The sequence below is a fragment of the Thunnus thynnus genome, chromosome 8 (genome assembly GCF_963924715.1).
Source record: "Thunnus thynnus chromosome 8, fThuThy2.1, whole genome shotgun sequence".
NCBI classification, from domain to species: Eukaryota; Metazoa; Chordata; class Actinopteri; order Scombriformes; family Scombridae; genus Thunnus; species Thunnus thynnus.
This window is the reverse complement of record NC_089524.1, coordinates 32,852,440-32,924,528: the sequence shown is the minus strand read 5'-3', so window position 1 is coordinate 32,924,528 and position 72,089 is coordinate 32,852,440. Positions and strand designations below refer to the sequence as shown.

Genomic DNA, 72,089 nt, shown 5'->3' with positions numbered 1-72,089 from the left:
CAGTGGAAAAAGGATTGACCCCTGTGGCAACCCATTTCTGATGGCAAGAGGGCTTGACTGAGTACTATCAGCAACAACAGCATGGCTTCATTTCAATCTATAAACTTTAGTTTATGAAGCAGAATTTTATGATCAACAGCATCAAATGCTTTTGAGAGGTCAATGATGAGAGCAGTACAACCTTATTTTTTATCCAGAGAGGAGATGATGCTATCAATGACTGAGACTGCAGCTGCTATTGTGCTGTGACACAGGCAAAAACCAGACTGTTGTGGTTGTAGAAAGAAAGGAAGTTTAGATATTGGACAGTAGTTGTGAAAATCGGAGACATCACCAATTTTGTGTAAGGGAACTACTAAGGCGCTTTTCCACGAATCTGGAATCATGCCTGTTATATAGGCTTGGTTAAAAATATGTGCTAAATGTGGACAGATTAAGGAGGCACTCAGATGAAGAATATAAGGGTCAAGATTATCTGCACCAGTGTTTTTGTATGCTTTTAACCTAACCAGAGCTTTGTGTTATCATACTAAAAGAAAATTTGCAGTCAGGGGAAGTTGAGGCATTAGACATGATAATTGTCTACAGTCAAATCTGCAGACATATTGGTCTTTAGGGCAGACAAGAGGGCACAATAAACACAGGAGGATAAATTACATTTTTGAAAGAGACGCTGAGGTCGATTTCTATGCCTAGCTAAGCAGCCAGATATAAAGAGATATAAGATATAAATAATGGGGAATGGTATGTACAATTGACTGATTGTAGATTGTAGAACTGTCTTTAGTGGGAGAATATACATAGTTGTTTGTCCTGGCTCCTCATGAACAACGGAACAGAAGCATGGGGAACCAATCAGGCAGTGCTAGGAACCTGGAGATGTAAATAGTGGTGGGACTAGTCAGAGCTAGTGGAAGTGTTTTTGCTACCTGTTAGCAGAGCACCAGGGTGGGTGTCAGAAAACAAAATATTTGCTGAAAGTAGTTTTGCCCCCAACCAGTTTGGATGTATGCCGTCTCCTCTAAATAACTGTCTGTGTTCTCAGAAGAGGTTGAAGTTGTCAATGTAGGACACACCGTAGGCAGCGCAGGCTGATGAGTTCCAGGTGTCCGGAGACAGTAGCCTGCTGAAATGCCCAACACCGCAGTCACAGGAGGGGATGGGACCGGACACGTACATGTGCCTCACAGATCTCTTCAGAGAGCAGAGCAAATGCACAAAATCATTTTTCAGTAGTTCAGACTGCTCGTTACAGGTGTCATTCATACCTACGTGTAAAATGACCTTGGTAATGTCCAGTTGGTTTGCGAGGATCTTTATGGCTTTATCTTCTAAATCACGAACAGTGGCACCTGGGACACAAGTTATTCCAGACTTTGTTCCTGATGATGGAGTCAACTATGACCAGAGTTGTGACATGACGTGGAGGCGGAGCACCGGCCCAGTCTATGGTGACCTGAAGCTGACGGTCTAGGAGCTCGACCTTCTAGATGGGGGCTGGCACGGGAACCACTCGACCTTGTGACTGGGTTGGTCGTGGGCTTTTTGAGCATTTCACTTGTTTGCTGCATAAGTTCAAGAAGCCTGTGTTCAACATCAAGCAGCAATTCACATTCTCCAGAGAACTAAGGAGAAGTCTGTCTTCGCAAAAATGCATTATACATGTGGATTTTTTCAGAAAACTACTCATGCATGTTCAGTGCTGAGATCCAGGCTGTGCATTTTGGTGCCTCGCACCAACAGGCAACAATGCACACAGATGTGTTATATGTTTGTGAAGATGTAAGCCCTCTCTGCCTCTGCACCATCTCACAATCCAATCAAAAGGGTCCTCCAGCAATCTGGCAACATCTTGAGCCAGTACTGGACTACATACGAGCTCATCATTCATATGTGTCTGTTGTCCACTTCTTCAGCGCCGGCCCTTGTACTTTTCTAATCCAGGCAGAGGGGTCCTCCTGTCCTAAATTGAGCAAGAGAGGCTTTGAGAGTGACACCTGGAATTTCTTTGAAGCGAGAAGAAAGGGAGCTCCTGATGGTGTTGGGGGAGTGTTAAAAAGACTGGCAGATCAGCTTGTGAGTCAAGGGTGTGACATCCCTGATGCCACCACACTCTACCGGGTGCTACTGACAACTGCCACAGTGAAGCTCTTTCATGTGGAAACCTAGAAAATTGTGGATGCATACTGTAACATGCCAACAGACATCCCATCGGTGTCAGGGACAATGTCAATACACCAGGTGGTCACTAACAGAAAGGCCACAGCACGTAGACATACGGAAGGACATCTGGTCAAAACTTGTTGAGTAGGCAGACAGGAATGTTACATGTAGTGATCATTGGGGTTAGGGTTATTTAGGGTTATACTCTGTACATCAGAGAAAAATAGAAATATTGAGTTACACAGGTGTGAGAAAGTTCTGAAAATCTCATATCCATATCCATGTAGGATTTTCTTTTCCGGTTCTAGAATACTGTGATCGGGGGGGCATTCAGGGTTTTGGGTGGGCACACTATTGTCAGATTGCTGAATTGTTGTTCCGCTACCATTCATCACCAAGATTGTTGACAGTTAGGTTGTTCTGCTGTTGCTTGCCGCAGGGGTTCCCCGCTTTTATTAACAGGGATACCACTGACTGCATTTGAGGGGGCACAGCAGATACAATATTAGGCTTTTTTAAATAGGCCAAACATGTTCAATAGATCCTTTGACTGTGATGTAATAAAAATATCCTTCATGTTTTGAATAAAACAATTGGTTTACATTTACATCCGCAATGTCATCATCATTTTTCATCATCATTTATGCTAAAACCTCTAAATAAATCTGTCTCCAAAACATTCTGATTAGTCATGTTGAATTAAAGGTTATGAATGTCCCATTATAAATCCATTAAACCCTTAACTTAAACAAGCAGTATAACCAATATGATAACTGTTGTCAACCCTGTTACTGAGGTATCAGCCATGTATAATATTCTAATATCATTAAAAAAAATTTAAATACAAATGTAAAATCAACTCATTTCATATGTTATGTAAAAGAGACCAGTTATCCACACAAAGAAATTGGGGTATTATTTAGTTTTCATAAATTTTCATAAAACAGAAGATGCTGTGAAATTGTAAATGAGCATATTCATCCATGAAAAAGTAAACTCCTCAATATTCTCACTATACAAACACACTTAGTGTAACAAGGGAGATTTTATCCTTCGTAGTATATCAGATTTTCTTCTAAATAGGGATTTAAAACCTTTTCAAACATTAGGCTAATTGATAGTTGACGAAACATACATATTCATGTTGATTATATGTAAAAAAAAAAAAAAAAAAAAAAAGATAGATTTTTTGAGAGATAAGGATCTACTTCATGCAAAGAGGGGCTTAAAGACTTTTAAAACAAGTCAAACATTAAGAATGGGAAATGGCATGTTTCGTATAATGACCCATAACATTCCAATAAAATTTTGAAAATGTAAGATGTCAATGTGTATTAGTGAGCATATTAACATTTTATGTAATGTATTGTGTTTATTTCAGTGAGCAAACTTACTGCCTTGGGCCATAACCTGATTTTGTTCTTGGGAAGAATCACCTGTTAAATCACCTACATGTGCCTTGGATGGGATAGGCCCATGAAACCTTTTTTTAAAAAAATGAGCAGGGCCTACGAATACATTGTTAAAGGCAAGGCAAAGTCTGTTTTTATGAATTTATGTTTTGGAGTGTGCTGTCATCGTGAGTGATATGCTGACATGTATTATTTCAGATTCTCACAGGATACAGTCAGCAGAAGCTCCCACCCCTTACTTCTCTTCTTCTTCTTGTCCTCTCCCCCCTCCACAGTCTACCACTTCTCTCTCCCAACCCTCTTCTCCTCCTCATCCTCCACATCCTTCCACCTTTCTCTCCCCATCTTCTTCTCATCCCTCAATGGACTCTGAGGAGGAGACCTATACCCTTACCCTCATCTCTGTCCCATCATCTCCAAGTGCCCATCTACCCTCCTCACCACCTCCCGCTCAACAAAACATGAACAAAAGTAAGAACTAGTATTAATCATTTTTCCCCACATTTTAACTAATGTGTCTAAAGTCATCCACCTCTGACACAGTTGTACCCACACAGCACTCCCCTATATCTCAGCCAGTGAAGAGGAAGAAGTGTTTGTGTGGTACATTACATTTTTATTTAAATAAGTCCTGTCTGAATCACTGCTTCATCTGGGAAATTACTATGCAGCGATCTCTGGGGGCTGAAAAATGAAGCCAACATGAAAGTACCAAAAACTGCAGTTCTCTGAATAGCCACTTGAGGCTGGCTCCCAAAGCGAGTCAATCCCCAGAGACCCCATATGTTAAAATGCCCAACTTTACAGCAGAAATAAACATGTTTACAGTCTGGTACAAAAAATGGTTTCTCTGTTCATGATAACTGTATGGGGGGTGATTTTTTATATAACTCTCCCATATAAATTTTATTAAGGCTTGAAGTTATGCATAATTAAGGGAGTGGCTGCTTTGAATGACAGGTGGGTGTTGTCACAGGCAAGTCACTACCATGGCAACAATGTTGGTTGGGTAACATAACCATGGCATAACTCCAGATTCTCCGAGTATTTTCGTAACCACAGCCATCACTATTTCAGTATGCTTTCAGTTCATGAAAGTTAACTGTAACATTTGGTGGCTTAAAAAAGTCTTGTTCAACATTTGGTTGTACTAAAAGACCCTCTAAGGAGTCAGATGTTTGTGTGTAAGTACATTTTGTTTTAATGGTTTTAAGCTTCTTTTTCACTAACGAAAATTATCATTAGGATTATCACAGTGAACCATAGACTGTAAATGCACCGTGCTAACCAAGCTAGCGGCTAGCGTTAAGGTCAGCTTCACCCTCTCGTCCAAATATGGTCACTTCTGGCTCCAAAAATCCAAGATTGTGACAGTCAAAATGCAAAATCGTCAGGCTGGCCATGCCCTCTTCCCTCTAGTAATTATTTTCACAGCATTGGTTCCTTCGAGTTGATACATGTAAAATGTATCGAACCTTTTGAGTTTTGATACCTTTTGCAAAATAAGTTTCTCAGTTATAGTACATGCACATTGGACAGCTAGTGCTGCCTGCCCCACAAAATTTCTCTTCAGTGCATTACCAGTCATCATGTATAAGTTTACATTAATAAAGATAAAATATTAATTTACATGCATTGACTCAGCATCCCACTTGTATATAGGTAGGCTATATAAGCTCAATATGATGTTACAGAAATGTGATGTGACACTGACCAACGATTTGTCTGTCTTTTTGAGGGGCAGGTAGCAGAACTCCTAGTTCGAGAGAGCAGCAGTTCGTTCAGTCTCGTTCAATTTAACCTGCTTTCTGTTTCGACACAAGTCCGATTAAATCGCTTCTCGTTCACTCATATGTTCTAGTTCAAGAGAACGGTTCATTTGATCTCGTTCAGTGAGTAGCTGCCAGGCTGTCTCGACTCGAGTCACTCACAGACGATCTTGTTCGAGACAATGATTCACGCTCATTCACTGGTGCTCATTCATGTTTTGAGCGACTGCACCACCGTAGCAGGCAGGCAGGCAATGTGAGCAGTACTCTACAATAACAGTGAGTGAGTGTGGGCAGTATGAGTGGGAAAAGTCCGGGATTCATGAGCACTCGGTACATTCGACAGGCTGGCCAGGTGCCAGGTTTGCCCATCACTACTTCCGTCTTTATCTTCCTTGACAGCAGGGTGTTCAACACGGTAGGCTGCTGCTCCCAAAAACACTCCATGTCCAAGGAACTTCTCCATCTTGTGGAAACATCATGGACTAGCTTGTGGTTTGGCAGGTATAACTGGGCCTGGATTTTGCAAAGAATTTAAGGTGCTTTTGAGCTTCTGTGAAAAAAAGTTACCACCTTCCTCACTTTCACCAGAAGCTCCAACCCTCTGTCCATCTTCAAGGATTTTTGTGAGGACAGACTTAGTGTCTGTGCGTTGCACACACTAAACACATATACGCACATACATCTCAGCACCAACTCCAGCCAGTATCATGTTTTTTGCGTTATTCATGACCAATACTGGGTTCTTGTCTTCTTGTCATTCATGGCTAATGTCCTGCAGTAAAAGTACCAGATTATTCCCTGTGTGAGCCTCGCTGAACACTCTGGTCTGTAGAATGTGGTTTTGCAAAAAACACTCATCATCAATATAGTGTGCCGTAACTGTGACATACGAGTCAGTGGCTCAAGATGTCCAGCCATTAACTGTTATTGCACTTCTTTGGGCATTGCTCACTGACTCAGCTATATCTCGTCCCACTTTATTGTACAGAACAGGGATTTGTTTCTCGGTGAAAAGCTATCTGGTTTGTGGTACCTTGGCTCCAAGATGTGGAGGAAGTATTGGAGGCCCTTGTTGTCTTTAACCATAGACTGTAAAAAAATATGGATATAGTCACTGTGACGTCACCCATTGGTTTGTGAACTGCTGTTTTGAAGCCTCGCAGTTTGACCACTGCCATCTTGGATTCGGCTGTCACCATGTTTGATTTTTGGAGCGAGAAGTGACCATATTTGGACGAGAGAGTGGAGCTGACCATAGCGCTAGCTGCTAACTTGGTTAGCACAGTGCATTGACAATCTATGGTTACAGTGATAATGCTAATGCTAATTTTCGCTAGCGTAAAACAGACCTGAAACCGCTAAAACAAAATGTACTCACCGGAAAAACTGATCATCCAACTCATTGGTGGGTCTTTTATTACAACCAAATGCTGAACAAGACTGTTTTTTTTGGTTGGTTTTTTAGGCAACCAAAATGTTAGAATTAACTTTAGTGAACTGAAAACACACTGTGAAATAGCAGCACTTATGCCTATACACCATTGTTACGTCACGTAGTGGTAATGTGGTAGCGACTTGTTAATCACAACGTAGCCACGCCCTAAAGCATACGCTGCTTTATCATCTATTTTACTCTAAATGGGACCATAATTTACAAAATTAACATCATGCTGTCCCAATGGCTGCTGACTTTTAGCCTTACCAAGCACGATATCCTGTAACAATTTATAATTTTTGTGCTGCAGTATTGTACAGGATAAAGTTTTTAAATTGCGTGATTCTTCTTCTGATGTTCTCGTCAGAGCTGAAGAAATACATGTAGCTATGTTATGGAAACCTTCTTCTTATAAATAGGGTGTGATTGGTCATAAATTCACTGCTGTACAATTACACACAATATGACACAAGTTGTTTTATTAGATTCAAGAAATATTATATTATTATATATTATATATCAAAAATATATTTGAGGTCAGTGGATCATGAAGTGCAAAATCATCTATAGCCCATCTCCTAACAATTGCATAGAGGTAGTGATGCTATCTGTGCCTCAGTCTCTACCATCGCTCGTATCATTTCTACCACCTCTGTCACAGGTGCTCCCCCTCTCCCAGACCTGCTATCTCCACCACTACCACAGGTGAAGGGCAGCAAACGAAGAGGAAGAAGTGTTGTAAGAAGTTTTGTTTTTGTGGTACATCTTACTCAACAAATTCAATGTGCAATGACTCAGTCTGAATGGAAAAAGCAACAATTGCATACAAAAAAGTAGATATGGTGTTTTTTTCTTCATTCGGAAGATGTGTGCAATAGGTGGTTTTACTTTGAGTGATTTTCCCTTTTTTACAATAAACAACTGAATGTATGGTAGCAGACTACTGCCACTAACACAGTACAAAAATACAGAAAGCAGCTATGATAGTGGCAGTGTTGAGCTCAGGATGTTGACCATCTCTGCTTAATCTGAAATGCACTCCAAGTTCATGCACATGTCCACATTAATATCATGTTTTTTGCACATGTATAAATGCAATTTCTTGATAACAGTGTGAAAAGACACTGAACTAGACACATCCAAAGAGCAATACAAACAGAACACTTTTCAGAGAACAGATCAGATCCAGGTTTCCATAATCCCTCTTATTTTAAATAACCATAAAAAACATAAAGGATTGCTCACTAACTTTATCTACAAGGTGCTATCTGAGAAATTATGTTTCACAGATAAAACAAAAACTAATTTGGACAAAAGAAATAGGACAAGATTGAAAATGTAATTTAAAACACATTTCCTGCATTTCCACACCACCTATTAAGTCAAGAAACAGTCACCTGCACTGTAGATTAGTTAGATTGAGAGTGCTATGAAAACCAAGAACGCATCAAAAACAGTATATCGTGAGAAACTCTCAGAGCAACAGCCTGCGTGCGCACAGCACGAGAGGAGAGGGAGAGATGCTGTGCTGCTGCCAGAAAAGCCACTGACTGAGATTACTCTGAGCAGCATGCAGGGGAATAAATTGCAATATAATAGATTTGTGTATATTTCTCACTTTCCCCCTGATGGTCTGAATAACTTGCTGCTGCACAGTGCTGCTGTTGTGATGTCAGTGTATTCTTTTCATAATGTTATCAGTTATGAATTTGTTTTTCATTGCGTGAGAAAATGGACTTTTGACAGGAGAGTGTGTGAAAAGTGTCAGTTGTGAGAGTCTCACGGTCAATGCTTTATAGCAGCTCTGTTCGGAACAGAGGCTGAACTGAGGAGCAGCATAAAGGGCCAGTATAATATAAAGAATGAGGTTTTTTAATCTATAAATCGTGCTGCTACTGCCAGCTCTATCTTTCTACATAGAGTTTGACTTTGATAATGGCCATCAATGATAGAATGTTTCATATTATTTCATTATAAATTTCATTTATATTTAGTATGGTCAGAAAAAGATTAAGAAGCTTGTGCTCAATTGTTAAAAATAAATAAATACTATGTGAGGTGAAAGCGGCTTTCTTTCTGACGGGTATGGTGGGGTCTGGGTCTTTCAATTATAGTTAAAGGTGTAATACTGCTGGTATGATGTCAATATGACTATCAACTGATCATTTTCCTTGTCAATTTTGGCTGACAACTGCACGCGCCATGTGGAAAAAATAGGTGAGACCCCGAATCTCAGCCGCGTGTGAGACACTCTGTTAACATGGGAGTGGAAATGAAAAGCAAGAGGTTCTGTGACGCACACACGTTACTTACGCAGACTGTGTGTCCCAGGCGTCGGGCACCATACACACTATCAAGTCCTGTTAGAAATTGTTGGTGCTGTACGCGGCCTGTGAAGAAGACTGCAGACATTACCCAGGGCTGAAAAAAGTTCTTCCACCTTCTCTGCATTTTTGGGTAAAAAAAATTATTTAATCTGTTTTTATCTACAGATATTTATTGATTGATAGTCAAAGATTTTGCTCTGCTTCCTGGTTTCTTACAGTGCAGGCCAGTGGTGGCTGGTGACTCAAAAAATTGGGGAGGACAGGAGGAAAACCAACATGGAATTTTACAACAAACCGCATCAAACTATATTATTGTCTCCCACCTGATGAAATCGAAGGATGAGGAGCAATTTTATATGCCAATAAAACAATTTGCTTTTAAAAACAAAAACCCGAATGGTAAAAACGCTGCTTCTTTAAATACATTTATACATATAGTTTCTAAACAAAGAAGTGCTCATTTTAGCCGTGAAGTGTTTCAGATGTGTCATTTTACCAAAAAAGTGAAATTCAAATTTATAATATTACTAGAAAGACTGAACACTTAAAACATTCACAGATCTAAAAGTGTAGGTTCACATCAGAAAGTATTAATGCATCAATGTATCAAATACATGACTTACACACTCTTATCTAAACGCACAACATACAAAATATAATCTACAAAGCTGACATGTTAACACTTGGGGTGCAAAACTCACAGTTCGGATCTCAATGTCATTTCCCCTAGATGTGAAATGAACTCTATCTTTCAAAAATAGCCCAGGACTGTCATGTCTAATGTGAGGGTGCTCTTACCATTTAAACTATGACCAAATGTAGCCATAACACTGTTAACAAATTTCCTGGCCTTATCAATTTTTGCTGGCTTGGCACCAGCCTTCCACCCCAGCCAAACCAGCAGACACGGGTGCCCGGCAGGCCGAGGTTGCTTCCCAGGGTCTCAGCAGACATAGCTGTCACCAATGATCCACACTGTGCCTATGAAAGTTAAATGAGTGTAATAAATGCTTCAGGTAATGAAAAACAGAAAATGAACTATAAAGGGTGAATCAGTTCTTTTTGTTGACAATACTATGTCACAGCTGTAGGATAGAATAGAACAGGGAGCAACACCTCAAAATATAGATGACAGTCTTTTAAATGCTTTCTTTTTGTCCTTGGAAGACTGTAATATTAGCTGTCTGAAGTCAAATAGCCAAAACTGGTACTTACAGTTTCTGCTGTGTGCAGCAGGCCTGGTGGAGGCATCACAAGCGGCCATGACCTCAATACCGGTGATTTACTGAAAGAAATTAACATCTTGTAACAAGTATAACACTACCTTTCTCTCACAATTTATACATTTCTGTATCATGTTCTAGATGATAATCTCGCACTGTGCTGTTGATAACAGTAACGTTAACGTTACACATAAATTTCAGTCCCCTTCGGACTTTTATCAGTGTCAAAATCATAAATAGGTGCGCTGTTTGCAATAGCGGTGTGGGTACTAGGCTATAATCTTTAATGTCAGCCATTATGCACACTGCGAATCCAACTAACTCGAATTTCTTGTTTGGTATCAATAAAACATTTATGGTAAGAGAGAAGACTACCGTTAAATGGCTAACATCACATGTGACTTAACTTATTAACATTATCTTATTCAAAGTATAATCAAGTGACACCTAAATAAACAACTAGTAACTAAAGTTAAGTGAAAATCTAAATTAGGGTCAATTGATTTGCTTCAAATTATTCGTTACATGTGTATTAAATAAACGTTACACTGATTCACTGTAAAACTGGCCAAATTACTGCAAGTCTCGACAAAATCAAGTGTTGCAAATTAACGTACCAAAATTAACGTTATATATTTAAAAATGTTGAAGCATTATTAAGATTGTGTAGTATAATGTAATCTCATTAACAGCTGAGTTAAGTTTTGTTGTATAATGTTAGTTTCACGTAAACTCAATTTACCGCAGTTCATATACCTGCCGAACCGTGGGGGGCAATCCGTATGGATCACGGATCAACTACACTCTGTTACACCCCTAGTTTACACTTCTTATTCTAGTTACTTTAAGCTTATTATTCAATATATGACTCAGCTTAAAAACCAACTAAAGAAATTGTCACAAGCAAGCAGCCAGACCTCCTGCACACTCATTCACTAATCACATCAACAGGTGACTGAACAACCACTCATTTAAAAACGGGATCAATTCCAAATGAATGAGTGAGTCCAAACAGCTCACTGTAACTTCAACAAGCAAACTACCTACAGCACATTATATGATCTCTGCTGCATGTTTGTTAAGGAGATAAATTCACACAACAGCCACACAGAGACATTTAACCATCAGAGAAGAAATTAACGACCAAAGAGACAGAGAGAGAGAAGCTGTATCTGACTCACGTTATCTGACGTCTTCTTTTTTCTTTCATGGAGTATCCATATCATAATGTCCATTTGTAGCTGTCGGTCATCTTGTTTGTTAGTTAACAGAACTTTGTGGCTGCTGGGTAACCAGTCTGATATCATTAGCAACAGTGACAAACAAGCTAACTCTCCTGGTTGTTTCTCCGGTTGCTTCTCTCTCCAGCCTCCTCAGCGGCATCCTGTCACTGCTGTGCAGCACAGTCCAAATCCATTCTCACCGTTAGCTTAACAACCATCCTTAACAGTCCTTCCATGGATGTATAAAGAGTCCCTCAGGCTGCTACAACAAGCCAACTGTTGCATTGGCTAATGCAAAGAGCTATCTACTGCTGCTACTCTGCCTTACAGTGGAGAGAATTGAAGATGAAATCTGGAAACCATCAGTGGACCAATGCAATGTCAATATTGTATTCTGGTTGTTGATTGGTTAGGGAGGACGTCCTCCCTTGGAACATCATTTTACGTGTCTTGGCCAATCATAGATTAGCATAAAAAAAATTAAGTACATTAAATCGATGTAAGAGATCCAGCTCTAAGGAGGACAGCAGGCACCCATCCTCATGGATGTATAAAGAGAACTGGATACAGCGTCGGAGGCAGGGCCCCGTTCATTCCTATGAAAGTTGCTAAGTGGCGCATGAAGTAAAAAAAAATTCGACTTCCGGGTATGACAGTACCCGGATTTTCCACGTTGTGCGGCCCATAGAGCATGCGCACTGGTGATTTTCGCTGGCCGAGTCGGCTACTTCAGGTTTAGCCCTCTGGCTAACTTGAATGGGATGTGTACTGAGTAATCAATCTACAAGTGGTAGTCCTTCCTGGAGCTCACTTGATGCAAAGTCAAAGCATAAATCATTTCTCTAAGAAATGGGAGGACAAGTAACAGGCAGAGCCCAGTGCCCTGAGATTTGTGATTCGACTGGCTGGCCTGCATTATCATCATCATGGCAGAGAGTCTTCTCAACCCCTATACTTGGTAGGACACAGCCGTCCTCCTGGAGATCCTGGATCTCCATCTGATGACCTGGATAACCTTTTATCTTCACGCAGCAAGGTAAGGACTGAGAGTAAATCTGAAAGTAAGTCTGCTACAGGGAAAGCTATAAACTAGGCTTCAAACTCTGATTATGGGCAACTTTGCTGTAAGAGATGTAAGAAGTATATGCATTAAAAACACCAAAATACTCTGCTCTCCCAAGGATATGGTCTCTGACATGACAGAGGGAATCCCGCATATCATGTCAGCACATCCAACTGTGAAAACTATAGTGCACATAGGGACCAGTGATGCTGTGAAACAATAGCCTGAAGTACTGAAATGACACTTTATTGATCTGTTGAACACAGTCAGTTCTTTGAATGCTGAGGTTTTTATCAGTGGCCCTCTACTGCCAGTCAGAAGAGGAGTTGAAAGATTCAGCAGACTGTTGGAACTGAACACATGGCTTTCAACTGCATGTACTGTCCATTCACTGCACTTCATTGACAATTTAAACTTTTTCTGGGACCTCAGACATCTAAGGCATCTAAGGATGGACTTTGCCTTAACAAGTCAGGAGTAAAATTGTTCACCTATAACCTATTTTACTGTCTGTATCACCCATCTGTTCCCTCTGCCAAGGACAAGTGACAAGAGGAATCAAAACAAGAGGAAGACATGAGATTTATCGGAGAGGAAGAGGAGTCTCCACCCCCTCACCAACAACCGCCTGTGAGGATTCAGCTTCTTCACCCCCCCAAACCCAATTTAGGTCACCCTCCTCTCCAGTCACCCTTTACCCCTCCTCTTCCCTCTTGAAGTTCACTGACCAGATAAAAGAGCTGGTCACTGCTGGGACCAAAACCCCAATCTAGTCTCATTTTCTCTCTCCCAAACCCCCCTCGGCGTGCACCTCCACCAGTTTTGACACGATTATCACAGCTACAATGCACACCACCTCCCTCACCCTCCATGACGGAATCAGAATCATCCTCTGTCTCCCTAGCCTGATAAAAGCAAAACACATCCAGCTGTCTGTGTACAAAATGCAGTACACTCTAACTGATATCTGCTGGGTCCAGGCTGCAAGGCTGATGGCACTCATGACTCTTTCCAGGACAGGCCAGGGCCCAGTGTGCCGATAGCTTCCTCAATCCTGTCTTGATAGGTAATAGAAAAAGAATGGTGAATCTGCAAAGAAACAGGAAGCACCCAACCTATCCTGCAAATTTACCAAATTTAGTATCCATTCCTCATCAGCCACAGCCTGTCCCAAAAAATTGGGCAGGTAATGCTTTTAACACACTAAATCTAGCTTTATTAAATGTCAGGTCTTTGGCAAGAAAAACATTTTTTGAAAACATTTGTTTATTGGGATTTAGATGAAAATTAAATCAAGGATACAATGTAAAAAGTTAACATGCATTGTAGACCCCCCCCCCCCAAACATCTCATCCAGGGAAAAAACAACAACAAACAAACAAAAGAAATACAGGCGTGACAGCTATGCTAATGAGAAATATGTAGTGCGTTTCCATTGAGATATATAAAGTACAGCAAGTGTGCAGATAATAGAGCAGTATCAACCTGAGGATTGTCATACAAATATAGAACACAGCATAAGAATAGTAGATATATTCAATGCCAATGTACATATTATGGTATCAGACATCTATATAGGACAAGCTAGAAGAGGATTCATGTAAAAGATGTAGAAAAAGGCCCCAAATTTTGCACAATTCATACAGCTTACGTTTGAGACTATATGTTAGTTTTTCCAGTGCAAGACAGGAAGATAGTTGTTTAAGCCAATGGGTGATGTGAGGGCTTGACACACTTTTCCAGTAGATAGTGATCAGACATTTTGTGTGAATTAAGCAGAGATCAACCATTTTAATTTCATGCCTTCTAAAAGATAAATTTTCAGGGCACAGGCCCAAAATGCAGAGTATGGGACTAAGAGGGATGAGTTTAAAGGTTATTTGGGAGATTAAATGAATTACTTCTTTCCAAAATGTTTGCATTTTCTCACATGCCCAAATGCAATTGAAAGGGGTTCCTTTTATGGATTTGGCATTTACACAGATGTCTGGATTAAATGTATTTATCTTTACAGGGGTAATGTACCTTCTCATTATCCAGTTGTATTGAATCAATTTAAGTCTAGAATTTATTGAGAGGCTTCGGGCCTTAGTGCATCTGTTAATGTTAAAAAATATACCAGCACACAGCAGGACCAAGAGCAGGTAAGTTAATGATACTTCATTTCTGTGAAAAATGAGAGCATGGACTTAAAAATCATGAGTCAAATACACCCTCTCTTTTTGTCTGTCTGTATCTTTGTCTCTTCGCTTGCTTTGGTTTCTTTCCTGCTGGTTAAAACTCCTGCTGTGGCTTTCTGTGTGTAACATTATGTAACTGTTTGCTGTGTTGTTGTTGATGGTTTGTGGCTATTATTTTGCGCTGTTTGTGGTTTGTTTGGACACTGAGGCTGTTGTGTTGTTGTTGCTGTCTGTGGAGCCTGCCGAGGCTTTGAATAAGTTGTTTGCTGGTTGTTGAATCACCTGTTGCTGCTGCTTTTCTGTGATTTGTGATTGTTTGGGGCCTGTGCAGAAGGTCTGCTGGTTGGTCCTGCAAATGTCTTCATTCATGACTTGTTTTCAAGCTGTGTTGTATAAATTTTAGTAACCAACTATAGTATTGTACGTTGTATTTGTTGGTCTGTAGCCTATTTATTTTTGTTTGCTAAGTAAATGAGAATTGTGCAATAATAGCCTACTTATGATATATGGATTGTACACCCGGTTGGAGTGATTTCCTTGGTGATTTAGCTACAGTTTCCTACCTAATGGCCCACTCAACCCAATTCTGTATGTGTGTCTGTAAGCACATCAGATCTTTCAGAGACATATTTCTATCAAGCAATGAGATATTGTTCCGTCATGTCTTGCTATGGGGTGAAATTTCAGCTCTGCTGAAACAGAAAAATAACAGATTCATGTATATTCTAAAGTCAGTTAACTATAGTATCCAGACTATCTGGGGACATTTCTATTACTTTTGTATTAAATATGAATGTCTTTGGATTTAAGCAATGTCGAACCTACAGTAAGCAGTTCATCTTGTGTGTACTGTAATGTGCAAAGATGACTAGTTTATTTCACTAAAATCCTGCGGCTACATTTCTGTGACTTCTCTCTGATTTTCATTCAATTCTGCTAAAGTCTGGAAGCATTAGAAATGACACATCCCAGCTCAGTGGATGTTTCTTATTGTTTCAAACCTTGAAGATGTGCTGACACATGTAAGTCATACTAATGTGCTTTTTGTATAAATTCTGCTTTTGATGGTAGACATACTATTTTAAATGGGACCTGCTGGTGCAGCCTATTGTGTGCTTGCCTGAGGGATTGTGAATGTCATTATAGCTTATAAATGAAGCTAAACTTTGTTAATCTCACACTTTGCTATATTGTTGGATACATGATGCTTACTTAATTTAAGTGGCACGCTGTCAGTATGTTTTTGCCATGTAGTGGCATTGTGCAAATAGCTTATAGGCTTAGCCTTAAAAAAAACATGGTTGTGTGGTTACCCTTGCTATTAGAAAGTCTGATGTGATGTAGTTGCATGTTCAGTGCTGCAGATGTTCAGTGAGTAAGTTACACCATTGCAGTCGCCACAACTCCAGGTTTGGCATTGCTTTCATGCAACAGTTGTGCTATAATGTTATTGGGGAAATCACTGCAGCATTAAATTAAATATAATGTTGCAGCTCACCTCCGCCACCTTATTTCTTGAAACTATCACGTTTCTAAGCAACAGTAGACAAAACCAGTAGTCAGCTATCGATACAATGAATAGTAGGAAAATACTAATATTAACAATACATTTTGCACACCTTATATCTCACAGGCACACCTAAATTAATATTTCTGGCCATGCTACTACTCTGAACTTCTATCCACCAGGGCCTGTTTTGATGTCTTCCAGTCAGGATTTTGACCATACCACAGCACTGAGACTGCTCTTGTAAAGGTCTTTAATGACATCCACTTAAACACAGACAGTGGCAGAATTTCAGTCTTAGTGTTACTGGATCTCAGTGCTGTATTCAACACAGTTGACAACACATTACTAGACCGACTGGAAAACTGGGTGGGACTTTCTGGCACAGCACTTAAGTGTTTTGAAGGAATTAAAGGACAGGGGCTACTTTGTGTCTATAGGTAATTACACATCTAAGCAGACAAAAATAATCTGTGGAGTTCCCCAAGGCTCCATTCTGGGGCCTCTTCTGTTCACCATCTACATGCTTCCATTGGCTCAGATTATGGAAAACAACAAAATATGTTATCATAATTATGCAGACAACACACTCCAAACAGACCAAAAAAGTGGATCATGTCACTCCAGCTCTCAGATCTTTACACTGGCTTCCTGTCTGTCAGTGAATTGTTTAAAATACTGCTATTGCTTTATAAAGCGCTGAATGTTTAAGGGCCAAAATACATTTCTTATCTGCTGCTACGTTATGAACCATCCAGACCTCTCAGGTTGTCTGGGACAGGTCTGCTTTCTGTCCCCAGAATCAAAACTAAACATGGAGAAGCAGTGTTTAGTTTTTATGCTCCATATATCCGGAACAAACTCCCAGAAAACTGCAGGTCTGCTGCAACTCTCAGTTCTTTTAAATCACGGCTGAAGACTTTTCTGTCTGCCACTGCCTTTGATTAAATTAAATAATTATTCATTTCTCACACTGCACTGTAACTTTTATTCTTGTATTTCATCTCTCTAATTCTATTTTAGCTTGTTTTTATTTTCTATTTCTATTCTGTCTTAACTCTTCAATGACTGTTTTTAATTTTATTTAAGTGTCTTTTTATGTTGTGTGTCTTTTGTCTTGTGTATCTCAAATCTTTTAATGTTTTATGTAAAGCACCTTGAATTGCCTTGTTACTGAAATGTGCTATATAAATTAGGACTGTAGTCTCCTGGTCGATTAATTGTTTGATATACTCTCATCTGACCAAATTCTCATTCGAATAATCGCCATGTTACTGTCATAAGGAGAAAAGTGCTACATCAATAGCCTACCTGTCACATCTTGCCTGGACTTAAGGTGTTTTTTTGGTCTTATGTTGTGTTCTGTGGGGTCTCCTGGTTTTGCACGTCTGTTTGGCCCCTCGGTTCATGGGGGTTTTCTTGTGTGATTTGTGGTTGGTTTTGGAGGACTGAATCATTAGTTTGTTGGGTTGTGTGCTTGGGTTTGTGTTTGTGGTTGGTTTTGGATGGGTTAGTGTAGATAGCATTAAGTTTGTTTTCTGGGTTTTTGTTCTGTTTCCCTTGTGTGTTCATGTACTCCTCCACACCTGCCCTGCATTTGGACTCGTTAGCCCTGCCCCACTCCCTGTGTGTCCTCAGCCAATCAGCTCCCTGTATGTTCATTCCCCTCTCAGGTTCTCCACCCATCTCCCCACCTGCACCTCATCTCCTTGTTAGTTCAGTTTCTTTAAGTTCTGGTTTTCTGTTCAGTCCTTGTTGGATCGTTTTGTTTCGTTTCTTCTGCTAGTTCTGTTCAGCCCTGTTTACCTGTCCATGACCATCCACAATTAAAAGAGTTTTTCATCATATCTGCATTCCGGCCTCTGCGTTTGGGTCCACTCCTAAAAACACCTTAAGTCCAGGCAAGATGTGACACAGTGTAACAGTTAATAAATGCCGCAGCTTCTCAAGACCAAGAAAAGTCACGTCTGTTATTTCCCCAACTGCTGGAAAAGTGAAGGGGGTTAGCTCCAAAGTTAGCAACGATGGGTTAGCCTAACCTGAAAACGCTACATAGAGAACAGAAAAATGTGTGGTTGCTTAGTTCACTCTGTCCTGTAACATCCAGCAATTTTGAATTCCCAAGTCTGCTATCTATAGGCTAACAAGCTAACAGGCTAACAAGCACTGAGTCTACTGTCTACAGGCTAAGAAGCTAATGAGCTAACAAACACTGTCTAATTCTTGTACATGAATGAATCCGGTGAGCCCCCGAGCGGTCGCTTCGGTATTCTTAAGAATATAGGCAGCAGATCAGCATAAACACCCTTTAAACATTGTCACACAGTATTCAAATAAGCTTTTAATACAGTTTATGGTTCTAATGCTTCCATTTTTTTCTCTGGCAGCTAGTCTGGTGATATAGTTTATGCGGGAGAAAACGAGGGCTTTTGTTAGCGCATGGCTACTTCCTGGAGGCAGTACCAGTACAGACCTGATACATATCGAACCCTCAGAAGAATCGGCACTTTGGATTTGTGCATTCATTTTATGCCAGCACTACGTAGAACAGAGCCATCGTTAATGACATTAGCTTCACTTGTGCTTTTCCTATTATAACAAGTCAAAATGACTGCTGTGAAAAAGGCCCATTGCATCTATAATACAAGTATTTACCCCAGTCACTTTAAATTGATCTCAAACTGATTTTAAAATGTATGATTACAACAGAATCTTCTTCCAAGCTTCCAAGCAAACTATAAAATAAGTTACACATTTCATTTTCTTTGCCTTCTTAAACCATGTGATGCATTGCACTCAGACCCTTACAACTGACTTGCAGCTATATTTGGTATTATAATTGTAATAGTGTCTGAAAGTAATGAGATCATGTTCTGTTGGACTAATTTAATCTCATGTTAGTGATTGCATTTGTAAGCAGGTAATTAATAACGTCTAAGGGATTTTGCTTCATAGCAGAGCATTTAAACTGATACCAGCTCTGAGTCTGTGGCGCCACACTGACGCCTGGTTGAAGATAAGATTGATTCAAATAGCCTCCAAATATCATTGAAAACATTACTACAGCGACTCTGTATGACTCTGTAAAATGAAGTAAAAAAATATTAGGGTATTTTTGGCTGAGAGTGGGGCTGAAGATGAATCGAAATGGAAATGATTGGAGAGGATTGATGAATCATTCATGAGCGTGAGATGGGCCCAAAGCAGAAGACAAAGTTAGACTACACCCCCACCCTCACCCCATTTCTGCAAGCAAGGCAAGGCGAGGCTGCGATGCTAAGTGTGTGATTTCTTTATAATTGGCTCCCTCTGTTGTCGTCTGGTTAACAGCCCCAGTGGGAGGCCAGCTCTGATCGTCTGCAGTGTCCCACACTCACTCTCACCTCACCTCCCCCATTCCCTCTTTCTTCCCTCCAGCCTCTTTTCTTTCTTTTCCCACTTACCACTTCCTTCCTTCCTTCTTTCCCCCCTCTTCTCTGTACACTTCCCTTAGCTTGGCAGAACAAGAATCCTCCGCCTCCCATCCGCCGTCTGGGCCCTAACTTAACAACACCATGTAGCGATAGGTCTGAATTTAAATCTCAATACATGCAAACATTTCCGTGTGTCAAATCTGCTATTCTAAATGTTGTAATTCCTGATCATCACCTGGTCACCGTAACACAGGTATTGAATGTGAACCAAACTCTTGGATCAAGAATGTCCTTTCTTTCTGTATTGATGAGTGAGTTCCTCTAACCACTGGTAAAAACCTTGAAGAGCAATCTTTAGACACCCACCAAAGCAAGATGAGCCAAAGCAGCTATCAGTGCCTCACCTTTTGATTGTCTTAATATCGAATAGACCGTTAAATATCATTTAAATGAATAATTAATTGTTAAAGACCTTTAGTAATTTACAGGTGGCACTGATGTCTCTGTGTGTTCTATATATAAGATACAATACTATTTGGCAGTTAAACTTTGTCTCAGTGTCAAAATCTAATATTTGTGTCTGCTGAATTGCTTTGGCTGAAGGTAAAGTTGAGGTTAATATTTTCTTATTGGGCAGAATGGTACAAAAATGCTGCTTCTTTGGGCTTTTGTTTTCTTATATATACAGATAATGCCACACACTAAAATGTGATGAATATACAGTATATAAATGACAACAAATAGAAGTGCTGTGAATTAAATGAGATTTTCTTTATTGCAATCAAACTAAACTGATGATACAGGGTCTAATATTATCTGTGGATCAAATCTTTTTTCTATGATATCTTCATGTACTCTATTGAGAAAGTCCTAATGGCCCCATGTACACCTGGCATTAACATGCGATCTATATCTGGATATCCTATGTGGATAAGGAAAAATACATGTTAATGCATATGTAAATGCAGTTAGAACACGTTGTGATCAGAATGCGCTCTGATCAGCCAGACCACATTTTGAGGTGGTCAAGCTTGCATGGTAATCAGATCCCAGCAGGTGTAAATGCAATCAGTAGAGTGTGACCACATAATTAAGAAAAAAAAACCCACCCAGCAAGTTGCAATGTCACCTAGCTACACCTCCTCCTGCTAGCTTAAGCAAGCCTGGCAAAAGCTACAACTAGTGCCGGTAGTCTTCCCTCACAAAAAATGATTGACGCCCATCTACGGCACTGCTTCCCTGAGACATTCCAGGTTTGTTAACAAGTCTGCCAGCCCTTCTTAGCTAATTTGCATATCCTATCGCAGTGTGGGTAGAATCAAGATATCAAGAATAAACGCAAAGGCTCGTGAATTGAATGTCATTATCCAGATAACATATCCAGATACAGATCACATTTTAATACCAAGTGTAGATGGAGCCAATGTCAGTGTTGTGTTTTCAGCTTGTTCTTCTGCTCCCAAGTGGCCGACAGAGTAAATGAAATATTATAAAATATGCAAATGAATGCAGCATTCTCCACGCAAACACAAGAACAAATTCATAACCTCTACTACTGACCATCCGCCCACATGCAGCCTTTGGCCGACACTAGCAGCTAGGTCAGCATAGTATGTTGACCTGCATACCAAAAATCTGCTTATCAAAGAATTAAAGCTACTACAGCAGATCAAACTTTTAGATCATATTTAATTTTGGCATCTTCTTCTAACAAAAGTTTTTCCTCGTCAGTCCCGTTTAGTTGCTTTATCTCTGCCTGCCCCCAGACGTCTTTACTAACCACACTATAAAAGCACAGTAACAGTAGCAATTTGCAATCAAGATTTGATTCACCTGCAGGAGCAGCGTTACCACAGCAACTATACTGTATTCCTGCTGGACTGTGAGAAATCATTCATTATTTTGCCTTTCTGTCAGCAATCCAATGTGCTTCTTGTAACACTCCACCTGAAATGTTAAGGAACAGAAACATTTACATTTCAGGATAAATCTGAAGGACAAAACCGTTTTTTTGCCACAACACACAGCTAGTTAGTTGCAGTCATCATGAATCCCAGGTCTAAATCAGTTCCTGATTAGCTGGCGATATAGTGAAAACCAGTGGAGCTGTGGGTGTTGAGGACCTACACTGGGGACCACTGATCATCGTCTTCATCATAATCAGTAAGAGTAATACCATACTTTTCCTTGCAGACACAGCTCTCCATGCCTGGCTGATAACTGGATGGGAAAAACAGTCTGCTAGCAGCAGCGGAAACTTTTAATGAGCCTGAACTATATCGGGATCCTAATTCACACTCTCACAGCCAGGTAGGAACACACACACACACACACACACACGAAGATGCACAAATACACCATAATAAGGCATTGCTATTTTTGCACACTTTTTCACTCATACAGAGCAGGCAAAATGTAACACACACATTTCCCTGCCCGTGCAGCCATACTAGCACATTCACACACTTCGAAACACACATATGTGCAGGTACATTCCCACTAGGCATGGCCTGATGAACAATAGCAGCTCTTGTCAGGGCTGCAGGAATTATTCAGGAATTTCATTATCCAATCATGCCGGTGCCACAGTAATTACCACATACTAAACTATGAGTGTGTGCACCGCGTGCCACACAATACATCCCATTAACAGCATTCCAACTGCTGCTGGAATGTCTGCTGCAGCACAGGCAAGACACAGATATGACTTTCATTATTAGACACACATTTGAACATATAGTACATGTTGAAACAAATACTTTCATACGTTGGAACTATTTTGGAAATGTACAGTAAGCATAGTAGTTATACAAAGTGTTTTCCCCCTTGCACAACCGTTTAACACAAACCTACAAGTCGATTATCCCACTTATACCATGGTCATTTGCCAACAATATAAAAATAAAAGAATTCATAAATGTTTGGTGAAAGTTTTGCACTCAAAATTGAAAGGTTATGAAGCAAGAGCTTACCGTTGTTATGACAACTTGCCAAGCTGTACTCACCGCCAGCCTGAACCAAGTCATAAAATTCACGTTAGGTGTCATTAAGCATAACCACAGAGTATGTCTCCAAATCAGTGTTCTTTTGTTTTTGGTAGAATATTAACTGCCCATTTTGTTGCCTTTTTTGTATTAATCTCATCCTTCTCTTCCTCTATCAGTTCAAGCTCTTCAGGTGTCAGTTCCTTGTGCCGTTTTTCAACTTCTTTTTTCTTTTCTTCTCCATAACTTTTTCCTGTGCTGCCTCCCATTCTTCAAAACTTCATAACGAGTAAGCTTTGACAGCTGTCCTCTTTAATGTTACTATGGTTACAGGTTGGGTAGCAGATGGATTTGTAACAGTGATTAAACTTGAGCCGACTACGTGTTCAATAAACGGTTTTAAGACACACCTGCTGAGTATTCCTGCCCAGTATTCACCCAGACAATGGTATAATATAACTTACTTTACAACAAGTCTCTACAGCTTGATCTAAACTAAGTATATATTCATAAAAGACAAAATTATTGATAGCATAAATATTTTTCCTTTTTAGTATGACACCTAAAGTATCAGCAGTGCAGCAAGTTGTGTAATTAATTGAATGAAGATCAGCTCCATGCAATCAGTATGTGGCAAGTCATTTTAGGTTAAATAAACCTGTTCTGGTAGGACAAATTACTGCTTAGCTGATTTCCTGTTAGAAAAATTTCATTTTATAAAGTTTATTCAAAAGTGCCAAGTGCTTTAAATGTTCTATTCTGCTGTTGAAAGTGCGTATGAGCATGCTGCACCTGCCACAATGTCCGTAATCCTACCGGTCATTTTTGTGTTATGAGTTTTCTCCTCTTTTCTGGTTGTTTTAATTGAGGAATGTGGTCTATATTTATAATTGGTAGTCCGTTGTATACACACGCTGCCAAAGGAATTAACATTTGGTTTGGAAACATCAGCCCAGTGGTTTGGTTCCAATGTGACATTGTTTTGACAGTGGAGGAAGGCCACCAAAAAAATACATAGTAGCACATCTACAATGGACACAACCGTTGACCAGGTGATTAACCTGTGATAGCAAAAGACTGAAGTAAATGTGAGAGACTGACACAAAGCAGAAGGAGGCTGGACTGGGAGGCTTGTTAAAATAAACACCTGACCCTCTACTTTAACAAGCCTTTCAGAATGCAGCAACATATGGAGAAATCCTGGAAGAAAACCTGCTACATTTTGTTAGACAAGCCTTACTTTAGCTACAACTTTTTTCCCCATAAACTTGTTTTAATGGAAGGACTTTAATTCTGGGCCCAGGAAGCAGTTGTACACACACACACAATGCCGTACACACAATGCTGCATATACAAAAGCTTTGAGATGAACACCAGAAGACAATGTATTACCGTATATCCCAACACAGAGAACAAGGTCATAAGCCGATGCAAACAGCTCCCTTAGTTATCTATCAGCCATTACAACACACTAAAAAGAAATGAGCCCCAGCAAGGCCACATCTTGGTCCTGGTCCCTCTGGCCCCCCACTAAGTGTGACAGAGGTTACATATCTGTTAAAGCCATACAGGACATCTTGACCTTACAATGATTCAGCATTTCAGTACACATTCTCTGTCAATTTCTACCACACCCAGCCAGACCACTGACTCAGCCAGACTCAGCGTGGCTGCAAAAGTTCCTTCTTTTCAATATTGACCAATCTCATGGTGATCAAATAATCAAACAATCTGTATCCACTGTGATTAAAAATGATAAAAAACTAAAACATGTTAACTTCAGGGAAGTAACCTCAGTAGCTGTCATGATTTCATCTGCAGCACTTGAAGGGCTTTATTCTTCTGTCTTGACCTTGTAAGTAATAGACAAAACAACTTAAGATCTAACATAAATATTTTATACTTTACTTTACTATACTGACTTTTTATGCTTTATTTCTACATGCTTATAGATCTGTCTCCTTGACAACTGAGGAGCAAACTCCATCTGGTGATGAAAACTGTGTGATATAATTGAAAATTCCAGAGGACAAACAGTGTATTTGCCTTAGCCTGGTTTCACTCATTGTTAATTGGGAAGTCCCTGATGGTGGCTTCTCCAGCACATACTCAAAATCAAGGATTAGTGTGCAGGAAGAGGACTGAGGGCAGTTTGGGGAGCAAGAAGAAGAGAGGATGCAGGAAGATTCTCTGTTTACTGAGCACTGGGAAAACACCAGAAATCTGTAAGCTCAAGTCATTTAATGTCAAAGTTCTTGGTTTTCTCTAACTAATGTTATTTTATATAGTAAAACAATACAATCCAGTGAACTGAAATAAATAGACTCAGCTTCACCAGGCAACCAGGTTCATGTACTCTCCACCCAAAGCTGTGTTGAACTCGTTTGATAACAGGATAAACAAGTATAGAATGCATTATTTTGTTTTAATCTTTTTCGTGTATTAAAAACATAAATCCACATGCTTTACCTGTTTTCATCTTCAAATCTGCAGTTGGAATAGAAATTAAACCAAAATCAGAAAACAACTTGCTTTTCTCTATTATCTGTCCCTACTGCATCTCTACAAAAACATAGTCATTGGCTATGCTTTCTATTGCTAGAAAGATAGATAGATAGATGGATGGATAGATAGATAGCATGCACTGGAACATGATTTCAGTTGGGGGTGTGGGGGTGCTGACCATTAAATATCTGTGTATTAAATATCTGCAGTGATCCCCTCGCAGAGAGACACTGTGCACATTTACGCATGAGGCACAGTAATGTAACTTCAATGAATACTTAAATTTCAGACATGTCAACAGGATTGGTCAGGATGTCATGGTGATTAACGTTCTGTGTTCTTCTACACATCCAAAAGGTGACATACACAGTCTAGGTTCATACAGTGAAATTGTTTAAAGAGTTTAAAGAAAACACTTATACATCAATACAACACACAATAAAGAAATCACCTGGAAAGCTCACACTGCTCGATTTAATTTAAAAAGTAATCTAGTCTACAGGGACCGGTAGAGGTGGAGTGTAATGTCCACAGTAAGCGGCTGTGTCACGTTCTGGCTCGCTTTTCCCCACTCCACTATCTTTACACACAGGGTCTATTTTTGCCAGAATGGCTTGAACAAGACACACACACACACACACACACACACACAAGTACATAAATAAATTATTGCAACAACACAACTGACTGAGACAAAAAGGAGCATTTCTCATATTTCCCCAAAGACCTTTTTTTCTGTCTTTTAATAATAAAAATTGTTTACAGTACATTTAAAAAATAATGTTGACATCATGTTAAAGTCTACATGGTGTTTACTTTCCAGCATGTTAATGTTACAATGGTGATTTCTTTTCCTTTAGAGCAGTATGTAGCTGCTATAACTGTCAACACTGATTCATCCCTCTGCTACAGCTATAGAGGAAACTCTTCCTTTGAAATCTGTGAAAGCTGCTTCACTGCGGCTGTGTTTGCAGGAAATATGTGTTGGTGGTGTTGTAGCTTTGTGTTGTCATTACATTGCTGTCATATGTTATGGTATTTAGTTGCAGTTGTCTTGGCATTGTGTTGGTGTTATGTGGCTTCATTGTGGGGCCGAGGTAGGAAGTAAGATTGGTGGGTTGCTAAATAATAATTCTTTGGATCTGGGAATGTAGCAACATCACAGCAACAGAGTCCAATTATAGCAAGAATGATGGCCAAAACTATGGAAATAAGCTGAAGAATCACCCCTGCTATCTTCTGCAAAGGAGCAAACCACAGCTTGCATTCAAAAAAGTCACAATGGATTTCAATGGCAACCCAGAGTCATGGCAAAAAAATGCATCAAATCGTGCAGAGAAACTTTTCAAACCACACCTGTAGCATAACGCATATTTTCAAATAGTATGCAGGGCCTTTACTTTTCCTCAATGGCAGAGAGAACCAGACCTTTATTTGAGACAGGTTTATATTAGGGTCAGACTTGTAGCACCCAATAATGTAATAATTTCCTGAAAATGTAATGATGACTGAAAATGTAATAAAATTTGCACCTAACTTGATCAAAAATGTAATAAAACCCAGTAATGTAATAACAGATAACTAAACTAAACATATTATTTCTGTTAGAAATATGTGAGAGCTGCACAGTGGTGAGTATAACATGACTTTGTTGTTGTACTGATGTGGGAATGGACCTTTGGCTGTATTTACCATGTGAACTGTTGTGGTAGGCTACAGGTAATAATACCTTCCTCAATGTATTTATGTATTGTTAATGCTGGCCACATTATTTGATACTCTGCTGTCATTTTGTATATGAAAATTTACTGTAAATGTATAGTTTATAGAGCTGTTAGCGGTTTGTGCTAGTCATCCTCAACAAACATAAATAAATGTAGGTGTGTCAAAAGGTCTCTCGAGCGTTTGATAGTCAAAACATTTTACTCGAGTATTCCTTTAACCATGGCTTTTCAGTCTTGTGATGATCACTATTAACTGGGGTACATCACCATGGCAACCTATCCTGTGTGCTTCAGAGCAGGTTAAGTTCAGATGACTGGATCAAAATGTTGGAAAAGCCACTCCTCTTCATGAACTCTACATTCACTGTGTCAACATAATATGCTGTTCACAAGATGGGAATTTTTTTTCCCAAGCTAGTTAAATAAGTGTTGTTAATTATTCAGAAATATCTTCACAGGATTGGTGATAGCCTGCTTCTGCTTCTTTTGCTCTCACAATCCATCACTGCAGCTCTGGGGAACATAAGGCAACTTAATGAATACAAAAACTTTTCATAGACTCAGTGCGATAACACAGTATTGTAGCTGTGAAAAGTGTCCCCACTGTACCCTAAAGATAGGGCGGAGATAAACCTTTATATTTTCACATTTACTCTATCTGCACTTCTCCTGCAGTAATCCTCCCTGCCTTGGCAGCAGAAACAGTCTTATTTTCACTGTTACATTTTTTTGTGTTTCTCACATTAACACAGTCTAAAAATTAGTTATTTGTGGAAAGAACTGTATGTTTTATACTGCCACCTATATAAGAAGTTTTTCTTAATTATCTGTAGGGCCCGACTACTACTGATTTTATCATTTTATACTACTTCTTCTTTTTAGATTCCACTTGTGTGCTCATACTCTGGGCTCATTTTAATGTTGCACAATACGGTAATAAAATGTATATGTAGATTCATCTCTTTCAAATTTCAACAGTATCAAGTTGAAATTAAACTATTATCTTGATGCTTTTATAAGAACTCTTGCATTATTAACTATTTTTTAACTACATGTTGTTGTGTATGATGGCAACCCAATACGGCAAGCCTTCAGGTCCAGTGGGCACATGTAAATGTACATGTGAGTTTTATTGTTTGCCAACTGAAAACAGGACAGCGAAGAAGCCGTTTTTCTACAGTTCAGGTGTTTCACAGTGGGCAGAGGTCTCTGCAAGAATGACGTAGGAACAGTACTGTGGATACAAATCTTTTTCACACAAAACATCTCTTTAAAATTTCAGTGGCATAGTGACGTAGAGACATCATCAGAGCCTCTTGGATATGATGTCTTCATTTGTATTTTGTTTGGTGTGTGACGCCCATTAAGTCTTCACAGCCTACACTGAACTCACTTCACAAGATAACATCATCACTGTATGTTGGAATTCCTGGCTCTGCACTGATGTTTGGTTGACCTTGTGTTAGTATTGTAACATTTTGTGCTATTGTCTGCACTCAGAAATCTGCAATAATAAATTAGCTTTTTATCTTGCTATTGTCCATTGACTGTTGAGTTCAAATCACATTAAAAGAGATATTTTAAGAAAATGGGAGTCCAGATAGTCTGCGATATAATGTATGTGTCCCCCCATCCACATACTTTCGTGTGATGGTCTGGGTCTGTTTTTCATTGTTTGAACTACGCCCTTTAGTTCCAAAAAAGGGAAATCTTAATGCAAAGCATAAAATGATATTTTAGACATTTCAAAAGTTTGTGTTTTGCTTTTTCCTGTTTCATTATGGCAATGCACTAAGCCAGCTCCATAAAGAAACAGATGCATCACTTTCAGAGGCTTTTCCCTCTGCTTATCTTTAAAAGTAAAGGTACTCAGTATAGCCTGATACACAGTATGTACACCACACTGATGGTACAGTGACACAGAAAATACTTTACTGTAGCATTAACCTAAGTAGTGAGTGAACTTTAGCTCAACTCTGTCCTTAAACTCTAAAAGTAAGAATTTCTCTGCTTGAATATGGTAATTAATCTCACAAAGGGATTCACAGTATGAGCTGTTTTTATTGGTGATATGTGAACCTGCAAGGCTGTTTAACACAACCAAAACATAACTTTCACCCTCACAAAAGTTTCCGTGAATCAAATAATGATCTCTCTGACTCTCTCCACTCTCAGTTGATTTACTTGTGTATGACTCAAAAGAAAAAGAAGTTTTTGTTTCAGTATTTTGTTCTTTTTGTCTGAATGAATGAAAATGCTGGTTGGTTGCAGGTTGTTACCAGTTAGCCAAATCACTGCTTCTTATTCTTTGATGTTTCTTATTCCTTTCTGTTTGGGTCTGCCAACATATCATGATGAGGCAACAACTGTACTGTAAGCGTGTCTGCAAGGGAACGTTCATACTCACAGTATCTACAGTGACAGTGGCGAGTACAATGTCATGCTGATTTACAGGTATATTCACCAAAACAACAGTGAGACCCAGGTTATAAACCCTTTTCCTTTAAACTGATAAACATTACATGAACCCTTCCAGTCACCTCCTGCTTCATGCAGTGGTTGTACAGGGTCAGTGCTGTAAATAAGAATCAGTTTATGTTCCAAAACTCAGTTTATGTCTGTATTAATGACACAGTCTGTCTCTAGTATAGAAGCACACAGCCAACTAACATGTTTTTGAGTTTGCCATTAAAAAACAAATCCTTTCATCTTCTGATGTCAATCAAACTAACAAAGAAACCCCACTGTGATGGTAGGCGATGCCTCGTATTGTTTACCTCTTTCTCTTTTGCTCTTACAGTTTAGAGACATTTTCTGCATCATCTCTCTGCCTCTCAAAGACACACAAACACACAACTGGGCTTTGCTTTGAGACCTTTACTATTCATTTTGTAGAAAATATTGCAGAAAAACATTTTTATATGTAGGTATCCATTCTACACTGCTAATTAACGCCTGGGGACAGTTGCTCAGTACAGTGTGTCTAAGAATATGTCCCCCAGAAATAAATGACGTGGTTCAAACTATATTTCTAAATTCTAACTTCACTTTATTACTTCTGTTAAATGAACCTAGAAGTCTGTGGTTTTAGAAAGCACAAAGCAAAATCTTTACCTCGCTTTCATCGCACATATTTGACTGCTGGACAGTTTTTGTAGTCCATGTTTATTTTGCCCCAAACAGCAAATTCACCAACTGTACAGATGTCAGCTGTAGCTAAGTCATAACGTATGTACTGAATGTGTGTATGGAGGTTTGTCTGTGTGTGACAGCTAAGATTTTGACTGATCTGATAACAAAAAACAAATTTCCATCACAACCGTAGACATCACCAGCTTAGTGCTCTGCAATTTAAGAAGTTCACTTATCTCCTCTCAGCTGATACAAGTTGTATATGGGCATTCATGTTACCACTCATGTCAAATATAAAACAAAGATATTTGAGAGTTTAGGTCCTCTCTGAGGGTGCCTGAGGAACTGTGCTCCACTGATTTAGTATTCCACTCCTATTAAAACCAGATCCTACGGTCCACTCTCCTGGCCTAGGCATCATGGGAAGGTGTAGTTCGAGTCCTACCTCTCTGGAAGGTCCTACTGGGTATCAAGTAACCACTGGTGTTCCTCAAGGATCTGTGCTTGGCCCTCTTCCCTTTGCATTGTACACCACCTTGCTGGGTTCCATCATCAAGTAGCATGGCTTCTCATTCCACTGCTATGTTGACAACACCCAGCTTTCCCTGTCCTTCCCCCCAGAGGATACCACAGTACCAGCACGCATCTTGGCCTGATATCGCTGCTTGGATGGCAGATCGGCCTGGTCACCTACTTGAGAATTTGTACCAAGGCTCTTTCTGAGTCACTGTCCTCTAATGTTTGCTTGTCTTACCTCACTTGTAAGGCACTTTGGATAAAAGCATCTGCCAAATAACAAAACTGGAAAATGCAAATATAACATCTTTCAACACCAGTTGACACTGACCCCAGTGACATAATTTGAGGCAATTTATCAGATTTCACACAGCTCCCTCTGGAGTCACAAAAGGCTTTATACTACTTTGTTCTCATATGCAGTAGTACTCCCCAACAGCTGTAAACACACGCTGATGTGTAAAATCAGCTGAGTTTACCTTTAATTTTGGCATCATAATGTTTTGTTTACTTCCTGTTACCTTCAGGGTGAAAACACAAGAGACTATGGTTTAGTCAAAACAACAAATGTAGATTCAAATATGAATTACAGGAATCCAAAAGACCAAAGACTCTAAAGGGTGACACCAATGGCTTAGACTGAAATAAAGGTATGACAAGTCTGAAAAAATCATCTCACATCCGGTCCTCAAGAGGTTTCTGCACTAGGACTGACAGTAATGTCACCAATACATCTTTCAGGAAATAGGTTTTACTGAAAACATTCAACCTGACATTTCATACAACTGTGATTAATAATTACTAATTAGATTTAGCGCTGTTGTAAAACTTGGGCTGCAGTTGAACACAACTTGGGTAATTTCTGTTACTGATAACAACTGGTAATTTTACTTCAGTCTATGAGCAACATAGGGAATTGCCTAGCATGCAAATGTATGAGGGGCACACAGAGAAAGGGGGAAAATTGCCTAGAATGCATCTGCACCCAGTAAAATGTTTAATTATAGATAATATCACAAATCCTGCTCATATGTACACATCTTAAAGAGTAAGAGTGACGCCAGGTGAAGTAAAGACATTACTCGAGTTGACAAAACTATGTCAACCTTCCCAAGTAAAATGCCAGTAAAAGTAACTATCAGAACACCTGCTCAAGGATAAACCTGCAGAAAATCAATGTTTTCTAAGCTGTTATGTCTGCAGTTTCCCATCCACTGCCGATTTATAGCCATAGAGGCTAATGGCAAATTGTTATGAAGAACCTCAAATGAAAGCTGACTGTATGCAGCGTAATTGTTTAGCCTAATCAGCCACATATTTAAAAATTGATTCAATTTTGTTTGACTTTCTGGCTGAGATTTAAAGGCCTCACTCCCAAACCAGCTACTCCTCCTTCTTCCAGCAGGCAGTGCCAGCCAGTGAATCGTTTTAGCAAGAGGGAGGATGATGGAGGAGGATTTTATTTAAATTTTACATTTGTTTCCAGGGAGATATTGAGTTTATATAGTGACTTTGCTGTTGAATGTTGCTGCTGTTGCTTTAAAAAAATATTTTGTTATATTTGATATATAGACTGAATAAATTCTAATCCTGTCCTGAAGTGATAAAGAACTGGACTGATAAGGAGCATCGTTAAAATCTTAACGGTACCCATCCCTTATAATCACAATAGTAATATAATCTGCCGGCTGCCTGCAGCGAGTTGGTTTAGTCTCGTATGTGACCTCTCACTGCTGGCTGAATTGTTCTCTATTTTACTGATTGCTTATATTTCTCATATTTATACTCTCTTGTAGCATTGTCACTGTGTTCCCAGATCTCAACAGTTACTTTGGTGAGTACATTACATTACATCTTATCATAACTAATAGAAATGATGGCCAAATAACAAAAATAACATCCAAGTCATAATAAACCAAATTTATCCTTTAATAGTCTCAAAGCATTGCATTTTAGTTGCATTACATTTCTTGTAACTCTAGTGAAAGGTGCAGTATATTTCTTGCATTTTGTATTCAGAGTAAGCATGTTCTACACACACACACACACACACACACAGAGCAGGTGCATATGTCTCAGTGACAGGTTTCATAGGACAGATGACAGCGGTATCATCTCTGTGCTTTAGGCAATGCAGGCACATACATTAATTAATGCTCCAAACCATTCTGGATCAGGTGCACTGAATGTGTGTGTGTGTATGTGTGTGTGTGTTCATGCTGCTTGAATGGAGATGGATTAGTGTTGGGGTAGTGAGGCTGTTGGAGGTAATGGTGGAGCATTCTGAATGAGTAAACAGGCTATAATGCTGATGTGATGTTGTGGCCTTTGGCACTGGGTTTAAATGGGCTTAGTCTTTATGGCTAATCTCGCACCATCACCACACACACACACACACACACACAGTCACAGTCACAGAGACACAATGAAGCTGTACCACAGCAAACAGGCTGGATAAACGTGATCAGAGCCCGACACTGCTCATTGACACAAACAAACTTGCAGAAGGGACTGCGTGCTTTCCATTTGGCTAACGTGGCTCCTTGCTTCTCTCACTCACATCTCTTCCGTGTGTCTTAACTCCTCCCAACAGGGATGTGAGGAAGAGACACAGGGATGGAGGACAGCAACTACTCATAAAGCACAGCATCTCAACTGTGAAACATGTAGAAATAGTGTGCACAGGTGGGCCTTCCACTCCAGTCAGGTAGTTGTCAGTGAGTCACTACCTGTCCTTTAATTTCAGAGATATACCCTTAAATTAAAGGACAGGTTCACAATTTTTCAAGTCTGTCTTAAAACAACAGTCAGGAGTTCCTTAAGAACAGTGAAAGAGGTTTTCCTCGCTGTAATCATTCCTCCTGTTCATACCAGCTATTAAAAGATCCCCTTTAAATGTGCTTTCAATGTAAGTGTGATGTGAGTTTCCTCAGTGTGTATGTGTAGTTTCTCCTCTTCCCAGGTCTCCATGGTGATGGAGGTCACATGGCATCTGGAAGTTCCTCAACATCCTTCCAATATATCCTACAAATATGTATGTTATCAATCTATCAATAATTTTGTCATCCTATTTTTCCATACTGCAAATTTGCTATCTAGCCTATTCTGTTACATCTATTACATGTCTGTCCATCCGTTGCTCTTCCTGAGGTTTCATTCCTTTTTTCCCTGTTAAAGATTTTTTGGGAGGGAGTTTTTCCTTATTCAAATCAACAGCCTAAGGATAGAGGATGCTGATGTGCTGTATAGATTGTAAAGCCCCCTGAGGCTTATATGTGATTTGCGATGTTGGGCTATACAAATAAAATTGACTTGACTTGATCTTTAAAGAGCTCCTGTTGGTTGAAAATGTCAGTATTTTATGAACACTGAAGTTAATAAATGTTTGTCTAAATCCTGTCCAGGCCTTCCTGTCACAACAGATGCAGATACTCTATGGACATGATAGAATATACCACAGGACTATATTCTCTTTATGCAAAGGTATCCAGCTGTAAAACTTCTTACTGTTTGCACTGTGCACTGTAAATTGTTTAATGAAGGAAAAACTAGAATTAAAATAAATTTTGGATCGTAAATGTGGTCAGGACAGCCATAAGTGAAAGTCAGATACTAATAATACTTGCACCTCAATACAAAAATGACAGACTCACTGTGATGTGGAGTCAACGGCACTCCTGCACAGATCATCAGAAACCTGGATACTGTTAGAATCATATACCTGTGGTTCCTCATTCAAAGCACCTCTGGGAGCCTTCTCTCTCCTCGTCGCCTCAGAAACACATTTACAGTAAATGACTGGAACATCCGCAGCATAGAAAGCACCCAATGGCTGCAGATATGTTGGACCTAAACCAGGAGCTTTTAGTCAACTCGGTAGTTCATGGATGTATTATAAGAACTGGATAATGGACTCCAAGATAGTACCCATTCTTTTAACAAGTGGCAGAATGGATGAATGGAAATATACTGAATGGGTGTCAGCAGGCCTGTCTTGAATCAACTCAGGGAGCTGTGCTCCATCAAGTACCAGTCAGACTTGACATACGATACAGGAAGTCCAGGTTGGTCAGTTAGGAACCACTACATTGGTTTATTTTCCCTGAGAAATGTGAGATAAGGCAGGAACTCACTAAAAGATTGACAGCTCTCCATCTAATTTAGGCTTTTAGTGCAAATAAACTTGACAAAAAAATAATTTGTGTCAAGATCGGGTTTATCCACACTTTCATGTAGTTGTCTAAAAGTGTGAGTTTCCCACTGGAAGCCAGATAAATTAAAAGTTAAATCGTGTTTCTGAGTTGGAAACAACAACAACAACAACATGGTGGATTTTAGGAACTTAAACCTCCTTCTTTTGAAAAGCTCAGCTTTTGGGGAAGGAAGATGCTGGTTTGTGTGTCTGACAGGCCAAAACAGAAAAATGATGTACTTTCAAAGGAATCCACTTTAGTTTGTACATTGATTAAGGTCCCACTGTAATAAAGTAACTGAGCATGTAGGACCTGAACACCTCCAGGACACTGAGGCGAGCAGGAAAGATCATGGCCAACCCCTCCCACCCTGAACATAAACTTTTTGAAACACTCCCCTCCCCTCCTACACCATCTGCAGCCGGCCCCCTCAATAAGGCCCAGGACCCCCACTGACATGGACTCTAGCCCACTCATGGATATTACACCTTACAGTGTAAAAGTTCATAATCTTATATTTGCGCATCTGTGATTTTAGATCTAACATGGCTCGTCACATTAACACAACTTTTGTTATTATTATTATTATTAATAATAATAATTGTACACTGCATATACTGTTTACACTATGAACATTTTCACATTCATGATCAATATTTTGTATATTTCATTTCATTCTCTTCAATTTGAAATTTAAACCTGTAGCAGCTCTTCTCACTTAGAATATAATTTACATATTTTTAATTGTAGATTTCATTCTTTCTTTTTATATTTAGGATCACTTCATTTTGTGCATATTTTTGACTATTATACACTACAACACCAAGGCAAATTCCTTGTATGTGCAAACCTACTTGGCAATAAACCTGATTCTGTTTCTGATTCTGATTTATGCTGAAGCATAAATATCTAGACTAGGAGATAAGTTAGGGATATACATACTTAAAATTACTTTCATGCATTTCGTAGTTTACAAGATTTTTTCTTCTAATATTTTTCTTGGAACATATGAAACTGACTAAATGAAACTAACTGAATAAACCTCAGGTTTATTACAACTTGGATCTTATTTTCAGAGCTCTGGTCATCATTTCTAACAGTTATGATAGAATTATCCTTACCATAGCATCTGCTGAGATCTGGGAACTCACTGTCATTACTAAAATAAAGTCCCATATCTCAGCAATTCACTTAGTGAGTACAATATTATTATTACTGATAGGAATAAACCAGAATTATCCTTTTAAATACTCTGTTTTGTAAACTTTTGATACAATAAAAACACATTTACAATACAATACAATGTAATATAATTATAGACCTGCAGTCTTATGATTCAGTGATATACCTATGAAACATAAAGAGAAATACTAAACATGTGTGAATTAATCCTTTGTTGATTAGAGGAGTCTGTGCTCAAAAATTACAAAGTGCCCTTCAATTACATAAGAACCATAATTATACTTTTAACAAGTATTCTGATGTACAAAATAACATAATTTCAATGTATTTAAGCTCATTAAAAACAGAAATGTAGGACATTAATGGGTGATTTGTGTGGGAATAAGTGCGCAGTGGGAGGAGAGTTTATCAGTATGCATGCCTGTGTCTTTGTATTTAGCATGTGTGTGTGTGTGTGTGTGTGTGTGTGTGTGTGTGTGCAGTGTGTACCGAGTGTGTATGAATCATATGCAAGGCTGGTCTTTGAATCCCTCCTTGTGTGAATCTTCAGTCCTCTGGAGAAGTGCCAAATGAGATCAACTGCAGTGGAATTCCTTTGCTTCCAGAGACACAAACACATCAATTACACCCCACATCCCTGCCCACCCCAGCTCTCCCTCTGATCCCTGCCATCCCTCCTTTTTCCCCTCAACATTGCAGTGCTCCTCTTCTCTTCTCTGTCATCTCCCCTCTGTCCGTCCTTTCCACGAGAGGAACCACTGGGAATTAAGCAAACATATGCAAACTGCTCAAACTATGTGTGTTCTACCCACCGTTTTCTATAAAAGGAGCTTTAAATATGTAAATTAAACATGTAAATACAGGGGTGGGCAGGAGTCTTTGCATGTTGAAACATGGCCTGCGGGAGAATGTGCACACTTTCATCTTCAGTTTAAAGCCTCTTACCATTGTGTGTGTATGTTTATGAGCACATGCATAAATATGTGCTTTAAATACATGCATATAGAATTTTACACAACAAATTAAGACAGTTCTTAGTAAGCATCATTATGCAATAAGAAATAATCAATCACCAGAGTATCATTTTGTCCGCGGGTTGCACTGGCATTCTAAGAAGTGCCGATCCCTGATGACCTCCCATTCTTCACAGGCGAAATATTAGCAAAGCCAGTGATTGGCAGTTGAAAATGTTAGCATGCCCTTCATAACGCTGAAGCCTCATATTACCATGGCTGGTGATTGAGAAACCACACTTGTATCCAATTACATAGGCGTATATTTCTACGCATCCTGCGCTAATAAATGCCCTGGATTCATGGCTGCCTAATCTAAAGGGACACACACACACACACACACACACACACACACACACAGAAAATGAGATCTTGAATGCAGCAGTGCTGGGGAACCTACTTTTTTTTTTTTTTATCACTGACCACCCACACGTGAGTAGAGTTAGTGCAGTCACAGTAGAGAGCTGACAGGCTAATGGAGGAAGTTGTTTGGATTAAGAAAGAAGGAGGAATTTAAATAAAAGTCTTAAAACATTTTCATACTAATAACTGTCCAAACAAAATAATAAATGGCTTTACCAAAATCAGTTATTTACTGAAAACCTTTTACATTTGCAGTTCAAAACCCCTGATGTCGACAAGAACAGTCTTGCTGTAACAGAAGGTTAGACCTGCTAGTATCCCCTAGAGGCTGCAATGTTCATTATTTTAACTCAATATGGTCATTGAGCTGAAGTAAGTATAAAGTTTGATATTGACCAACTGGGCTCAGCTAACTAATGTCACTACAGCAGGTACTTTTGTGTCAGCACAGAGGTCATATTACCCCTAGCTTCAAGTCCTAAGGAGTACAAATTTGGGGTTCTAAGGTCCAACAATATGATGGTGTATCTTTAAGAAACCAGAAAAGTGTGATGGACAAAGAAACTGTGCTTCAATGGAACTGTTTTAATCTTAGATTGTTTTCTATTATATCCTATTTTCCTCTATCAGATTTAGTTGCTGGGGTCAGACAGAATACAATTCCACAAAAGCCTTCAGTGCAACAACAAAATACCCTCAATGTGCATCTTATCAAACATCGCCAGTCCAATGAGGTTCTCCTACAAGCACCCTTAACTGGTCTCTCCTACAGGGGCCCTCAAGCAAAGTCAAGCAGTACAGAAAATCTCTAAAATGACTAAGCTACACTATACTCAGCTTAGTTTTTTTTCATAATTTTAGACAGCTCTTCTTAGCAACACTTTGCTACACTCTTCATTTACTTAAAAAGTACTTTTTATTTCCCAACATGAAGGTCTAACACACACCAGGAATCAAAGACTGATTCTAATGGTGAAATTCTGATCATTTATTTATTTATGTTGGCTTTGAAGTAGCCAAATAAGATATATAGACTTTAAAAATAACTGAAAATGACCTATCAAATACCCACAACGTGTGCATTTTTAGCCACACCAGCAGATGCTTTTATGGATGGAAATGTTGACCAGCAGGTTTGTCCACCACTTTGGTCAAGAAATCTATTGGTTACCATATTAATATCCCCCGCCTTTTTCTCTAGCATGTTGACGTTTTTAAGCGTTTTGATAACTACTGGATCGATTTAAATGACATTTGATGGAGACATTCATTTCCCCCTCAAGATGAATTCTAATAACTTTGGTGATCCCCAGATCCCCTATGGTAATCTGCCCTCATCAGGTAAAACTTTTGATTTCTGCACAAATTTGTCAATTCTGAACTAAATAGATGTTAATTGTGTTGGCAGTCTTGCCGTCAGTTCCTAGCAGTGTTTATTGCCTCCCTGCACTAAACAAATTTAATTTGTCCAATATTTTCCTTTATGACCAAATTCAATGTTCAAGATTCATTGTAATAGTCATTATACAATGCAGGATCACACAATGAAATTCAGTTGTAGCCCCCTCCATGCTACACACACAATGTATTTAACACCTGCAAAACTAATGATATTCCCATCAACCACAGCTGTACTTTGCGTTTAGTGCTAATTAGCAAAAGTTAGCATACTAACATACTAGATGGTTAACAAGGTAAACATCATACCTGCTAAACATCAGCATGTAAGCATGGTCACTGTGAGAATGTTAGCATGCAGCTCAAAGTATAGCCTCACAGTGCTGCTAGCGCTGCTTTGTAAGTGTCACTGAAGTATTGGCTCTAATCTCTGTTCATCCATCACTATCCTCCGCAGCAACTGTCCTGTCCCAACCGAGTCTCATGGCAATTCGTGAAATAGTCATGAAATTTAATTTATTGATTCGTGTCCATGGACACGAATTTTCCATTTTTTTCATGTACGTTTTTTCTGGACTTGGGAGCACAGAAGATGTATTGTTTTTTCTCAGTTGTAATTCATGTTTAAACTATAACTGCTATATTAATCAACATTTAATAGCGGGTTTTATCCTTGTTTTTATTTATCAGTCCTGTGCCGGGAAGTAATGTTATTTTCCTCAACGCTGATATGATATCCTCATCAATTCTCCAAACAAAAGCACGAAAGTGTCCTTGATAACTCGGCAATACAATGGGTTAGTGTTATGGCCATCAGTTTTAATTATTTCATCTTCAGTTGTGAGAAATCAAGTGTTTTTGTCAGTTCTGGATGATGGCGGAAGTGGCTACACTAGCCTACCCATGATCCTCAGCAACCATTGCTATAGTGAAGATGCCAGCTAAAGCTGTGACATAACCTATATTTAGTATAACATTATTGCACATACAGTCAATGGTATTGCATATTGGTGTTTACAATCAGGAAGAAAATAATGTACTGTATATTGAAATGTAAAGAAAAAAATATGTGTATATATAATAAAATCGATCAGCCATAAACTTTGCATTAACAGAATATGAAGCTTTGTGATTGGCTGCTTTCTTGAGGCAATGCATTTTGAGACTCGGGAGCACAGAAGCTTTCATTTAGAGATTTATTGAGATTTTTTTTTTATTTTTTTTTTTTTAGATTTTATGGTTTTTATTGGCATTTCTTGGCACAGCAACATATTCTACATTTCAGTAGTTGCTAGGAAACTTCTCTCACTCCAACAGCTGCCTCTGTGTCTCTCTGCAGGTCTCTGTCTAGTATCATGTTGTGTTGCAGCTGACAGTGTAACATTTCCTACTGTAGACAATAATATTCTCACATCTAATATCTCAGCGACTGTGACATCCCTTGACAGCCTCCCATCATGGACCGCTTCGGTTTTAGCATCTAACTCCATGTCAAACCATTTTTTCTTTATTTCTGTCACAATACTGCACTGCTCTGATGACGCATTGTTGGCAGCTGTATTAACATTTTTTTATTGACATTATTGACAACATTTGTTGTGAATGAAATTCACCCACAAACAGATTGGAGCATGTAGCCTTATGTGGACATTTTAGGCGCGTTGATTATGTTAATAATCTGATCTCACAAACACACACCTACTCATGAATAAAATTACATTCATCAGGCTGACACAAGCATGCAGTTCAGAGAATTTTTTGAATCCGACTTGGAACACTCATATGAGCAATCTACAGGAAAAAATAGGATAAAAATACGGAAATGTTCTTGCATGAGGCCCAACGTCTTCTCATATGTAGAATTTTTGTTATATTATGGTGAGACCCAAAGAATAGCAAAATTATTAAATTTATCTAATATTGTGTCTTCTCTCCAAAACTTTTTCATATCTTGTGGTATAATTAACAGAGCAGGCACATAGGGTTTCATTGAGGCTTTAGGCATTTTAATTACACACATGAATAGTAAAAGTAAAGACAAAGCTTCAGTGTTAATGTCTTTATGTTTTGCAAGTGAATAGCAAGTGGCTTGTGGCAAAAGAGAGGACCTTGCACATGAATTTGATTTAATAAAACAGTGAAAATGAAAGAGGATTGTTCTCAAAAGCACATTTATCTTCCTGATAGAGTGTGGGGAAAAAGAAAGAAAAGGGTTAATGGGAAATATAGTCTTAATTTGCAATATTAGCAGTGTGTGAGACTGAAGCAGGGGCATCACCTGGCCTGGGCATTCAGGGTTGTAGCCCATTCTCCACTTTGAGCGGTTTGTTACTTAAGAAGATAGCAGTGTTATGGTAAATGGACTGTACTTGTATAGCGCCTTTCTAATCTTACGACCACTCAAAGCGCTTTTACACTACAAATCACATTCACCTATTCACACACATTAATACACTGATGGCACAGCAATCAGGAGCAATTTGGGGTTAAGTATCTTGTCCAAGGACACATTGGCATATGGACTGGAGGAGCCAGGAATCACACCGCCGATCTCCCGATTATTGTACGACCCGCTCTACCTCCTGAACCACAGCCGCCACAGTTGTAATTTTGTATTTTCAGTGAACACAACAGAGGCAAGACCAATCAAAGAGGGTTTACAGGAAAATACGTGGAAATACTTGTGTCTTATTGGTTGACAGGTCTCTGTCAATTCTGGTCTGGTAGTCCTACAAACAGTGATAAACTAAATCCAGATAATATAATTTTAAAAAGACAGAATTCAGTCATTGTCCTCATTTTTCCACAGGTAACAATATTTTCTCATGTTTTACTACCTGTTCCATTGAGGTGGGAATTGTGGTTCATATCAAGTAGGTCTATCAGCAATGATTTTGCAACCAAATTGTGAAAGTTTACTCAGTCACTTTGAGTAGTTAGTTGTTTTCAACTCTCATTCATTATGGGTTTTGAGGATTTTCCATCATGTAGGCATAGTAATAATGGCAGTAGGTATCTGATATGACGCTTATTTTGGTTTGAGACATTTGAGTGGCTGGAATGTGCAGATTATATGGTAAATCAAATCCAAACACTTCCTTCCTTCTCCAATTTTCACATTTTTAAGCAAAGTGTAGCCCTCAAATGCAAGAAAAAATGCACAGAAACAGTCTATTTAGAAGTTTGTTTCTAAAAGTTTTTTGAAGGAGGAGAATCTTGGCTCAGCCCCTGATGGTTAACAGTCTAGTCAATGCACCTGGACAGAAGCAGAATTATACCAAGGTAGTCTATATATAGTGGTATTATCTATGTAATCAGTGAAAGAAATGCGACAGGTACATTTGGTAACCAGTGCTGGCAGTGCAGTGGTATCTCTTGCTGACCTGGCATGTCTGTCGACACTGAGAGGCTGACATCAAGTGGCTTCTCTGGGAGCCCAGAGCAGATTTCAGAGGCAAATAGCTGGAACATATTCTAATTGAATTCCAGGCTAATATGAGGGAACCAATTTCTGCCTCAATCCCCATGTTGTGGGAATGATCTTGTACATCAGATCTGCCTATTTTCTGTGGAGGGGCTCACATGAACACACACAATATACTGTGTGTGTTCAAACATACAAACACATCATATTCCCACAAATCAACACTCTCATAGTACACTGCAAACGTTCAGAGGCACAACAGTTGCTACAGGTTTGTGCCCTCATGCACAAAATGAGCTTGATTGTACCAGTGTACAAAGATTATGTTCATAGTTAAAAGAAACCAAAGGTTCATGTATGTGCAGCAGCACAAACTGCAAAAGGGCTGGGTGAAGGTGAATATAGATCAGAGGGTGTGGTGATTAATAAATACTCCCTCAGCCTGTCACATTGCTGGTTTCCTAGCTCTGAAACAGCTAAACCAATCACAGTGAAGTATGACATCAATAGATCAATAAATTGAAATCAAAATCAATATTGTTGTCTGTCGGTGTTGAGGATCACGATGTGAACACACAGCAGCATTAATCTGCCGCCAGAGGAAGATAGTGTGGGTTTTTAACAGTTTATTAGTACAATGATAGAAATGAATAACAAAAAAAATGTTTGTTTAGTGAGGCTGTTTATATGATCGCATCAATCTGACACTTTCAGTTTAAATTCTATTGTATGTCACATTGTAATGATCACACTTTTGCATTAAAAAAAAGAAAATGAGTTGGAAAAGAGGCCATAACACTGGATTAATGAGCAATCTGACATCTCCCACAAACTGGCAGAATAGTGAGTTTTAACCAACCAGAAATTGATGCAGAAAACTTAGGTGAGAAATTGGCTTCGCACCAGTTTGAATAGAATGGACTCAAAGAGTTTGAAACTGCATCATATTGAGTTCAGGGCATCTCTACTGTGGACCTCTAAATTCACAGAGTGCCACAAAACACTTGAAAATGCTGCCATGGACTATGAACAAAGAGCATCCATTGTGGCATGTTGAGAGAGCCTAGCAGACAATTTCATATGGTTGCATTAATTTCCGCATTCGGATCAACCTAATTATGTAAACAGATCTTTTCAGCATCTCAGTACTGTGCTGAATCCATCTCACAGCTGACAACAGACCAGACAGGGACAAGGTTTGTACTAACTTAATAAGCTCAGTTTACATTTGACTTGTTAGTAGCCCACATCACAACATGGTGAATGAGTATCTGTGAATCTGTGACTATGAAAGGGGAGCCATCAATTATATTATCATTATAATTATTATTATTATATACAAGGTCAGAGTTCCAATTATAGAGTCACTAACCATCAGTACATTAACTGAATTGAATTACATGTCTCTTAACAAATGCCACAAGCACACCGGACGTCTTTGTAAACTGACACTCATCATAGCCTCTTCTCACATTCGGCTGTGTTTCAAAGCATATTTGTCCCTGTGCTTCTTTTTTAGCTTGGGATGTGATACCAACTCCAAAGTTTTCCTTTGAGGATGGATTCTCTTTCATGAACTAGTTGAGAAAGCAGCAGAAGTTGGTCTTGTGTCCAATTAGGTTTTTATCTAACTCCTAAAGGAAACTCTAGCCCTTGGCCTAGTCTCAGTCCTGGTTATGAATAAGCTGTAACCTACAAAAGGCTGTTTAAATACACACCTGTTAATTGTATGATGAGATGCAAGAAAATAAACATACTTACTTTATGAGTCATGAATACAATTGGTGACACAGCTTCATATCTCTTCTGCCATTTGAATTATAAACAGCTGGACAGTAGGATATAAAAGTGGGAATACTCTGGAAAATATAGGCATTGCTGTTGTTTCAGGTTTTTGGTTTTCCTTTAAAACCATTATCAGGAGCAGGTAGGGGTGTCAGGAGACAACAGGTTTTAATTATGTGTCTTGCCATCAGCGGTGTGAAATGTTGCCAATTAATGAAAGTTGCTTCTATGTTGTTTCTTCACATTGTTCTAAGCAATAGTGAATTAGTATCTTTATTTCAAAGATGCTAGATTTCAAACCAGGACCAAAGTGACATTTGCAGGTATGTTTACATGCTGATTAATGTGCTGCAGTTGAGCAGGTAATTGGCTATCTATCCTGCTAACTGACGTCAGTGGTGCACTTTTCCTGGGAAATGTTTGTTGCTAAGGTGCAGGATAAGATGTGGGTTCATGTTTGTAAGTTAGATAAGGAGATTTTAGCAGGAAAGCTAATGTAGGTTGTTGTTCGGAGTCTGTGGCTCTTGTGTAGCAGGGTGCTCTGCATATGAAAGAACAACACATTGCTTTATGCAAAATCTGTTTTGCTGTATCGCAATAAGGTTTCCATTGATGTAAGTAGATGACGGAATGGTATTTCATCAATACTAGGGGGGAACATCATGACACCAAAGAATGTGAAATATAAATTTCTCCCTTCTGGTTTCTGGTTTGTTTTTCAAAGGAGAACGCAGGATTAGTAGTTTACAGAGCAGATATGTATGCTGTACTAGACAGAAAATGCAATTTAACTTAAGTTGGACTTTAAGCTAGTTTGACTCTTTTTCATCAAAGGTAAAAAGCAGGGAACACTGCTCCACCTGGGTGTCTCCTTTGATGTGGAATTGACAGTCATTAGTTTATTTAGTTTTGACAGGTGACTTCTCGACTTTAGTGAAATGTTGGACAGTGCAGGACTGTTACAGGAGAAACATGGACTTTTGGCAGGTTTTCACCATAAAACCTCCATGGAGCTTATTCCAAGAGACAAACAGGGGGTTTTGTGTGCAGCATGAATTTCAACTAGAACTGGATACAAAACAAAACTGTTCAGGAGGTCCTTATTTTCTGTAATTTTACATGCTTTACCCATTACATCATATGCATTCCTACAGATAGATATGAAAGAAATACCATTCTAAATCAAGTTTGTGTGAATGTCCAGGTTTGTTGACAGTATGAGGAAAGTGTTTAGAGAGGTTTTGGAGTGTAAATCAAACTGAAACTGCAAAAGTGGGGAGACGAACGGACATGTCCCCCTTATACCCTGTGAAAATGACACCCTATAGGTTCTGAGAATACTTGTGCAATGTATAAACATGAGCACAAGCCTCAGTAGTGTTTTATATTGTGCAGTGCAGACTGTAACAGCTCCTCCTGGTAAGAAAAGGAAGAAGCTGAACCACACAAGAAGATGTGAGGGAGAAAGGGAGGGAGACAAAAAGAAATATCAATACTCACCAAAGGAGTGAGATTACAGGAACAAGCACTTTCCACTCCAACCAAACCACAGGGTCCAGTGTCACAGATGACAACACTCTGCATCAATATGGATGAGGAGGAGAGCTGTGCTGCTGCATCCACCGGAGCGAGGCCACCCCCGGTCACCGTAGCAGTGACAAACTTTCCTCTGTACTCACCAGTGCAGTCGAATCAATCCACTCAGCTGAGTATTGTGTGTGTGTGTGTGTGTGTGTGTGTGAGTGTGTGTGTGTGTGGTTGGGTTTGTGAGCGCAGCTCTCAGGGCCTTTCAATGAATCCTGGTTTCACAAAGTGAGAGTTTGGGACAAAGACAGTTATTATCTGCCTACCTCTGTAATGACTTCAATACTGGCTGACTACTCTCCAAAGTGAATGTAATCGATCATAGTTAGAATAAACTCTCAAAAACCTTCAACTTGAGGTGTAAACCTTTCAATAAAAATCCACTTTATTATAAACTCCCTTCCAATCTATATCTCTACGACCTTCCCTTTTTATCTCATTCATCTACTCTGCCTCTGCCTCAGAAGTGTGTTTCCCTGCGCTGTAGGACATTACGCTTTCCTCTCAGGGTGTTTCACTGATTATTGTATGCAGCCTATTCAGCGAAAGCACTGGTGGTCTCTGACTCTGACCTTAAAGTCGCTTTCCTGTTATGTTCCATTTTCTAGTGTGAGAATTGACATAAAGGCTGCAGCCACAAGCTAAGGATTTATTCATATCTAAAGGCGCATGAAAAACAGTGACGCCTGCTTTTTTACATACGGAGCCAGTCAGAGTCTGAGTATGTACTATAGCTGTGCTAAAAGCCATGGAGCTCTAAAAATGAAGAGGAAACATGTTAATCATTTTTTGCTTACAGTCCAGTCATTTCAGTGTCCCCGGGTCCTCTCAAGAAGTTTGCCACATTGTCCTTTCCAACACTACCACTGGGGGGCGCCAAAGTCCAAAATTTTCAAATCCCACATATAGAGTAGAGTCTTTAAAGAGTAAGCATATCCTCAAATTCTGCTGGAATCCTCTCTCCCAGCGCATTTACAAAATGCAACAGACAAGTGAGCTAACCAACTATGAGCGGCTGCTGTTGTACTCTTTGTTTCCCCGATGGAAAGATACAGACTCTGGCGCTGCTTTGACAGTCCATGAAGGAGTCTGGTTTTTTGTAACACATTTCCCACTTCTCACACTGCACCACACACCTGATGCTGAGAGGAGTTAGGGAGAGATTGTGAGTGAACATTAGTTATTAACATCAGAAGTACTACACACCCATCTGTCACTCCAGCCTCCTTGTGTAGTCTGGACACAAGTCTTCTAGCCTTGGTGTAGAACTACACTATGTACGTACTGTTGGCTAATGTATAGTATGCTGGGCAATCTGTACAAACAGGAGAAATTCAAGGCATGGCCGCCTAAGACTTCGAGGTTCCTCTTTTTTGCACTATTATTAGTGTTCAAATATTGCCACTCCACTTGTTTACACCACAATTCCTGGTTTTCCACACTATTACTGCCATTAAGCTACCACCATACACACATATTCTGCTGCATGTGCACACTTGCACATCCTTTCAACTGCACAATCAGCACACACCAGCGTAAGAAGGGTGTCGGTGTTGAACGGCACGCACACTCACACAAACACACACAGAGTGTGTGTTTCAGTGGTGTGTTAATGTATCTGCTGCTGCTGTCTTGACAACGGTGACAGCAGCAGTGTGTGTAAGCCTCTGTCGGCCTGTCAGCTCACTGCTGCCACTGTTGATCAAAGTAGAGGCAGTTTCACACACACATGCATATGTAAGGAAAACACACACATACACAGACAACAGGGAGAAGATACAAGAGGAAACACACATGCATAGATAGTGCATATCCCCCACACTATTGCATCTATATTCTATAAATCTCAGTGTAGATGTGTCATATCAAGCTTGTTGCCTTATACTTCAAAGAACACTGTAAACATGTTGATTGACTGTTTGTATTTTTTTGTCATATGAAAATATAGACAACCATTACAGACAATACTTAAAATAAGCTTGATGGCAATTGTTAGTACATTGATATATATATTAATAAGGCATAAAATCAGATGGGTGGCACAACACTGTGTACTAATTACATGTCATTAAGACAGAATGTCATGTGAAGTTTAAGTGAGGACTCAGCCATGCTCGCAGCTCTATGAGGCTTAGGTAGAATGGTTCTTTGAGCTAAATGCTAACATCAGCATGCTAGCATGCACACAATAACAATGCTAACATGGTGTATGATATTTACCATTTCACTATATTAATGTAGAGTGTTAACATGCTAACATTTGCTATGCACAAAGTTCAACAAAGGATGATGGAAATATCAGTTATCAGGTATTTGGTTCTAAACAAAAGTATTGGACAAATTAAGATTTTGACCTGATGGCACTAGATCAGTAATATAGTATCACCATAGTTTAAATTATCTTGAGGGGAACGTGTGTGCCAAATTCTGTGGCAATCCATACAATGGTCGAGACATTTCACTCAAAACCACAAATGCAAACCTCATAATGGTGCCAGAGGAAGTCTGGGATCACCAAATTCGGCAGGATTCATAGTCAGGAGACCATGAATGTTATAGCAGTCAATCCAAAGTGGACCAACCAACATTTCCATGCATGGAGCCACACTGCTAGAGTGTCTAAAAATAGTCCTAGCAGCCAAGTGTGTGCTCTTATTGCTTGAGCAGGACATCACGTTATCTATTCAAATGCAAAGACAACAAACGTTGCTAACAACCAGCATTGACAGTCTTCAGGTGACACTAAAGAGAAAAACACCTCATTTCACTAAATGCGTGTTTTTCTCTGCCTTACTCAACACTAAAGCAGGAGGCACAAAGAATAAAGACATTGCAAAAACTCTAGTGAGGATGGAAACATTTAAAATATGGTTGACAGTGAATGTCACAGAGTACTCATTGATATACAATACATTTTCCTACTCCGTTTTTACAGTGTACTCGCATTCAGGGGAAGTAGCTTCAAGGCTTCAAGTATAGAGAGTGGGAATTGCAGCCAAGACCTATTTCCACATACATCAGTATTGTATTAAAACAAACTTGAAAAAACCTGAAACTATCCTTTAATATGAGACCCTTGTGAAACTTAATTGAACAGGAAAGCAGAAGCTAAGCCTTCAAAAGACACAATGGGACAAACACAGATCTTCACTACGAGTATTACTATTTGGAAACCATGGCTTCTAAATCGTGGCCGACATCAAGCAGTCTTAGGGCATTTTCACATCTGCACATGAGTGAAATCAACAGTTGCTAGCATCTAGCCAGAGAATGAATTGAGGTTGGACCTGGAACAGCGCAACAAAGTACATTGCTTTTTTGATATTTGGCAAATAGGATCTTCTTCCTGTATTTAGCTTTTTGCTCCCATGCCAGACACATCTGACCACTGAGCAGAGTGAATGTTCTCACATTGCTTGTGGTGATGCATTTTTGTTTGCTTGGATTTTTGCCTGTGTGAAAAGAAACCAAACCAATAAAACTTTAGGTTTGAAAAAGCCCTTCGTTTTCATGCCTCTACAAGATATCTAGGTGAGTAGTGAGGATGAAATCCTGGCAGAAAACTGCAGGCTGCACTTAATCTATGAAGTAGAGCAGAGGGTAGAGAGGCTAATGTAGGTTATTCTTTAAGTCACAAAACAGATCATTTTCTATCCTCGAAGGACTCCACTGATCCCTGCATCTACACAGTAGAAGACTGTAGATCAGGTGGGTGGCAAAAAGACCTCCAAGAGAACCTCTGGGGAGACTCTAGAAAGATCCAGCAAGAGGAGCAGGACAAGTCAAAGTCCCTCCAAGGACCACAACTTGACTTTCACTGGTCCTTCATCTTGTGGAAACACTTCCATCTCTGCCTCAGTGTACACTGGCCCACCTGACAGCAGAGGTTAGATGAGATAGACATGGTTCATTATGTCTACGTTCCATTAAGTAAATGCTAAACTAAAAGAGGCTGGTTTATCAAATGTAACTATTCATCAATGGCTGCATTCAGAGTTGGGAATTAAAGTTGAAAGAATAAAATAAAAAAACATACATTTAGGAGTCTTAGTGATGCACAAGTCCACACATTAAGTTAATTGTGAATACCAATGTGCTCAGTTTTGGTATGAACTCCTCACACACAACTATCCCAACTCTGAATCCAGCCCCAAATGAAGCAAATATGCTCAAGTTTCTTGGCCTTTTTCATTTTTTCAGACTGTCATGGTGGCTCAGCAGAAACCTTGGCGATGGAGCTGTAAAGATGAAGACAGCGGCAAGAGGATGTCCGATGAGAGTGAAGAGGGGCTGGGGAAGAGAAGAGAAAGCAGCACAGGTAGTGGAGCTAAAGAAAGGAGGAGCAAGACAGAGAAGGAAGCCCAGGAAGAGGAGCACAATTACTCTCAGTCCATCTGACCAGTCCCCTGTCTGTGTGTGTGTGTGTGTGTGTGTGTGTGTGTGTGTGTGTGTGTGTGCATAGAGATACAGTATGTAATCAAGCTTAAATTTTCTACCTACAGTTTTGCGAGAGTACTGTATGCTCTCATTACTCTCACTCTGTAAGCACTTCATTTATTGAAAATACAATAAAAGAGAATTTGTTAACCTCCTATTTTGTTTAATGTTGCATGATTTCTGGTTGTAATTTTCAAGTTTGGGGTTTTATACAGATTAAACATATTTATTAGTGAGGGTGTTGATATTTTTGAACATTTTAGCATTAGAAAACGAGGACAATAGCAATGCTGTCTGATTTAGGACTAATGGAGAGAACAAGTTTGTCCTTATTTTGCATATTTACAGGCTGACTGAATGTATCATTAGACATCCACCAGCTGCAGCGGCTACAACACGAAACCATGAAACAAACTACAGTATATATATATATATATATATATATATATATATATATGTATATGTCACATCGTGCCTGGACTTTGTCTGTTTTTGGACTCTTTGTGTTTTTGTTCTATTGGGTTTTCTGTGTTGCACTTATGTTGCCTGGATTTGGTTTTCTCTGTGTTTCCCTTGTGTGGTCCTCAACTCCTCCTGTGTTCATGTGCTCCTCCTCTTACCTGCCCTGCATCAGACTGGTTATCCCAGCCCTGCTCCTAGTGTCTTCCCCAGTTTATCAGCTCCCAGTCTGCCCATGTGTTGTGTCACCTGTTGTCTGATTACTTCAGTTCCTGTTTTATTTTGAAATGTTTTCTCCATGTGTCTTGTTACCTTTACTTCCTGTGTTTTCCTGCCTTTATGGATTGCCTCACCTGTGTCTCACCTGTGTCTTGTTTCACTCACCTGTGTTCAGCTGTAATCAGACCCTGTGTATTTATAATCCAGTTTTCAGTTCAGTCATTGTCGAGTCATCTGTGTTTCTGTGTTCCTTTAGTGTTCCTGTGTATCAGTGTCTCCAGTGGTTACGGTTAGTGTTCCCTGTTCCTGAGCCTCAGTGTTTCATGTTTATTATTAAATATTCTCCATCTGATCCTGCCTGCTGTCTCCTGCATTTGGGTTCACCTGCTCCACTCTCTACTTGACATATATACTTAAAATTTATATATATACTTATATATACTTTTTCTCGTTCATGAAACACATGGAAAAACCTTAGCAATAAAGGCTATGGAATGGACAGCTGTTTATGGGTAATGTCGCAAACAATGCATTAACAGCAGGTTGAAGCCCTGGCTTTTGACTTGCAGGGAGGATGTCTACATACATTCACCTCAGGTTTTGGAAACTGGATCATAGATATTTGACATCATAACAGTATATAAATAACAGAAAACCAGTAAAAGTATAATATGCCTCCTTAACTTTACCTCCACATCCACAGCCCTAGATAATATTGTATTTTAAACATTGTTTTTATAAATGTTGTTGGCTGTTTTTCCCCAATTTTTTTTTTCAATGGGATTATTACTTTTTTCTTTCCAAGGTCTATAACATAAGCTAACATTGCTGGCAGTTACATAAAGTTACTGGAATACAACACTAAATCAGATGCTGTTTACTAGTGCAACAAGTCATGCAGCTAAATCAACTTCTGAAGGACAGTCGCAGCAGAGGATAGTGTGATACCACAATTGTCAGTTATACCAATCATTGACTTTAAAGAAGGGCCACTCAGGAGGATATGCCAGCATCTCTCTGTTTGAAGATTATCTTGCATTTCATAATTTTTCTCATAATAGTACATAGTAGTGTGTTTTCCATCAAAAAGTGTTGGACTGTACTGATACTTTCTTGGTCAGACCTGTTTCCGCCACACAGTTACAGAATCCCTCTCCTCATTCACATCCTCTAAGCAGCCCTCCAGCTGCTATTTACAGCATTTTCAGTTTGGCAGCAGTCTGCAACACTCATTTTACAAATGTGCCTCATTAAGTTACGAAACTTTTTCTTGCTGATGTCCAAATCACTTAGAAAAGTCTCCTATCAGCACTGTTCTAGTCTTTTCTTGACAGTGGACTGTCATGCCAGTATCGTGGGATAAAAATGGCCACTCCTGCCTTATTGTTCTCTTTATGTTGTGAGTGCTGCTGATGGCAGACTTCATGAAGATTTTACCTTATCGTGACTTCGTGAATCAGTTTCATCAGAAGGCATATTCATGTTTTTCTCTCCTCTGCTGCTGGCTTTCAGCTGTCTTGGTGAGCAGCAAGAATTTCACCACTCTGTTTCCACATCCATAAATATAGCTGATACTGTGAGATTTCATCAGTGTGTCACAGGGTGACTGTGTGTGTCTGTATGTAAGTGCATGTAATATGGTGGTGGTGCTATATTATAGACATCCCCTGTTTCCCTACATCTAAAAGAGATGCTTTATTAGTTTGTTTGTAATGAACCTTATTTAATGGAGTAGTTTGGCCCTCCCTTATCAGTATATAGTCTTTACAAGCTATCTCACTGAAACTTACCCAGCATCATTTAAAAAAACATAGACTGAGGCGGTTTGAGTCCATTGATTTTATTTCTCTGTACCTGCCAGATGGGGCACCCCATGACACCTGGAGACTCAGGAGAAACCACCATCCAGCACCCGGGCCAGCAAGAGAACAGTTAAAGGGACAATCCTCACAGTGAACACTTTTCTTTCAACTGTAGTATTTTAAAAAAGACACTGTTTTAACTGAGTTAAAAATTAGCTGATGAAACCTTTTTTAACACTTACATACTGTTCAGGTCATCATTATACTCCACACCTGTGACAAGCGTCATGAGGTGCATTTCCACCATTTCCATTGTTTTAATTTATATTTTCAATTTACAGATAAAAAATCCCAAGTGGAAATGCAGAAAATAAAATTTAAAAAAAAAACACAAAATATTGCAAAAATGCTGTTTTATGCTTGGCTGAGGTGGAAAAGTTGGTGTATCGATAAAAGCAAAATGCGAGTTCAACAGAAACAGACTTCATCAATAAGTCACAACAAACATAAAGCAAACATCCACTGAAGTGTTCGGTCCACTGAGGAGAGGAAAACATCAGATCTGCGTGGAGCAATGAGGAGACTGTAACACTCTCAAATTAATACATCAAATAAACAGAGTGCTTTGATTTTTGGAGGGAATTCATTACACTTTTTGTTGACAAGCTGCTCCTTACAGAGGCTGAACACAATATCATGAATACCTGTACAGTCTCATACAATGATCCAGTGCATCAGCCCTACCTTAAAAAACAAAAGATGTAATAGTAACTTATAAATGACTGACAATGTGTCAAATTTCTATAAGGTAACAAAGCAGTAAGGAGATTAACATTAGTTTATATTGATGTATTGATTCATTAATGAAGTTTTATTTCATCCAGAAGCCAGCATGCATCCACAAGCTGTTTTTATGGTGTGACAGAGAGAAAGAGACAAATAGACTGTGGGACACAGTGGGCATGGACACACACACACACACACACACACATACGAACACGTGTTTGTGTGATTGTGTCACAGTATGTTTCAGGGTTGTGAGTTTCACCAAAATACACTGGCACAATAACATTTTGTGATGAAATCAAGTTGCCATCCATAAGTTTTTGTACTGTGAATATCACGTCAAAAGACTGTTAGCAAGGCTGAGAGAAGACAGACATTGTTCTTTTTATCATTTAATTAATTAGTTTTGTTGTTGTGCCAGAGCCTCCTGCTATGCTTCACGCTGAGTATTGAATTAAACATTGTACATGACAAAGTCTCCACCTTCATCTCCACCATCTGTCTGTGTGAATTTAATCAATGCTTTGATACATGATGGAATTGGACCCAACCCAACACTGTAGTCTTTACAGTTTAAGGAAGATAATTTAAATTATCTTTTGTGAACTGAAGGTTAAAAAGATCAGAAGCTCTTTACTTGGGAAGAGAATAAAATATTTTTAAAGAACGCTAATCTATTAATGGATAAGGCTGGTGATTTTCTATTTTTTTCTTATTGTCGACAAATCTCGTGCTGAGTCAAACCAACAATGAACTCATCCTACTTACAAGTATTGTGTGTGTATCCAATGCCTAATATAGCTTCAGGGTTCATATACATTTTGGCCAATGGATTTCCATGATCTTTTCATGATTTTAAACCAATTTTCATGACTGAACATTCTGTGATTTCTGTCTACATGTAAAAATTTATATAATGAATTAACATCAATCATTTTCAACAATATGAGGACTGAGTGATAAATCTATATCTAAAATTCTTTTATCAGTGGAAGTGTATTGTAATGATTTGATCATGTTATAATTTTATGCATTTCCGCTACCCAAATTAACAATAAAAAAATTGTAATAAAAAACAAACAAACTACAGAATACTCAAGGTTTTGTGTTTGCACATTTGTCAGTTTGGTCTGATGTAATGCATAACAGTGGAACACAGTTTATGGCATTGAAAATCAATTGTTTACTTTACACGAATTTGCATACATGTGCCAAATCATGATACTGGAAAAATATTTTTACTCATGTCATGATATTATGGCTTGCATACTACAAATAAAATGACAGGCCTTTTTTTTTTTTTTTAAACCAATGTCCGCTCCCAACCTTCATATATATGTATTCAAAGGCTGGCACAGCGCCACAGCAACAACATACCATAGTAATACACAGAAACAGGCCCAATGTTAATCAATCTATTCCTGTCAATATTGCAGTGATGTTAGCAATGCAAATCAGCTATAATTCAGGCTATTAGCAATTCAAATGCTGGAGGCAGTGAAGCACATTTCATTTGTGTGTGTAATGGTGTATCCATGATGCATTCCTCCTCACCATCAGTCTCTGTCTGCACACACCATCCTTATAGATACATCACACCACAGACACTTGAGATCTGTCACTGACACTGCGGCTTCACAAATGGATTAACAACAGGGACAGATTTTTTAAACTGAGCTGCTAATTCTCTACAGCCGTTCATTACGATAGCGTTCTGATGCTGTAGTCCTCAGAGGCAGAGGGAGAATAAAATACTCTCAGAACTGTGGATCTACCATCAGAGTGGATGTCAATTAATGAGACTCAAACACTTGAGGCTGGGAGCAGCCTGGGTACAAGTGTTTCTTTTTTTCTTGTGCAGTGACAAAACCATCAAGAAGAGGAAGAGGAATATCTACTTTAAAGTCAGTGAGACAAGATTCTTTACTGTGGATTCACATCTGCTCATATGCAGTCCCTAAGTCGCACACTTTTGCCACAGTTTTGCTGTCTTTCCTGAGGAGTTCCCTCATTAAAACAGTCCAAAAAGTATTTTCCAAAAGTCAAACTTTACCAGCTTGTGCTAGAACACCATCTTGTCTTTGCATAATCAGTCAGAAGGAAGAGTTTTTCCATCTCAAAACTATGAGGGCAAACAAAGTTAGAAAAATATTGAACGGCTGAAATAATAAAATAATGCCAAATGTAATTAGGGGGTTATATTTTAGGTCTACTAAAGCCTGTATCTCACATACACATACATATGCTCATGGCACACAAAATGTGAGTGGAGGAGGACTTAACCCATCAGTGGTGCACTATTAGTTTAACTGAGTGAAGAGTGCATTATAATGTCTACAAGTCAAACTGATTCGCCTCTGGCTGCTTCAGGTGCTGCATGACAAGTGGCCTACCTTAGTAGGGATGATGTGACAGACAAAAACCTCTCCCCTAATACTCCTTTGCCTCGTTTTGACCAGAACATTGGCCAAAATACATGATTAGCCCAGTTGAGCCACATGGGCTAAATGGTATGAAAGACACTTCATATGTATTCACATTTAGCCATTATGTTAATCCTCTTTTCTCCCAAATAATCCATTTGGTAGAAAATAAGTGTGTGTGTTGAATAGCATGTTTCCATTAGCACTTTTTAACATTATGAGCTTATTGATTTGTTGTATTGATTTATTGTTACATACACAAGCAATATGAATAGTGAAATGCAGTTTGGCATGCCTGTAAGGACATGCTGAAAGAGTAGAGTGAAAAATAAGATTTAGTAAAAAGAACCGTAAAGGATAAAAAAAAAATCCCAATTAAAAAATAAACAAATATAGGTTAAAAAATGTTTTAAATTGTGCATATGTCGCAGTTGTAAGGCAACTGTGGGGGACCCATAGTGTCAGTCTCTGAAAACCCCTGGTTTAGATTGACCACTGAGAGACAAGAGCAGGCAACTGCTTTGGCAACACTGAGTACGAACTGAGCAGAGTTGGTGAAACAAATTGTCAAAAGAGGCTCTGTCTGCAACTGGGCAAGATGCCATTAAGATTATGTTTTACCCAAATGTTCTGCTTAAAGTTTTCCTCACCCTGTCAGTGACAATCTTTTCATGTGAAGCAGCTTTCTCTGCCATGAAGAGGCTGAAAACTTGGCTAAGAGCAAGCATGAGCAGTGAGTGATTCACAGGACTGGCCCTGCTTCATGTTCATAGGTACAAGACTTTGGACCTGGAGTAGATTCTGACACAAAAGGGCACTTTTATACATCCAAGAACTGTTTTGGCATTTAATATGTTGTTGTAGAGACATAGGACTAATGGATGGTATATGTTTAATTGTTAAAATTAAAGCCTGATGAAGCAGTTCAGTGAATAGGCACTATGTGACTTCAGAGAGCAAAACTTATCATCCTGGGTGATGGAGACAGGACTGTGGTTGTTGGGTGCCCATCTAGGTGGAACCACTAGAGATATCCCACACAGCTGAGCTTTGGGTTCCTCCATGAAGGCCAGGTAGGTCATGCACTGCTGTCTCCTCTCTTTGGCAAGTTCCATGTGGCACACTGCAACTTCTCGGGTGTCCATCCACTTCACAAACACAAGTGGGCTGCCACATGTCCACCTGATGGTGAAAGATGTTTTTCTGGAGGGCATTGGATGCTGAGTAGAGGCAGTCCTTCCTGGTCTCCCTGTAAGTCCCACAAGCCCCAATGTTCATGGCAAACAGTCTTGGGCTTGTGCACTAGTTGTCTACAAATAGGTGATATCCAGTTCTGAGGTATCCAGGCTTCTCAAGGGACATTGCAGAGTCATAAGCCATTCTTACTCCTGAAGGAAAAGCTAGCTTTTCTGTGTAAACATTGAAGTCCACTGTGTAACCACAGCTTAGTAACCCATTTGGTGGGATTTCCTTTAACATACTGCCTGGATCTTGTCTGGGCCTTACTTGTGACCATCCTCTCAATGATGCAGATGTTGTCCTGGGTGAAAATAGGTCTTGCAGCTATTTTTGATGCTGTGGGGGAGGGGCCTGTGACAGAAAAGGTCGTCATGGTCCGGTGTGCCTCGTTTTGCGTAATTTTCTGTATCTGTCACATATCACTCATGTGAATGTGAATCACCATAAAGCTGTCACGGGTGATCACAGGTCATTATGTCCCACACTTTCTGGAGTGTAGCATAGAGGGCGAGTCCCAAAAACTCATTGGTTGTGATGTCAGCTTAGGAATATTTTTGTCTTTTGCGCAATCCATTCTTTGTGGATTTCACTCTAAGTATTTCTTTGACCACTGTCTACAAAAACTTGACAACTCTCATCAAAAACATTTGGCATAGGCCATATACGTGGTCACCTAGGGTGCCATCTTGTCTGGTGAGCGCTGGTCGCCCTCAAAGGAAAATAGATAAATAAAAATTTGTTGGTGGGCCCCCTTCTTCATTTTCTGCCTTGGGGTAACAAATAAACAAAGCAAGGAAGAAATACAGACTTTCATTTACATAATTTAAGATTTTATTTAAACATTGGACATCTTGAATGTTGTTTTCATTCAAGACCATGGGCACAAGTTCCTTGCTTTAAATGTTTAGAATAAATGGAAAGCAAAGTTGTATTAGTCTTTTTTTTTTTTTTTTTGCTGATCTGAAAAATTATCTGATCTGTGACTCAAAACCGTGATACAATCTGAACCGTGAGTTTTGGGATCCATTGCACCCATAGTATAATTCCATGTCATTTGTAATGTAGTCTTGCCACACATATAAACACACACACACACACAAATCAGCCACACTGAGGTAGACCATCACTCTGCTTCTCTCAGTAAGACATGCTGCCTCCCAGAAATGATCAAAGGGGAATCACAGAGTCTCTGCTGTAAAACATGACAACACTGCATGCAGTCTGTTCTCATAGACAAAGTTGATTTTTTTTTCCATTTGTCATTTTATTTCCTTTGAACACAGCAGGCCATACAAGTAATGGTTTATATGAAGCAAAAAAAAAGACACAGATATATATCCAGTTTATATACCAGTAACTTGAAAATCTAACCATTTTAAAATATTTTCTGTTAAAACAGTAGTTTAGGTTAGTGAATCTTCTCTTTCTGAATTCATTGCTCTATATACAATACTTCTTTTCTGGCCACTTGTACCTGTCAAACTACAGGTACTTAGTACTTCAGATCCTTTACTATACTAAAAGTGGCAATATAACAAAGTAAAAACTCAATTAAAAGTAAAAGCCCTGCATTCAAAATTTAGCTTAAAGTTCAATAGCAATAACAATCAATAGTTCATAATGGATGAAATGTGTAATGTGAAAGGGGTCACTTGTAGTGATTAATACACAGAGTGTATTAATTATCACTCAACTCTGCAATTCCCCTCAGCTCTATGAATTATTTTTGTGTCTTTCAGCTCATTGTTTTGCTTTTACAGCCCACAATTCTACTGTTTTGGTTCAGTCTCACAGCTCTCATCAGCCTTGCTTCCAGCAGCAGCAGGCAGCTTTCTACGGTGAAAAAGCTCTGATAAACCGACTGTACACTACCTGCTCAGCAGACACCAAACAGCAGACACACAGTTAGAGACTAGCTGGTGAACATAATGGAGTATTTGGTAGCTAAAGAGCTGCTCTGTGTCTGCTAGATATGTCAATGAACAACTGTTTGCTAACTGTAAATGTTCTTGGACCACCACTGGTTTGGATTTTTTAACTTGTTTCCTGAAATGTTTTCATTTTTCAAAAATTTATTTTGTAGGTTTTTTTGCACTTTGGGGCCACCATACTGAAAAAGTTATATTTTCTTCACTTTTTCTCCCACCACAACATCTCAGCAAAGTAAATGTTTACACTGATACACCATCAGTGTATAGACATATACACTCTACAGCACGAACACCCCAGCTTCTGATACAGTCATACACTGTGCAGTACAACAGCTTTTCTTAGCCATAAATATTGTATTACAGTGTTGATAAATAACCGGTGCTGTTCATATTTTTATTAGCAGCCAGTGGGAAGAGGGACAGAGAGGGAGTGATAGTAGGACCCTTTTAATAGAAGAGTTATTTATGTGGAAGAGGGGGAAGAGCGGGTGATTTAGGTTATTTACATAGAGGAGGAGAGAGTGCAGGAGGAAGATGAGGTTATTTACATAGAAGGGAGGGAAGAAGAGCCGGGTTTTAATATCAAGTTGTTTATGAGAGTGCTGTCAATGTGTGCTTTCCCAGGTGTGTGCTACTGGGTGGGCTGTGACAGTAGAGGCAGACAATATCAGATTATCCCATAACCCTACCAACACTGCCCTGCTTTTACTTCCCTTCTCAATATTTTTTTCTGCCACCAAAACTAAATGAGTTTTAAATATCATGTCCAATCAGCTCACGTTTGTTGTTTTGTGATTTTTGTGAAATTCTAAAATAAGTTGTGAGTAACAAGCTGATGTAATTATTTTACACAAATATTGACACTAAATCTTGTCACCTACCAAATAGAACAGGTGTAGGTTAATTACCCTGCTCACAAACACAAGCATTTCCTCAGAGAAATGTACCTGGGCCTGATTGGACCACCCTGACCACTAGGTCATGCAACCCCCCATTAAGCAAGTTTTTGTTTTTAAGTCGGATTTTGTTTCTCAAGCAGAGGAAGCTTGTCCATAGACGCAGAGGAGGTTGCTCCTCCTTCATTTTTGAGAGGCGAGAGAGATCGAAATATAAAAGAGTAGTTTGTTTAAATAAGCCATTACTGAATCTCAATATCGTTTAAAAATAATTTTTCTCTCTTCTTTGGAAAAAAATCCATTATTGAAATTCTGATTAAAATGCTTCAATAGCAACAACTGGGCAGGCAAGAGGGGAAAGGACAGTGTGTGTGAAGTGGTGAGAGGAGAGCTGTCCAAAGCACTTCTGCTAGTTTAAAAAATGGTCACAGCGCCAGGCGCATGGTTCAAAAGGGTTGTCCTTAGTCTCTTAATTGATCATGGGTGTATTTTGAGTGTAACATGCAATAAACCAATCAGAGTGTCATCTCTCATTCCCTTTAAAAGCCAGGTATGCCTGCATCTTGGCAGATTGCTATTATAATTGCGCATTTGCCAAGTAGTAAGAAGGAGGCTTCTCTGCAGAGGAAACGGATCTGTACGCAAAGTGAAAGCGCACAATCCATAACGAGCACACTGCTGCCCCTGGACCCTCCAGTGGCCCCAGATCACCAGTTTAAGGTCCTGTTCATTAATTTGTTACAAATGTATTTTCGTTTGTTTTTTGAAAAGATTTTTTTTTTTATTACAGCTTTGCTTTCTTTAAAATCGTTTTGCTCAGTCATGTTTTACACATATTTTTGCACCATTCCTTCCCATCCTCTTCTTCTGATGTGCAAGTCAGCTCTGGCAAGTAAACCTCACCCATAGGATTTCCACAGTGAACATGGACATGAGGTTGTCTATTAGAAACAGAACACAAGATATTTATATGAACAAAAATAATTAATTTTCCACATTTTTCTTTAAAAATGTGAGGGGAAAAATGTGTAGGCAAATTGCCTTAAAAAGTTTACTATATTGTGACTAATACAAACAAAACTGCAGGTGCTAGCAGCAGGGTGGTGGGCGCTGTTGTAGCTGTAGTTGCAGCCGCAGCTACTGCTACTGGATGCCACAGATAAAAGTTTCTGTATGAGCCTGCAGTGACAATGAAAAACCAGTTAGGTTTAGCTTTTGGTGACTCTGCTTTAATTTTATTCCATGTCGTGCTTTACAAACTGTAAATACAAATAAAGTCAATAAGGTCTTATCTATTGAGCTTAGCAAGGAAGTGCTCTGAAAAAAAGTGTTTTATGTTGATAAATCAGATTCCCAACCAACAAAGTTAAAACCATATGGTTTAGTTATAACTTAGTAACAATGTAAATGATATTAATAACTTAATGAATAGCATCATTGTACTGATATTTTAGCATCAGAGCTCTTAAACATTTCACAATATTATTATTATGTTATTGTTTTCAATATATTATCCTGATATACTTGATTACTAATAATACACAGAATAATTGTATCTTGGAGCTTAGCATGCAACATGGTAGTGTGTGAAATGTCTTATGGTTTGTATTGCCCATATAAAACTCAGGATACAAGTAAATGCAGATATGTTTGACACTCTAGGGAGGACAAACTAGAGGGGTACTAGACCATATGACTGTCTTCACAACCTCCCAGTTTCTGATAAAGTTGAACATTGTTCATCCTATTAACACACTGGAAACTAAACCCCCATAACTTTATGCAACTATGGGTGCAACAAGATAATTCATTATTGCAACAAAACTAGCCCATACACCTTTCATTTGTAAAATACATATGTTAACAGATGAAAAGGTTCACAGCTAACTGTATCGCTAATTGCAGATTAAGCAAGTAGTTCAGCTGGAAAGTAACTAATATTAGGATAATTTAAAGTAGCTAGTGTTAGGTAGTAACTCTTGCTACTTGAACTTGAGAAAGAAAGGCAAGAAAACCCCAAACTAATGTTATAAATTAAAATTGTTTATTGTTGTTTACATTTTGTTGGCTATACAACTACTGACCTGATTTTCCCCATGTTACTGCTGTGCACCGGTATATACATTACTTACATAGACTGCCGATTGATGCCTAGTGGCTGAAACAAGCCACCTAGCGGCTAGTGACCTGTTGCTCTAGGCGGCCACGTCCTTAATTATGCATAACTTTATGGCTTACCAACATTTAAACGGGTGACTTATAAAAAAATCACATCCTGTACAGTTGTCATGAAAGGGGAAATTAGCTATAGAGACCAAAACCATTTTTGTACCAGGCTGTAAAAATGTTTATTTCTGCTGTAAAGTTGGGCATTTTAACATGAAGGTCTGCAGGGATTGACTCGCTTCTGGAGCCAGCCTCAAGTGAAAATTTGAGGAACTGCAGTGTTTGGCATTTCCACATTGGCTTCATTTTTCAGTTGCTGCTTGGTTGCTTAGCAACCAACACCACAAAAGTGTGAGTCTGACAGTCTTGACAACCTCTTATTCATCCATCCATCCATCCGAGGAAAAAATCAATATAATTTGCAAACACAATTAGAAGGTTACTGTTATTTATGTGTAATATTTAGCACTGAGAGACAGAAAGAGAGTTGAGTACAAATGGAGGCACTGGACTGTCATGAGAACACAATAGGGCTTTTCACTGCTCAGGGCTATCCTTATATCCTTATATAGCCCTGGGCTAAGTGCAGTGTGAAAAGCCCTACTGTTTAGCCTCTTTGATCTTCCCTCTTCCCCCAGCCCATATTCTAGTTCTCGAACTCCACTTTCTGCATTTTCCTGTAAGCCTAAGTGTCATCATTAATACCATTAAAGTCACTGAACTTCTCTTGTTTGTCTCCACTTAGGTTCTCTACCTTGTTTACTGTACACACAAACACTGTGACTACGTAACTATGTGTTTGCATACATACATGAAGCAAGCAGAAGCTACTACATGACAAATTATATTAGGATCAATGCAATAAGGGGATACACTCTGGTTAGTAATGTTTTGGGGGAGGGGGTTGATGACAAACTTCAGGACAATGCTGTTGGTCACTAGCTTAGATCAATAAGAATATGGATGAGTGCAAGTACTAATAGATTTAAGATATTGTTATGTGTCAGTCAGGGGCACTGTGCCTTTGTATGTTTGTATATTTTCTCCCCTCTGTTTCTTCCTCCCCCCTCCACTGTTCTCTCTTCAGGTGCCATCAACTAATTGGTTTCCACCTGTGCATGCCACTCATACAACTCATGGGTTCTTTCAGATTTCAAATCACTAATCATCATCCAGAGCCCTCTACAAAAGAGCAGAACTCAAAAGTGAAGACCTCTCATTTTTCTGCCCTTGACCTGTGTGTATGAGCTGTTGGTACTGTCAGAAAAACTTGTTAAAAGGAATCCCGACCATGAAGACTTGTAGGCCCTAATACGCCATAATTGCCCTCTCTTATTAAAATACGTTGTTGGAAACACATTAAATATTTTTATCATTTTAAAAATCCTCAATATTTGATACATATTTTGACCTACGGAGGCCCCAATTATTTTACATGTACAATGTGTAAGTTGGTTGCACTCGAGAGGTGACCGTTACATTGTTGCAATTTTAACGGCCAACAGTAGCGAAAATATTGATAAAATGCCACACTGTGTTGCTTTTGGTTGTAATTTCCAATTGAAAGTGAGTGATCTGCTCTAAGAAACGTCAAAGACAGGAGATGCTGGATGCTCTCCTGTTAGGATGTAATGTTAAACAATGGACACGACCCTGATCATGATGGAGGAACTTGACAGTCCACCAGTTCTACCGTTGACTCCACTGTTTGTAAGTCTACAGTGTTCTCCAAGTTAGACCAATGCAGCAACTCAGACTGATATAGTCACGTCAGATGTAGTGGTACAGTGGTCAGTGGATTCGCACTATCTGGTAACTACGGACCATATTATGCAGGTAAACTTGAAATTGAGTTAAGGATAAACAAGTAGAGGAGGACAGTCAGTCCCAGGATCTGTTCCTCTCCGATGATGAACTTAGCGAGGAAAATCAACCACAGAACAGACAGTCTAATCTGGAATACAATGTAAATTCATCTGAGATCTCTCAAAGCACTCAGGAATCACAGGCTTAAATTGACACTCAAAAAGATAGGCTTTTTCTAGTTTTTGAGGAACAGTTAAAACAATTGCTTCAGCATTGTTTAAAGTGTACCTCCTTGATTGTCAAGGAAGATATGAAGGAGCTGCAAAATGACGGATCACAGTTGACACTAGAGCTCACACTAGGCTGTAGTTACAGATGGCAGTCTCGGCCTACTCTGAGTGGGACCAAAGGGGCAAAAAACTTACTTTTGGCAGCATCAGTTTTCTTCAATGGCATCCATTTTGCTAAATTTGAATGGTTCTGTAGTAACATGAACCTCAAAACAATAATCAAAGACACATACATAACACTGAGGAAGAAGTTTGTGTTTCCTGTTATTGAAAAAACATGGGCTAAAGAGCAGAGTGCAGTGTTAACTACCATGAAATCACAAGACGCAAAAGTTGTGCTATATGGAGATGGCCAGTGCAACTCTACGGGCCACCCAGCCAATACTTTTTCAGATGTACAGTCAAAAGGTTGTGGACTTCAAGATAATAAGCTACACGCATGTTTTGAGCCCCAGTACCATGGAGATCAAAGGTTTCAAGGAAACTTATAAAACTATAGAAGAAAATTGAGTGATGGTCTCTACCTTAAATCCCTGAATTTTATGTTTCTTTAAACCTTGATTAAGATACAATACACAATGCATAGTCTACCTCACTGGTGATATGGAAAGTTGAGGAGGTTTTTTAAGATGAAGGAAGCCTGTTAACTGGTGAATGTAAAGCAACGCTGTAAGAATAAACAGACTGTTGTAATGCCAACAAATCTCTAAGTGAACTATGCTTTGAAATAAGAATTCTTCCAAAAAACTCTTCTTCAGGCTCAAAGTCTGAGGCAGAACTCAGAGATCAATAAAAACCCTGGACCTCCACATAAATCCTGGGGCAGTATTTAAATAGATGGAGGGCAGCCAAAGTGTGCAGGTGGGGATTGCGGCTGGATCAGCCTGGCACTCCTCTATATAAACCCTAAATCCATGCCACTGGATAATTGTCATATGCTTGCCTTGGCTGGCAGGTAGCTTGCTGTATTGTGTGTGTGTGTGTGTGTGTGTGTGTGTGTGTGTGTGTGTGTGTGTGTGTGTATGTATGTGTGTGCACGCTTGCGTGTGCATGTGAACCTGAGAATATGTGCTCTACTGTAATTTGTGTGTGCTTGCATTCATAGTTTGTGGACAGGAGCAGCTCTAGAGGCTCTCAGGTAATGAATCTCAACTGGCAGAGGTGGGTAGTAACAAGTTATATTTACTCCATTACATGTACTTGAGTAACTTTTTTCAGTAAACTGTACTTGTTGCAGTAGTACTTGTTACTTTTCACTCTTACTTGAGTACATTTTTAGAGAGAAATCAATACTTTTACTTTGTCACTTTTGGATACACTATTCACGCTACTTTTATTCATTGATTATTTTATAAGTTTGTACAGTGCACATTCTGTAAAGATTCTGGTGGTCTGCTGAATCCAGGTCTGCTGTGGCTCTCTTTTAACATGCAGCTACACCCCCTCATGACTTTGTTCACAGTGGCTGACTCAAGTTAGCCAGAAAATCCTTGACCTCACTTTTTCTTTGTCCACTGTTGAAGTAAGGCATTCAAACAGAGCTAGCAGCTCATGCTAACATAACACAGCTCTATATACAGATGGGTGACAAATTAAAGAAAAAACTAGTACAGGTCTGAATGCTTGATCCCAACTAGGCTGCTTAAGGAAGTTTTACCCTTAATTAGCACTTCTTTACTAGATATGATCAATTTGTCTTTAGTAATAGGCTGTGTATCACAGTCCTTTAAAGTAACTGTAATTAAAGAAGCCTACTCTTGATTCAGGCATCTTAGCCAACTACAGACCTATATCTAACCTTCCATTTCTTTCTAAGATCCTTGAGAAAGCAGTTGCTAGTCAGTTATGTGATTTTCTACATAACAATAGTTTATTTGAGGATTTTCAGTCAGGATTTAAAGCGCATCATAGCACAGAGACAGCACTGGTTAAAGTTACAAATGACCTCCTAGCTGCATCGGACAGGGGACCTCTCCTTGTGCTTGTCTTGTTAGATCTTAGTGCCGCATTTGACACAATTGATCATCAAATCCTATTACAGAGACTGGAAAATTTCATTAGCATTAAAGAAACTGCATTAATCTGGTTTTAAGTCCTATTTATCAGATCGATTTCAGTTTGTATATGTTAATGATGAATCCTCCATGAAGACAAAACTTAGACACAGAGTTCCACAAGGTTCTGTACTTGGACCAATACTATTCACCTTATTTATGCTTCCTCTAGGTAATATTATTCGGAAACATTCCATCAATTTTCATTGCTATGCAGATGATAGCCAAATATATTTATCAATGAAGTCAGATGATACCAATCAGTTAACTAAACTCCAAGCATGCCTTAAGGACATAAAGACCTGGATGACCTGCAATTTTCTTCTACTAAACTCAGACAAAACTTAAGTCATTGTGCTTGGCCCTAAACACCTTAGAAATACATTATCTGATGATAGAGCTTCTCTAGATGGCATTACCTTTGCCTCCAGTACCACCATAAGAAATCTGGGAATTATTTTTGATAAGGATATGTCCTTTAACTCCCACATAAAACAAATTTCAAGGACTGCCTTTTTCACTTACGTAATATTGCAAAAATCAGGCACATCCTTTCTCAAAAAGATACAGAAAAAATAGTCCACGCATTTGTTACTTCCAGGCTGGATTATTGCAATTCATTATTATCAGGCTGTCCCGACAAGTCTCTAAAGACTCTCCAGCTGGTCCAGAATGCAGTTGCACGTGTACTGACAAAAACTAGAAAAAGAGATCATATTTCTCCTGCATTGGCTTCCAGTAAAATCCAGAACTGAATTTAATATCCTTCTCCTCACCTACAAAGCTCTTAATAGTCAGGCACCATCATATCTTAAAGAACTCATAGTACCCTATTACCCCAATAGAACACTGTGCTCCCAGAATGTAGGCTTACTAGTGGTTCCTACGGTCTCCAAAAGTAGAATGGGAGGCAGAGCCTTCAGCTATCAGGTTCCTCTCCTGTGGAACCATCTTCCAGATTCGGTCCGGGGGCAGACACCCTCTCTACATTTAAGAGTAGGCTTAAAACTTTCCTCTTTGATAAAGCTTATAGTTAGGGCCAACCAGGCTTGCCTTGGACCAGCCCTTAGTTACGGTGCTATAGGCCTAGACTGCCAGGGGACTTCCCATGATGCACTGAGCTCCTCTCTCCTCCCCCTCCTCATTTGTATGTATTCATGTACCATTACTGCATGTTACTGACTTGACTTCTTCCCTGGAGTTCTTGGTGGCATGGTTTGGATCCACTTGTCCCTTTAGAGCGAAGGGTCATTGCAAATCCTGTTCCTCAGCCTTGGCATTGATTCTACAAGTCTCTGGAACTCTTCTGGAGGGATGAACACCATTCTTCAAAAAGATATTCTGTCATTTGCTGTTTTGATGAAGGTGGTGGAGCGCGCTGTCTAACATGTCAGTCCAAAATCTCCCATAGGTGTTCAACTGAGTTGAGATCTGGTGACTGTGAAGGCCATAGCATATAATTAACATCATTTTCATACTCGTCAAACCATTCGGTGACTCCTTGTGCCCTGTGAATTGGGGCATTGTCACCCTTGAAGAGACCACTCCCATCAGGATAGAAATGTTTCATCATAGGATAAAGGTGATGATTCAGAACAACTTTGTATTGATTTGCAGTGAGCCTTCCCTTGAAGGGGACAAGTGGACCCAAACCATGCCAGCAAAATGCCCCCCAAAGCATAACAGAGCCACCAGATCCCCTCACTGTAGGGGTCAAGCATTCAGACCTGCACCAGTTTTTTGGTGGTCTCAAAACTTAAGATTTCATGAGTTACATTTCATGATCTTTTCAGCTCCTTTTACCACAGTCACATTGCAGTGAGGTCACATGGTAAAGAGACAAAAAAAGAGGCAAACTAGTCCTTTGATGATTGTTTTTGAGATAGAGCCTTTTCTTTTCCCAAATTTTAGTGCCAATAATGCAGAAATCAAAAAAATAACCTACACAAAACGTTGAAAACTTGTCAAAGAATAGGATTCACAGAGGACAATATGCAAGACAAGGCTGAAGATATACAGAGGTGAGAGTTCATCATCCTGATGGTCTGGGGGAAGTTTTTTTTTTCTCTTTTTGAACTTTGTGGACACAGACCTACTAGCTCTGGTTCTGCACCCTCTGCTGTCTATGTCCTGCAGATTGGGGAGTGTACATCCGATGGTATGATCGGCTGAGCACACCACCCTCTGTAGAGCAGATTAGTTCCCAGACCAGTTGGTGATGACTTCTGTTGGGATGTTTTCCACTGCATCAGAGAGTGGAGAATTATTTTGTTGTTTTGCAACTGTATTCAAACAACCAGCTTGTGTTTTTTGCCTTTATTGCTAGTTACATTGAGGAGACAGAGAGGGATGACATGCAATAGAAGTGCCGGCTGAAATAGAACCAGTGACATGGTGCTGGTATGCATCTTAAAGGACAAATTCGCTGCTGTGAATACAATGATTTCTTAAAACTAGGTCAGTATTTAGTAGTATGATATTTTAGTGTCTACTTCTCCCTACCGTTGGCATGAAATGGTAGACAGGAGTGTTTTGGGAGAACTGCATTTTACCTTCCTTGAAGTCACAACTACGGAAAATGGGGAAACGTAGTGGTGTAATGCAGATCTGTATGCATTCATGTACCATCAATGCATGTTACTAACTTGGCTTCTTCCCCAGAGTTTTTTGTGTTTTCTCATCTCGCAGGAAACCCTGGGTTGCAGGCTGAGCCTTCGCAGTCCTTTGCAGTTCTGTTGGTGTCCTTCCCCGGCTATTACTGCTGTTATTGTTATTGTTATGATTGTTGTTATTCTGTCCCCCCACCCATCCCTCCTTTATCTCCCCCTCTCCCTCCCCCCTCTTTCTTTCTCTCTCTCAACCTAACTGGTCAAGGCAGATGGCCGCCTAATAAGAGCTGGGTTCTGCTTGAGGAGACTGTGGAGATGACAACATTGACTGTATGAGCACTAAGCACCCTTGACAATTTTTTAAAAACTTGTTTTTGCTCAGAAAAATATGCAGTGATGCTTTTCAGTCAGGTGTTAATAGCTGATAATACTTGACTCATCTGGTCTTCTTATTGCCAACAGGCCTGATTTTTCATGTGACATCAACACTGAATATATCTTCACACAAACTGCGGCAGTTTCAGAGGTTAGAATTACAATTTTACATTTACAATTACAGCAACTATCAAGTTTTTTTAAACATTTTTTAGATGCACTTCAAAGTAAATACTGATGCAGAAATAAAGTAGACATAACTTCACAGTTTACAAACTGATTTCATATTTCACAACTCCATTCAATGCAATTTCTTTCCTGAGTCTTTTCAGTGTTTTCTTCTCTGTGGTTAAACTACAGTGAGACAAGCAGCTCAGAAGGATTTTTCAGTTGGCTGGATTTGCTTCTACCTCTGGTGACATTTCCCTTGTAAGGCACACTGCATAGACAATGAGCTGATGCTTTTTCATGAGCTGTTTGATAAATGATCTTTCATCTTTAAATCAACAGATAAGCACTTTGAGTGTATTTTGTGTGTGTGTGTGTGTGTGTGTGTGTGTGTGTGTGTGTGTATGTATTGCTGAGGCCAGTAGAATAGATTTCAACAGGCCATGAACTCAGCTGAGACTATCACACAAATAATTTCAGGAAATAAATCTTAAATTGAGGTGGTTTTATCTCAGAAAAATAATCACTGTAGTTGTCTCAGTTAAAAGATTTCTCACTGAGATGAGCACACACTTAAAGAAGCACTCAGAGACTCAAAGATGTAGAGACAGAAAGTAATGGATGCCTTTTATTGTAAATAAACTGAAATTGAAACAAGTACCCAAGGCTTTTCTCTCTTGAAACATTTAACTGCAGACACCAGTGTAAGCAGTACACACACACACACACACACACTCACACAAAAACAATACATCAGCTACAACAAAACATTGAAGTATACTGTAGGCCCAGATATACAATATCACAATGAATTTTCAGAATTGCCTGGTATATATTACTTTTATGTATGATATGCTGGTGCATGTCAGCATATCAGCAGACAATCAATTGCAGACAATCAATTGTTTTAGCTACATCGCACCTATTACTCATAGACTTTCAATAACATGAAGCACAGAATTGTTATGACATAGCATGTTTGACTGTGACCATGTAATATTTTGCCCAGGACAGGTTTTTAAAGGAGTTCAACAGCACAGGTTTTAGTTTGGTTTTGGTCTCAGGCGCAATGTTACCAGACCTGGCAACCACACTGTGATGACAATACTGTGAAGCTGTGCACAGTCACTGCACCTGTTCATCAAGAAATAGTTCCAGCATAAAACCCCTTTAAAACTTCAAATGTTCCTTTAAAATATCACAACTTCCTTTCATAAAAGGGTTAATATCATTGGACCCTTATCAAACTGACAGAACACTCTAACCTCTAGCTTTCATGAGCAATAGTGTACAGGGTGTAGAATAAGTTCTATGCACTAATTTCTCATGAATAAACTCATGATTTAGGTTTGCCAAAAGAAATTTGAGATATTATTCCAGACTGACTGCCAGTAGTAACCTGCTGCAGGGAGCTGGATGTTGCCCTCCAAATGGAGTCCAAGGAAGTAAGGAAGCCAGTCTACCAAGGAGTACCATAAACATTCCCAGTGTAGCAGAGAGTACCATTACTGCTGTTAATGCCATCTTTTACCATTTACATTTTTAAATTTACCAGAGATCTCCCGAGCCAATATTAAGGATTAGTGTCGTCTAAAATAAAAAAAATAAATCCTTTCTTTACTGCACTCTACTGTTGTTTGTCCCCCTCGGCCTGCTGTTCCAGCACTGCTCTCCTTTAAGACAGCCGGGTTCCACAGTGTGAGCATTCTGCTGTATGCAAGTGAGAATTAGCGTGTGATAATGAAATTTTATTGGGGCTTATCGGCAAGTGACTGTGAGTTCAGACATTGAGGCAGGAAAAATACACAGATTGACTGAGCTCTGACACTAATATTTATTAGCAAAGCAGTGAAAACATCCAGCTAGCAGCTTCTCATTAGTAGTCATAACTGAACGTCACCGGTTAAAAAGACAAACGTTGCGGCAGCAGATCATATCAGCTGTTGCTAATTAACATTATCTCTGTGGATACTTGATGACAGGCCAAAATTAAACTTGTCTGTTGGTGGTTTGTTAGGGAGGGACCTCCACTCTGTAAGTCTTCAATTGCAAGTGGACTGTTTTTGTAGTTCCAACAACTCTAACAGAGTGATACATCTCTCTATTCATTCTTAGGTGGCACATACTAGTGGTTTATGAGAATTTGTGGCATTCATCAATTTTCTTGTACTTGGAATTTTCTCTTAGGCATGAACAACATTCACGAATGATTCAGACCCGTGTGACTGTGTGAACAGTGACTTTCTCCACAAGGCATAAGGCATCCTTAGCATCATCACTTACAGAGGTTTGGTTTTAGAATTTAGATTAGATTTTAGATTAGATTAGATTTTTATTGGCATACTTTGGCACAGCAACTTCTATATTCAGTAGTTGTTGGAAACCAGCCTCAGGGTCAGGTCAGTTTTATTTATATAGCCCAAAATAACCAATCACAAATTTGCCTCAAGGGGCTTTACAATCTGTACAGCATACAGCACCCTTCATCCTTAAACACTCAATTCAGATAAGGGTCTCTCTGCAGGTCTCTGACCAGAATCATCTTGTGTTGCAGCTGACAATGTAACATCACCTACTATATGCTATAATATTTCTATGACTGTCACATGACCACGTCTCATATTAGTCACGGACCACTTTGATTTAGAAAGACATTTTTTAGCACCTAATTTCATGTCAAAACATTCTCTCTTTATTTCTCTCACAGTACAGCGCTGCTCTGATGGATTCATATCTTCTGTTTCCACTCCTCTAATATGACTATTGACACTGTGTGACAAATGTGTCTTCTGATTTCTGAAAACAGAACTTGAAGATATACAATGTCAAATTCTTCTTTTTACTATTTGGGAACATTTCTGTGAATGAAACCAGTCCACAAATGGAACAGAACAGGTCACCTTATATG

At 39.2% G+C, this 72,089-nt stretch overlaps 2 long non-coding RNA genes across 3 annotated transcripts; one reads left to right on the top strand and one right to left on the bottom strand.

Annotated features, from left to right (window-relative positions):
• Positions 1 to 9,640: 9,640 nt before the first annotated feature.
• On the bottom strand, positions 9,641 to 11,546 carry LOC137188349 (uncharacterized). The gene is made up of 3 exons (XR_010929369.1): positions 11,514 to 11,546; positions 10,325 to 10,394; positions 9,641 to 10,090 (listed from the first exon to the last, which is right to left on the bottom strand). It is a non-coding gene; the product is annotated as an uncharacterized lncRNA (long non-coding RNA).
• Positions 11,547 to 18,223: 6,677 nt separating this feature from the next.
• Positions 18,224 to 34,085, top strand: LOC137188348 (uncharacterized). Of its 2 annotated transcripts, none has more exons than XR_010929368.1 (3): positions 18,224 to 22,028; positions 32,376 to 32,413; positions 33,173 to 34,085. It is a non-coding gene; the product is annotated as an uncharacterized lncRNA (long non-coding RNA). The 2 variants fall into 2 exon arrangements; XR_010929367.1 differs by having other exon boundaries at positions 32,376 to 33,264; positions 33,542 to 34,085.
• Positions 34,086 to 72,089: the final 38,004 nt, after the last annotated feature.